The 72,089-nt window shown below is 43.9% G+C and overlaps 1 protein-coding gene across 1 annotated transcript; it reads right to left on the bottom strand.

Annotated features, from left to right (window-relative positions):
* Window positions 1-13,240: 13,240 nt before the first annotated feature.
* On the bottom strand, window positions 13,241-49,391 carry NUDT4 (nudix hydrolase 4). Its single transcript, XM_040408834.1, has 5 exons — window positions 49,005-49,391; window positions 19,644-19,754; window positions 18,228-18,272; window positions 17,780-17,864; window positions 13,241-15,872 (listed from the first exon to the last, which is right to left on the bottom strand). Exons 1-5 carry the CDS (start codon window positions 49,101-49,103, stop codon window positions 15,667-15,669), a joined length of 546 nt encoding a protein of 181 aa, XP_040264768.1. The 5' UTR covers window positions 49,104-49,391; the 3' UTR covers window positions 13,241-15,666.
* Window positions 49,392-72,089: the final 22,698 nt, after the last annotated feature.

Here is a 72,089-nt window from a genome sequence, read left to right as displayed (position 1 = left end):
ATGCATCAATCTTTTTATCTAAATGGTCCCTTTGGAATCCCAAGTCTTCAAAGGGTAAGGCATATCGCTTAGAAATTTTTGATATAGCCACATCAATTTTCGGTCCCTTATCCCATGAGGTGGAAGCCTCTTCATCAATGGCATAAGGAATGGAAAACATCTGCGTCTTCTCTCTCTAAGCCCCTAAAAAACTGTATCAGCAACAGATTTATTTTCTTTCACGTCCTCCAATTCTAAAGTGGACCTAATTGCTTTCAATAGCTTATCCGTGTCTTCCACCGGAAATAAGGGCCTTCCTTCCATTTCTTCACCTGATGAAGAGGCGTCATCTAAGTCATCCTCTCTAAAGTACTCCTCACTATTATCATAAGATCCTGAATCTGATTCCCAATCTTCTACCGATTTTTTCAGTTTTTTACAAGACCTTAGGGATTCTTTTAACTTCTGATCTGCCACTGTCCTTTCAATACAATGCTGGCATTGCTTTTTCGTATATGTAGATGAGAACGGACACTTGCATATAGCACATTCCTTATTCCTTCTTTTTGCCAAGGCTTTCTTAGGCACCATCTATAGAAGGAATGACCACATATCAGTATGGTATATACAGAGCACTTACCCTTTTAAAGTTCAGTACCGCCATATCTGTTCTCTTGTCTTCCTCCATCTTACGAAGCCTAGAGAACATGAGGCGAAGCTGCAATTATTGCCTAACAGGCAGAATTTAAAACTCCTCACCTGAGGGTTCTAATAATCGGAAGAAAACAGTGACCGCATTTTTATACATACAGTGCTAGACAATGAAGGAGGGCACCTGACACACCAGAGAATCCGATCTGCATAGTCGATTCAATCTCCCGTCGTTTCGCTTCTTATACGACCGACACGCCTGCTTTGGAACGCACTTCCGGTCGCTCACAGAAGCGAGTCACTGGAACGCACTCTCCGCCGGACGTGACGCTGGTCACGTGGTCTTTTCCTCCTGTGGACCACATGCACCGGCAGTCCAGACATCTGTACCCTTGCCGCATGCGGTGGAACACAACACCCACCTTAGGCTGTTTCCTTTTAATTATTCTCTGCGCTGCCTCACTCCCATTTGAGGAGTACACACGCTCCTGCAGTAAGAGCACTTAAAGCCATCTCTCTGTGGTGCGGTCATGGGGGAAGGGGAAAAACATGGATATGTCCGAGTTCAGCTCTGAACCCGGACAACCCCTTCAGTCTTGTTAGGGGACATGTTGACGTCTTCTTTGTTGCAGTATAATATGCCTCTCAGTATTGTCCTTTTATTACACCCTGTCACTAAAGGGCCCTTTATATGGGTCGAGAATTGAAAACATCATCGCTAAAGAGCGTTCATAGTAATGCTCGTTAGCAATGATCTGGCAGTATAAATGCACTGCCGATTACATGATGAACAAGCAAAACGCTCGTTCATTAGGTAATTGGATCGTTGTGCAGCACAAAAAAAAATCTGTGTTTCTCAGTGGCAGATTGTGCTGTGTAAACATGATCTGCTGTTGGGAAACGAGTCAGTATGGAGAAGAGCAATGGCATTAGTGATGATCACTCCTCTCCATACTGTGGAGGAGCATGAGGAGATCTCTACATGTAAATGCAACGGTCTCATCCGCTAGCGATCAGCAGATTGTTGAAAAGGAACGCCTCCTTCCCGATAATCTGCTTTTACATAGTCCCGTGTAAATGCACCTTAAGAAAGCAGCCCTCCGGGCCTTTAATAGCCCCCATACTGACACAAATATTGTAGACCGTGGGGCCTTCATTAGGCCCCCAGCTGCCATAATAACACCTTGCCACCACATAATGACTTGCGGTGTAGTTTAATGTTAATGGACAAGCGGTTTGGCATTATCAACAACATTGTTTAGAAGTAACTGAATTTCGCAACAAAGACACTGCAGATTCACATCACCGTTCAGCCTTTCTGTTCTCGGAAAACGGAAAGGACGGATTCGGCACCTAACTGAGCTGAACGGAGCCCACAGACTATAATGGGGTCAGTTAGGTCTCCGCTCAGAAGAAGATTTTTGAGCGGAGACAAAAGTAGAGCATGCAGGACTTTTGTCTCCGCTTCAAAAATCTTCTTCTGAGGGTAAACCTAACGGACCCCATTATAGTCTATGGGGCTCGTGGACTCCGTTCGGCTCAGTTATGTGCCGAATCCGGAAAGGCTGAACGGTAATGTGAACAAAGCCTTATGTGCAAGTTAAGGTGCTGTTAGGGTACAACCCTAGTTAGGACTGCACTGTTCAGTTGCTCTGCATTGTTAATTGCCGCATGATACAGACGTTAATGCAGACCAATTAAACAGTACAGTCCTAATTAGTATACTTAGACACAGCTGCAGCTTGAACAGGCACCTCGGGTGGTAGTACCCTTACTTATGGGCCAGTCTAGTGGTAATTGCTTCCAGATTACCTCTAATTATCAGGCTGCATTTGTGCTTGCCACGGGAATCCACGCCAAATACAGGTGAAGCCCAGCAATTAGTAATAATCCACTTGTAGATACTGTGATCCCAAGAACAGGAATTCCAACTTCCCATCTTGATGGAGCGGCATGCCAAGCATTTGCCCTGCCTCGATTCATTCTCTATGGGGCCACCGGAGATAGCTATTACAGCAGTTCCTCAGAGAATAAATGGCACATCAATGTGCATGCTTAGCCTGCCTCTTCATCAGGAAAGGGAACATGGGATCTCTATTCTTGGGATCGGTGGAGGCATCAGTAGTCAAACCCCCACCGATCAGTTAGTTATCCCCTATCTTGTGGATGGATAGGGAATAACTTTCATACTTGAAACAACCTCTTAGAAAGGGCTGGCCACCTTTTAGAGATTTTTTTATTTTGTTTTAAAACGTCCCTCCTGGGCAGACCTGCAAAGGGAAGAATACTTACCTGCCCCAACCGCTGGGTTTTGGCTGCTTCGTTCCCTGGCCTCGCCTGCCATGCTTGGGTCCCCCGGTGTCAACATCCACTTTAAGGCCACTACAACCAATCACTGGCTGCAGTGGTGACCTGCTCCCCTTGTGTTATGTCAGTTGGTCACATGACACAAGGGAGGCAAGGTCACCGTGATTGGCTGCAGTGGCATCCAAGTGCATATGGACAGGGGACCCAAGCAAGGCAGAAGAAGTTTGTCCAAGAAGGGGGAAGGTGGGCTGACAAAAAAAAAAAAAAAAAGTGGCCAACTTCTGTAATTCCACCCTTAAGAATGTCATCAATAGGGATTACAATTACTTAATGTACATGTCAAAAGCTCACATACAGCATCCACGTGCTTCTTTATTTAGACTTTACTCACTTAGACCAATGGTCTGCAACTTGAAGCCTGCAGCTTTCAGGGGATTTTAGGCTTTCTAGTTGTGCAGCAATTGAATTGTTAGAGGTCGCAGACCACTTATGTTTGTTGATGCTTAGGGTGAATCTCTACCTTTTAACATAGTCATTTCTTATGATATCACTATAGTGGTTGGAGGTCCATTTGTCTGATACTAAGCTCCAAATCCCCAGTATAGACCAGACTACCTTTAGCTGCCAGTAGAGGGAGCTTACTGCCTACTGTCCTACACTGCTCAGTAATAACAGGATATGCTACAAGATCCCAAGCTTCCTCTAGTGGCAGTTGCAGGCAGTCTGCATGCTATCTTGTCAATCTTTGTAGGGAATTTGGGAACCCACAGAAATCAGGACTGTTTCTCTCTAATACAAAACATATACTTAAAAAATATCTGCAAAATCTGTTAGATCAGTCAATACATTTTACAACTGCATTTAAAACTTTGTGTCTAGAAATGGTTGTTACATACTTGTTCTCTTGTTCTTTTAATTCCCTCTCAGAATAGTCACCTAATGTGTCTCTTATTTCCAATAGGATGTATGTAAAGCTTATACATTACAGAGAGCTCAAGACGAGCAGAAGTTGAGACTGCAGGAATGGCAAAACTCCCCCCAGTCCACCCCCCCCGGAAAATTAAAATAAAAAAAGGAGGACAATACACTGACAGCTCTAGCTACAGTTTTGGTGAAGTAGGGTCCCCACAAGACAGAATATGCACAGCAAATCTCAACAGAACACTACTATTTTCAATAGTAATCAGCCAGGGTGGACTAGTAACAAAGTCGACCTGAAATAATTGCTAAAAGTTGGGGGGCACAAATACCACAGTGCAGCAGAATATACTGCCCCAGTAGAACCAAATACCACAGTGCAGCACACAAAATGCCCAAGCAGAACTAAATACCACAATGCAGCAAAAATATTGCCCCAGCAGTACAATATACCTCCCAAGAAGCTGCCCCCTCTTTGGTGGCCAGCACCGGTTGCCACGTTCTGTCCTCCTGCTTCCAGTTGTCTCTAATTAAGATATGGAGGAAGTGACTGAGGATTAGAGATGAGCGAATCGACTTCGGATGAAATCGATTCGCATAAAACTTCATTCTAATACTGTATCGGAACCGAACCAGAGTACGGGAAATAGCTTCGGCTCATTGTAGCCAATACATTCTAATACTGTACGGAGCTCATCTCTACTGAGGATGTAAAATGCAGGCCCTACCTTCAGCATACTGCCTGGTCTTATAGCACTACAGAACAGACAGGAGAATATAGCACTAAGGGGCACATTTATTAAGACTGGCTTTTTAGGCGCCGGTCTTAATAAAGCCCTTTAGCTGGCTGTGGATCGCCGAAGTTATGAAAAGGCGTCGGCCTCTCCATAACTTCAGCGCATCCAGCCGGTCTAAATGTAAGACAGCTACATAGCAGTTTTACATTTAAACCATTTTCTATGCCTAAACCAGGTGTAGAAAATGGTAAAGGAGATGGGACTACTGGCCCAACCGCTTACACTTTTTTTTAGACCTGGCATCAGTGGGAATCTGCGCCTTAAATATGCCTAAAACAAAATATATATAAAAATATTGAATGTTCAAATCACCCTCTTTACCTATAAAAATATATTAATAAAAAAAATAAACATGTCAGGTATCGCCGCAAATGTCAGATCTATTAGCAACATAGTACATAAGGCCGAAAAAAGACATTTGTCCATCCAGTTCGGCCTGTCATCCTGCAAGTTGATCCAGAGGAAGGCAAAAAACAAACCTGTGAGGTAGAAGCCAATTTTCCCCACTTTAATGGGACAAGAAATTCCTTCCCGACTCAAATCAGAATAACTCCCTGGTTGCCTGATTGGAGTCTGGAAGGAATTTTTTATTCCCCTAAAGTGGGGAAAATTGGCTTCTACCTCACAGGAGTTTTTTTTTGCTTTCCCCTTTAAAAATATTTTTTAAAGGGTTTCTACCATCATAATTTCTGTTATGTAGCTGACTGACATTAGCGATGTGCTAATGTCAGCACTACATAACAGTATGTTTTTTACATTTGTCCCTGCAGCCGTTCTGCTAAAATACACACTTTTACAATATGCTAATGAGCCTCTAGGTGCTATGCACAGTGAGTGAAGGCCGCGCTCCTGGTGCCGACTACATCACAGTGAGGAAGCCAGCACCAGGAGCTCGGCCTTCACTCACTGCGCTGAATACAGAAGTGAACGGTGTGGGATTTCTTGAAAGATGCATGGAACTTGGACATCAATCAAGAGGAGCGGGGCGGGCAGAACGGAGGACCTGGGCGGGATACATGGTTAGTTTTTCGAGCCTCTAGGTGCTGAATCTATGCCCACATAGCACCTAGAGGCTCATTAGCATATTGTAAAAGTGTGTATTTTAGGGTCCATTCACACATCCATGTGTGTTTTGCAGATCTGCAAAACACGGACATCGGCAATGTGCGTTCCGCATTTTGCGGACCGCACATCGCCGGCACTTAATAGAAAATGCCTATTCTTGTCGGGAATCGCTCTAGGTATTTTTAGACCGCAAATAACATATCTGTCTGAATAAGACCTAAGGCCTCTCACACGGGCGAGATTTCCACGCAGGTGCAATGCGTGAGGTGAACGCATTGCACCCGCACTGAATCCGGACCCATTCATTTCTATGGGGCTGTGCACATGAGTGGTGATTTAAATTATTACAAGTGGATGAACCAGTGGATGAGGCGAGTTAAATTATTATTTTTTATCCCCTCCATCCCTATTTTACTAAGCATTCTGTATTAGGAATGCTATTATTTTCTCTTATAACCATGTTATAAGGGAAAATAATAAAATCTACAGAACACCTAACCCAAACTTCTGTGAAGAAGTCCGGGTTCGGGTCTGGGTACCAAACATGCCGATTTTTCTCACGCGCGTGCAAAATGCTTTGCACTCGCAGGGGGGAAAAAAATGTGCATTTTCCCACAACGCACCCGCATCTTTTCCCGCAACACCCGTGTGAACCCAGCCTAACTGATGGAAATAACTGAAGTGGGAACTTGATCTAAATCGTCCAGTCATTGATTCTGAGACATGTGTAGCTGTCCCCCTCTGCTTTCTCTCTACACTTATACACAGCCTATGTGATTCTCACAAGCTACCTCGTGTGTGCTTTCACCTGCATCTACACAGTGTGTGAACTACCCTCTAGATTCCCCACCCCACTCTGCTGATATTTCTATCATTGAAAGGGGAGTCAGCCAGCAGTAGTGCAAGGAACAAATCTGTGAGCAACTCTGCAGCACCAGCAGCTAGTTGAAGGTCTCACACCAACCCTGCAAAAAGTGGCCAAGATTTGTATTGAGGAAGTAAATATAAAAAACTGTGCAAAGGCATCCATAGCGTTTAAACTATCTGTGACAACTGCAATTGGATTAGCAGCTAGAATATGAGGTGGTGACACACAGCTGCCCTACAGTCCACTATATGAATGGATAGAATGAAACCTACCATTAAATTAAACAAACTGCACTGCAAGCCAGGAATCATTTTATTAATTAGTCCTCGTCTATAAAAAGACAAAAAGTCAAAAAAAAAAAAAGCACCATTAACATTTCATACACAAACACTTACACTCATCATTAGAAAATCACAGATGGCTGTTGTGTGCATCTTTTTTTTTCAATGCAGTCAGTAAGCCACATTCAATGCTACCACTACAGCCAGCCTAGGTCATTCAAAGCAAACACGAGAAATCACAGTAAAACAAACCTATTTGGCTCATAAAATAGAACATGATGCCTATGAAGAAAGTGACTGGGCATGTTTGACCATTTTCATTAATTAAAGGACTTATTTATTTTAATAAACAAATTCATACGCTGAATTACATTTGATTGTTCCACTAAAAACAAAAAAAACAAGAAAAAAAAAAAATATTATATATACAGCCCATTTCTGTATACTGAAAAATTTGTACATTAGACATGGGTTACTGAAGTATATCTACACATATTCCCATGTGATATCTTATACCTATAAAACGGCAATGTAAGCAACACGCATTTCGGATTTTATTCCTTTTAGAGTTCATCAGTTACTACAATTACCGGTACATCATTTTCAAGAAAACCCAGTTATGTGACATTGCAATACAATATTTAGGGTACCCTTTGATATGCCATTCACATTCATAAATGTCAAGGTATTACCAAACTCAATCCAAATAGATTATACTGCACTATAAAGCATTCTGACCCCCCCCCCCCCCCCCATAATAAGGAAAGATGTCCAGTTCAAGGGAAAACCTTGAGTAAGCGACCATGCAGACGCATAAAGCACACCTCTACCCATCACATTAGCCATTTTGCTTTGTAGGGAGACCAAATCCAGAAGTGTTAGTTGGAGCCATCTTGACCAATGTATGCATTCACTTATCAGTCAGATGATCTTAGCAAGCTCTACCCAATTTAAAGGGATTTTGTCACCAAGATTAACGATATGTAGATATTTATATGTCCCCATTAGTCTTCATGCAGTGTTTCCAATCATCCCTCTGTTTATGCTCTGTGTGCCTTATATTCTTATAAAAAGCGATCTTATTCATATGTAAATCACCTGTCAGGAGCCCAAGGGGTTGTCCCACGATCTCCTGGAGCCCAGCCGCGCCCATCGATCCGGAGCCCAGCACCGCCTACTACTTAATTTATTCACTGCACTATCCTGACGTCATGTAATCTCTGCTCCGTAGTCTCGCTCAGCGCAGTAGACACTGTAGTCTGCGCCCGTGTGGACTACTGGCACTGGCTTCCACTTGTCCACTGCGCATGCACCGGCTCCCTGCGGACCCCGATTGGACCGGAAAAGATTCTCTCTGTGCAAGGCAGTCCTAGGCGGAGGAATCTTCTGGCAGCAAGCGCGAGACTACGGAGCAGAGATTACATGACGTCAGGATAGTGCAGTGAATAAATTAAGTAGTAGGCGGTGCTGGGCTCCGGATCGATGGACAACCCCTTGGGCTCCTGACAGAGGGGATTTACATATGAATAAGATTGCTTTTTATAAGAATATAAAAGGCACACAGAGCCTAAACAGAGGGATGATTGGAAACACTGCATGAAGACTAATGGGGACATATAAATATCTACATATCGTTAATCTTGGTGACAAAATCCCTTTAATGACCTAATTGGGTGGCTGAAGTTATCACATATCCAAGTTCTCTGGCATCAAATTTATACTGCCACAGTTTTGTGAAGGTGTAATGGTAAAAATCAAAATGTCTAGGTAAATTTTCTCTATGGAAAGTAAGTGACTATTCCACAAGCTGTTCATCAGAGGATATGTTCTTAAATTGCATAGAGGTTGCGTGCGCTCAGTAACTGCTGTAGGATTTTGGCAGAAATGAACAGCTAAAGATTGAATGGCATACCTTATACCCAACTAAGATGAAGTTTAAAGGTCATCAACTCAAGTTGAAAACCAACATCAATACTGTACATTACTTTACATTAGTCAAATACATTTTGTAATCAGTTACAAAAGACCATGCAGCAAAATCTCTAAGAATACAGTGACACAAGCTTACCCACTTTCCTTCTTACAGAAGAACGCTCATCCAAAGATGTAACCATATGACCTTTATTCCCCCGATTTATGGGATGTGTAGTACATGTATGACCAGGGCTCACACCATGTGAATGGGACAGGACACACACTCACGTCAGCATTCCACATCGCTTCACTCAACACATCTGCAGAAAGGGTTTCCATGATTTCATGCGACACTACCTCCACTAATGCAAGTAAGGTTGGGGGGAAAAAGTGCTTTCACATGTCTATGATCAAGCAAAAAGTGATCGGTCCACATATAAAATGTCTGTTCTATACCACCAAAAATGATCGCCTTTCTCAAATAACTTGCAGAATATGGCCTTTCTGCAAAGAATGAATGTTGTAGGGTGACCTCATTAATTACTCTGGTTATGGTTGGGCGCATATTCTTAATACAGCAGGGTGGCAGTGTTCAAATATTCAGGCCTCTGTTTATGGCATGGAATTAGGCTTTGTTCACACCTGCGTGGTTTATTTCCATTGCTCTGCTCTGTCATAGAAGCAGAACAATGAAATGTATGGCAGTTCTGGATCTGTCACATGACAAACACAGACAATGGTGCCATTGACTATAATGTGGTCAGGTGGGTTTCCCTCATGCCGTTCATCGTATGCCAAGTAGCGCTACATGCAGCGTTGCTTTGTCTATGACAGAATCTGAGACAGCGTAGTCTCTAATGCAAATGTGAGCAAAGCCTAAACTGCTTTAGTCTGCACATAGGGGGAGCTTTATCTTCAACACATTAGTAGGGTATGTTGACATCTAGCAGATTTGCTGCAGAAATTTGTGCGACTGAAATCAGTTTCATTCATTTAAGTGAGGTAGTTGCTGCAGCCTTCAAGAAGTTGCTGCTACCTTCAAGATGCATTCAAATGCTAAGACACATACATTTCTGCAATAAGTGTTCCACGTACTAATCCTCTTTAGGCCTAGTTCACACTTCAGTTATTTGCTCAGTAAGCCAAAACCAGGTGCTGGTCCACAACAGAGAGCAGATGCAAATCTTTCCATTGGACCTCATCTCTGTGGAGGCTCCAATTCTGGTTTTGGCTCACAACCACTGACGTGTAAACTAGGCCTCAGTGGACCTGCTTCCCATACACTGCACAAGAATTCTCCAATTCTGTAAGGATTTCCCAAATTTTACCTGTATTTATGGATCACCAAACCTCAAGAGCAGATAAAACAAAATTAACCACTAAAGTTGAAGTTTGAGAACTATCTATATGACAGCAAATGCCTAAAACTGCTTGTTGATTGTGTGGCCTCAGTGAGTTTAAGTAGTCTGCAAACCACTGGTATGAAGCACCAGTAAGTGAGGGGCCACACATTACAAGTAGAAAGGCTAAAGCAAGAAAAGCCCTTTCAGTGTAAAGGTTGTAATCCCACACCCACTCCGCTGATTAACATTTCTACAGTAGACTACGGTCATACAGGCAAATTGTCCCCACTTGGAATCCCTTACGGTTGTGCTGCTCCAATGACATGGTGGTTCATTATATCAAGTTGCAGAAAACATGGGACAATCCAATATAGTTTCTAGGTCTCTAGTCATAGGTAGGACATTCCTGGCAAAGTGGACCTAGCATTACTAAGCAAAAGCAACAAATGGTCTATGTAGGATGCCCCGTGACATTAATCATGATGGTTAAACTTTAGAGGGGCTGTCCAGGATTACAAAAACATGTCTGCTTTCATCCAGAGACTACTGTCCAATACAATGGGTCTGAAATCACAGCTAAACTTCACTGAAGTGAATGGGGCTGTGCTGCAATAACACAACCTTTACACAGGTGTGGAGCTGTTTCTGGATAACCTTTTTACATACACAAGGGGCCCTGTTTCTTCAAGGAAAGCAATGTCCAAAAAAGAATCCAGCTTTTTACAACATTCAGTGATAGAGCCGTCATCCCAAATCTCAATGCTTCAAGTACCTGATTTCAAGTATTGCCTCTTTCACTATTAAACTATGGAACTAGAAAGTCAAATGTAGAGCCCAAGCCACAGTCAGGGCTCATGAACATGGCCGTAAGTATTTTGCAGTCCGCAAATCGCAGATACTGGCCAAGTGCATGACGCCATTTTTTATTATTTTTTTTTTACTCCTGCAGAAATGTCCTATCCTTGTCTGCAAAATAGACAAAAATTGGAGAATATGTTCTACTGTTTTGCGGAGCCGCGGAATGCACTTACGGATGCGTGTGCTGTCCGCATCTTTTGTGGCCCCATTGAGATGATTGGGTCCAAAACTACAGCCGTGTGCATGAGCCGTTAGGATGTGTGTGGTGGTCACAACAAATCTTCATAACTCTGCTGCAAGAAAAAAACAAAAAAAAAACTTCTAATAAAAAGAAAAGTTGAATTTGGTGTCTTAAAGGGGTACAACAAATAATGAGGGATTTTTCCCTTCATCTTGAGACCTCTGGACCTTTCTGCAAGTTATGTATAAATCGTGATGCCCTGCAATGGTGCTGCTGACTGCCCTTCCCCTGTGAGCTTAATATTAAACTGCAGATCCGTACCATTAATAGCCAAAATGGCACAAATCATTCTGTGATGTTTGACCAAGACACGGGCTGAAAGAATACGCTGGAAACATAGTTATGATTCAGATGTACTCGTGAGGAGAGCCCCCACCCCGCAGTGACTGATTGCTCTGTATGCACATACACACAGCAGCATGTCGGCAGGTGGAACACCATCCTCATGAATACCAGACTTCTGGCTGTGCCTACTGTATTCCCTCAGCGCCCCTATTTGCTGGACAGCAGGAATACAGATAGAGGTGGCAGAAAGGAGTAAGAGCGTCAGAACTGGAAATATGCATGGTATAAACATTACTATTAAAAAGTATAAAGGCAATCATATGGCACAGGTACATTAAACTAACAGAACTACTGTGGCACCATCCTTCCTTTAACAAAAAGTGTAACAGCACTCACAATTATTTTAATTTATAGCAGCATTTTACACAGTTTGTGTTAAAAAGAAAAAAAAAGTTGAAGAAAACAGTAACAAAATGCTTAAATTACAACAATCCTTTGTGCACTCACTGTAAATTTACTGGTTTGATTATTTACAAAAAAAAATTTTTAGGTTTATTTTTTATTTTTTACATGGAATATGGTATTACAGGAAGCAAAATTACAACTTATCTACAAATACTTTAATACAACTAGGGACAGGTGTTGAGGAAACCACCCTCTTGGGTTGAGTTTTAATCTTACTACGAGGGAAGTGCCTTACTAATGTAGAATTTAACATTATAAAAACGACTGTATTTACAGTGAAAAAAGCGCGGAGCCACAAAACTGTACACGTACAAGTGGTGTCTAGTGTGGATCATGTGCAGAAATAGAAACCAGTGACACGTTTTCAATATCTTTCAGGATGTAATGGCAAAAGAGACTGACAGATGAGACTTCAGGCCCTTTTACACAGGTCTGACCGGTGGCCCATGGAAATCAGAACACATTCCGGCAAACAAGCAGAGAATCAGCCAGACAGAAGTCTCTGCGGTTTGTGTCCGGCCGATTCCCGGCATTCCCTGCTGGATCAGGTGGCCGGATCGCAGATGTGAAACTAGCCTTAGGTTAGCAGGGCAGAAATCTGGCAGTGTAAAAGGACCCTTACAAAATCTCTCTGTAATAAAAAGATTTTCTTATAATGGACTAATCAATGTTTGAGGAAAGGCAGATTTCACCCCAGCAAACAGATGCTTTGTGAACACAATTACAGCAGACTGTGATTTTGAACAAGATGCTATTTTAAAGGGAACCCGACACTGTGAAAATGCAGCATAATCTGCAGGCAGCATGTTATAGATCAGGAGGAGCTAAGCAGATTGATATTTAGTTTTATGAGAAGAACATCAGGCCGTGTAAATCCAACTTCACACAGAGAATGCAATCTTCCCTGATAAGCTGGCCCCAGTGTACAACTGCTCAGAAAAAGCAGAGAATTAAAAGGGGATGGTCAGTATCTAGTACTAGCTGAACATATGCTTGGGACAGCACATACATGCAGCTACTAATAACTATTATTAAACTAGTGGAACTGATGTCCGACAATTTAATATGAATAATTCACACTTGCATGCAGGTCTGTTCACCTGCTTCCAGACACTGCACTCTGAAAATTAACGCTGAGGTTCAGTCTATCAGCAGCTTCCATTTATTTACACCTGGGACAGACAAGAACTAGTGCATGCTCAGTCTGTCCCTAGTGTAAATGAATGGTGGCAGTGGATGGACTGAACTCTCCATCAACAGCCATTTTCAATTCAGGTCTTCTGGGATAGATTTACAATGGCTGCAAGCAACCCGTCCTAGAATGTGACCAGCACCACTTGCAGAGCTGCCTGGAAGGGTAAGGGGACGGGCCCTCACTTCACTCTGGCACTTACATATACTACATATTCCTGTCAGGCTGCTCAGCCATGATGGCATATCATAGGCAGAATCACATCATTACCATCTATTGTAGAGCAGTGTAGTGAGGCTCTGCCCCCTCACCCTCCTAGGCAGCTCCGAAAGTGGTGGCAACCAGTCCTGCTCACATTCTGGGACAGGTTGTTGGTGGCCATTTTAAAACCATTCCTGGAGAACCCCTTTAATACTATTAAAAACCCCAGCTAGTAATTGATACTGGCCGATCCCTTACACATGCTCTATGACAAGCTACCTGCAGACTACACTGCACTTCGTGGTGACCGGTTCTTTTTACGTCATCCAGATCAATACATGTTGACAGTCTCAAAGATCAGAAATGTATACAGCTCTGTGGTATTAAACCTGAGAGAATTTGCTCGCCTTCTGTGTCTCTATGAATAGGAGGCACAATCAGATGTCTGATGTCATTAATGCTGCAGGCACCACTTAGGTCTAAAGGGTTAAAAAAAAGGCTTGGATTTCACTACTTCGACTGAAGTTACCATGCAGAAAAAAATAAATTAAAAAAAAGCAATATGTCCCTGATTATCAGTCTACTAGTGCATTAAAAGGCCAAAATGCTAATTTCTTTGGCAGCCAAGGCTAATGCGCCAATGCCTCGTGGATCTGTGTGTTGTAGCAATATGGATTTACATTTCTCCAGCCACACTCCATCTTTAAACCATAGTGCATCCTGTTCTTTGTAAGACTGACGAAGGGAAACATTCACATAACAGACATGGGAAAGCCTTTTAAAGCTGGCTACAGACATACCGTATGTCGTCTGAAATTCCATCAGTAAGCAATAAAGATAGCCAAACCCCCAATATCATACATGTTTGGCACTGCTCATCTGGGGAAGGGGGGGGGGAAGGAGAATAATAAAATCCAATGTTTGAGACAGATTTGTGTCCCAAACACCCCAAAATCTTATGTGAGGCATTGCAGCCCACATAGAGGAGAGTCTAGTCAACATAGTGCTTCCGGTCACCCACTGCCAGAGCTTACAATGTCAGAATACTATCATGGGGTACTAGTCAGACCTCTCTTCCAGGTCATTTTTTTGAGTGACCAGGTGAAACACTTTCATAGACATCGAAAGGAAGCAACTTTGCTACTTGGCTCCTGGAACCTGTCAACAAGCCCTGTCCTAAGAACCAAAGAATTGCAATGGGCCTACAATGTACTACATTCATATCAATGGCAAATGAAAGACTGACCAGAAGCAGCATGGCCTGCAGGTCGCACAAGCTGAACATGCAAGTTGAGAGGCAAAAAAGGGATGAAAAAAATTCTTAATATTGCATGGACATATTTAGTAGCGTTAGTAATGCTGCCACATTAAAAAAGGCAGACTAGGTTTGAAATCCATCCTCACTCAAAGAAGACCTGGCAGCTACTTTAGTACATACTTTCTTTGTGAACTACTAATTCCAGAGCATTTTTTCTTCGAATGTGTTGTCCATCCTCTATTATTCCTCCCAGAAAACATATGAATAAATTGACAATTGGGTGTTACCAGTGTGTCTCCACACAGTCTGACACTGTCAAATCCTTTGACAAGAGGAATGGTGCCGCCAATTCTAATTAAATACTCTGGAGGAATAACAGGAACCGGACAAAACGCTATGGAAAAAGATGTTCCAGAATTGTGATCTCATGGGGAATGCAAGTATTTTCTTTAAAAAAAAAAAAAAAAAAAAGTTTCAGGAGTGGTGACTGCCCCCCTTTATACGTGTTGGCTTGTAATTGACAATCTCACACAAACAGATATCTAAATCATACCTGCCACTGGCCTATTGCTATACAGGACAAAGGAAATCAAATCAGCTGTTTTTCTGCAGTACAGAGTAGACAGTTATGTAATAGCAGCCCTCTTAAAAGCTGAAGAGACTAGTTGTTCTCTGCAGGATTGCCCTCATTTGGTATTGAACCTTTAACACAGTACACCCCAGGCCCATCTCACATCCAGCAGTAGTTTAAAGCCCTTACGGAAAGAAAGCATTAGGAAAAGAATGCCATATTCATAATCGTGTGGATTAACATAAGACCAGAAAAAATGGCCGTGTAAGGAATCTAAAAAAAAAAAAACTTCCTATGGCTTGTATCTGACGAATGATATTTTACATGGGTTTAAAAAAAAAAAAAAAGAAACCAAAACGGTTTTAGCACATTTTGCAAGAGAATCCAGGTCTAAACATTAGAATGTCCGCATGAGAACACAAAAGGTCATTCTTCCCACTGAATCGGCAAGTTGCCTTGTAAAGAGCAGAGTTTATCTCACTGTTGACGGCAAGCCAGAAGAAGTCTGTGCAGAGGTTACATATAATGAAGTGTTGTCCGATAATGGTGGACCTACAGAATTTCCATTAGTTGGGGAGCAGCCCAATTTCAGTTTTTCCAAATATTCAGCATGAACTGGCTTGTGGCACTGCAGGACTTTCAGGGCATCTTCAACTTTAAACCACTCCCTCTTCCTCCCTGAAACATAGGGAAAAAACAATCAGGTAAAGGTTTCAGCCTAAGTTCCAATGCCAGCCTCCAATCACTGCTGTGAAAGTACAATACAACAGCATTCAACCAACTACTCATTTTGAGCTAAAAATAATTTTTTAAATTGGACTTTATTAAAAATGGTGTCCTTTTTTATGTACAGAGCCGAGATGCTGTAGTAGCACCCTTTGGATTTTCAGTATTTTCCGTCAGACCAGAAGCAGACAGACTCCTTATCTCTGCTCTCTGACCTTATGAACAATAGCTCAGTTCTTAGCTTACTGAAAAGAATGTGGCTTAGGGCTCTTTCACACTTGCGTTATTGTCTTCCGGCATAGAGTTCCGTCGTCGGGGCTCTATGCCGGAAGAATACTGATCAGGATTATCCTAATGCATTCTGAATGGAGAGAAATCCGTTCAGGATGCATCAGGATGTCTTCAGTTCCGGTACGGAACGTTTTTTGGCCGGAGAAAATACCGCAGCATGCTGCGCTTTTTGCTCCGGCCAAAAATCCTGAAGACTTGCCGCAAGGCCGGATCCGGGATCAATGCCCATTGAAAGGCATTGATCCGGATCCGGCCTTAAGCTAAACGTCGTTTCAGCGCATTGCCGGACCCGACGTTTAGCTTTTTCTGAATAGTTACCATGGCTGCCGGGACGCTAAAGTCCTGACAACCATGGTAAGTGTAGCGGGGAGCAGGGGAGCAGCATACTTACCGTCCGTGCGGCTCCCCGGGCGCTCCAGAGTGACGTCAGGGCGCCCCAAGCGCATGGATCACGTGATCACATGGATCACGTCATCCATGCGCTTGGGGCGCTCTGACGTCATTCTGGAGCGCCCGGGGAGCCGCACAGACTGTAAGTATACCGCTCCCCGCTCCTACTATGGCAACCAGGACTTTAATAGCGTCCTGGGTGCCATAGTAACACTGAAAGCATTTGGAAGACGGTTCCGTCTTCAAATGCTTTCAGTTCACTTGCGTTGTTACGGATCCGGCAGGCACCTCCGGCAACGGAAGTGCATGCCGGATCCCAACAACGCAAGTGTGAAAGAGGCCTAAAATAAGAGTTTATGACCTCTCAGTAGTTTAGCGATCAGGATTATTAGAAGATACAAAGTGAAACTACCAGTCACACAGCTAGAAAAACAGTTAACCCTTTGCGATAGAACAGCTCAATATTTTAATAAAGGCCAATTGAAAAAATGATGTTTAGTCAAAAATGAGTAAAATGCAAATCATAAAAAAACTAAACTGCCTCCGATTATAGAGATTAGGCAATGGATATTAATAGGCATGAATCTTTGTGTAGTGATAGCTAAAGTAAATGTTGCTGGTGCAGAAGAGCAAGGGCCCTATGAGAGCGCACAATTTTCAGGGCAGTAATTGGGAACGAGCATTCATAGGAACGCCCCTTCCCAATAATTCACCCATATAATTAAGCATACCATGAGCAAGCAAACGCTCGTTTGTCGGCTAATGGGCATCTTTCATCAGAAGAAGTGACTAAAGGAGGAATGACTGCAGTACCAATTGTTCCTCCCACATTCAGTTTGCATCGACCCATGTAATCAGGCCAGTGCAAACAATCCACCATTAAGAAAAATATAAATATGTGGAGCTCACCATTTAAACATTGTCCTTTATTCTAACATACAAGAGGATAAATACAGCAAAATCCTCCTCTATCTGCTGTAGTTTTGTGGCAATTTGAATAAAGGACAGTGGCCATGTGACCGATGTACAGTGATGTCACTGGCCTAGGAACAGGCTGCAACGCTCAAGACCTCTTCTAACAGATGATAGGATGTGTTATCGGCTCACACTATAATAATCGCAAAAGCATACAGCAAAAGTGATAACTTAATCTTTATTAAAAAGTAAGCAGTGCTCACCTATGTTCACAGAATCCTCCCAGTCTTCTAGAACCTCAGTGACGGTGAGCACATACACGTAAGTCCTATGTTTTCTATCTTGATTCTGCTTACAAATGGGAAAAAAAAGAAATCTGCAATGTGACAAAATAGGTGCTAACACGTGCCATACAATGGAATAGACTGACTGCTCATAAGAGAGCTATAGTACAATATTTGGGACCAAAAAATGCCAGTTCACCAGATGCTAAAAAACTTCATTCAAAGTATATAAAATATCAGCTGAACATGGGGTCACATTCTTGTATTCCCAGAAAGAGTAATGCTAGGGTGTCATCTCCATTATTCTGCTTTCTATTGGAATAATAAAACCATTTCATTGGTCCATTTGACCATTACAACTGATATCTTTACATGTAATGTAAGTTAGTTCTAGAAGTCCACAAAAATACAATTAAAGAACACTCACCTCAAATATTCCCAGGAGTCTACCCAACTTCCCCTTCACACCAGCCTGTATAAAAGAAAAAAACCTTTAAAGAAATTGTGCTTTAAATATAAAGACCTTTCATTCAAAAGTGAAATGGGGTTTTCCGGGAGTAACATACTGATGACCTATCCTGAAGATTGGTGGAAATATGACTCCCAGCACCTCCACTGACCAGCCATGCCTCCTCGCAGCATACCAATCACAGCGCTGTACACCGTATAGTGGCTGTGCTTGGTACTGCATCCAGGCACATTCACGTGAATATGACTGAGCTGCAAATAGGCCACGTAACCAAAAAACGCAATATCACTGGCCTAGCAAGAGGCCGCAGCCTCTTTACGCAACTGGTGGCAGAGGTACTGAGAATTGTACACCCCCAATCAGATATTGATAACCTATCCTAAAGATAGGTAATTATTGTTCTATTCCCAGAAACCCCCTTGAAAATCCAGACAAATTTTCCTGGGTAAAATATAGACATTGGGGTTACTCAACACATCATTGCATAATTATTTAGCTCTGGTCCCTCAAGTGCAAGTTCTCAAGGAGCTCTGTAAAAACATAGGAAATATCAAAGCTACTGACTGCATGTTGCTAGGACGTGCTGAGCTGCTCCTAGGCCACGTGAACATGACGTCAAAACGGCCCAGGGAAAGCAGTGAGAAGGCCGCGGCGCTACTGTATTCTCAAATAGCTGATCAGCGGGAGTCCCAGGTGTCGGACTCCAACCGATCAGATACTTATGACCTTTCCAGAGGATAGGTCTTCAGTATTAACATATCGGGAAATCTCTTTAACGGGTATTGGTAGCACATCTCCTTGTGTAATCAGGGATGTGCTGCTGATAATCAATAGAACAGAACAAGAGAGGAACGACTGTGGTAGCAATAGTCCCTTCCCCCACCCAAGTCAGTTTGCATTGGTCTGTGCAATCAGGATGGGGCAAATGAGCCTCCGTACAACGGATAGTGTACTCCAGTCATTAAAGGTCTTGCTCTGGTGGAAACACAATACTGTCGTAAGTTAATAGGCAACTGACTTATCAGCAGTTTGAGTATATGCTTATCTAACACTAAACACTACAAGGTTAAAAGACAGCAATCTGATCAAGGTCATGCCGGTTGTGGATGCAGAGTGTAAAGCACTAGGATAAAAAAAGATCTTGATCGCTCTATTGCGGTTGTAATGTTTCTCTTCATTTATTATTGCAGCATGGGTCAACACACTCTTTATCTGAGAAATGCTAATTCCAGTGAGCCAATTGCTCTTGTAGTTTTCCTAGCTTTCCGAGGCAAGGAAAGGAATAATATCAGGCGAATAGGACCACATACTTTCACAACGCCCAGATCAATATAAAGAACGATGCAAATATAAGGAAAAGATTTTTTATCATACCTCTTCATAGACTTCTCTCACTGCTGCTCCACCGGGCTCCTCCTCTGGCTCCATTCCTCCACCGGGTACAATCCACTGGTCCGGGTAGCGACTACTGCTGACCAAGAGTATCTAGGATCGGAAACACATTACAACATCATAAACCTTAATAGACGCATATAAAAGCACACATATGTGAAGTGAGTATAGCATTTTAGTTTCAAATCAAATTTGAAATCTATTCTTTCCTACTGACAACCCCTTTAACTTTTACCGCCTAGTCAAAGGCATGTTCCGAAATCATTGCGTACCTTCGTTTCTGCAACTAAAAAGGTATCTCACCAAATCAACAACAAATAAACTGGTCATCAATATATGGTCCACGTCAGTAACCCTTTATAACAATGTCAATGTAGAAATCACATTGACCCCAGCACTACTGAAAGCAGTCTATGTCACAGCTTATACACGTACAGGTTGGTACTGTATGCAGTCTCAAAAAGGCATTCAGTAAACATTTCCAGTAATAACCCATCAGCTTATGTACATAAGCAGCTAGCCATGTCCATAAGAAATTCCAGGAGAACAGGCATATACTGTGTGAGAAGGGGAGACAAACCAAATCCACATAGAAAATGCATCAGCCAAGATTTATGGAGGGCGAGGCATGTAAGAAAAAAAAAAAAAAAAAAAGACTGCTGCACTTTTCAGTCATTCACAGATCCAGCCAAGGCCCTTCGGCGGTTGCAGCTGTCACAGACCAGTCCACCGCTAAGAACCAGTGGCCACGGCAGTTACATGTCATAGTTCAAGTGGCCACGGCAGTTACATGTCATAGTTCAAGTGGCCACGGCAGTTACATTTTCGTACTACCAGAAGTACTGCATGTGACCACTGAGGCTACCGATTGGGTGCTGTGATCTTGTGTGGGTTACTAAAAATGGGGGTGACCGCTGGAGTATCTCTACTGGATCAGCGGGGGATTGAAGTTTTTATTTTTTAATAACATTTCCTGAGGTTTTTATATTTTCAGAAGTCTGGGGGCTTCCAGGACTTTTTCATTAATAGCTTATCCTTAGGATAGGTCAGTCATTACTAGTCAGCTCCAGGAACAGGCATCAGAACGGCACGGCTCTGATCCAGCTGTGTCATTGTGAAGCTACAGCTGATTGGCAGGGGGTACTGGTGTCAGATCTCCGCCGATCAGATATTCATGGCCTAACGACGAGCCATTAATATAAAAGTCCTGGAAATCGACTAACTAGGACACATAGCATTTAGGGCAAGCTGGGTAACAATCCATGTAGGAGCTATAATGGGGCGGCACCCTAACTTTCCCACAAACTAATCTAAGTAGGCCTCATGCACATGACATATGTCTTGCGATCAGCAAACCACAGATCTTCAAAATATGGACACCTTCCACATGCATGCTGCAATTTTCTGTCTCCCTTCACCAGAACTGGCTATTCTTGTCTACAAAATGGACACGAATAGGACAATTTGTAATATTTTATGAAACGGCTACACGGAGGCGGACAAGACACGGCATGGCATTCATATTTTTTGCGGCCGTGGACCCAAAATATAGTCTTGTGCATGTAGCCTAAAACAGATGAATACTTTTTTGTCCCCAATTTGGACAACTCAAGAAACCACAATCACTATCTGCTGGGAAAATACATCTCTGCTGACCAGTGAAATAGAGGAGTAAAGGCCCCTTTACACAAGTAGATAATCGTTAGAAAAAACGTGGAATAGAGTGAAAGTGATCAAGTATAGAGTACAAAAAGGAAGATAGGCCTCCCTGCGCTCCCTTCGTTTAGATATGTAAGGAGCAGCCAGAGTAGGATGATACAGCAGCTAAATGTCCTGGGAAGGAGCTGTTGTCCTCCTTCAGGTTAAGTTATAATAATAGCCAATAAATCATTTGTACCTTTTCCAGGTACGAATCACATCAGCTTTAGCAGATTCACCGACACCTTCCCACAGAGAGTCGGTGGAAAAAACAACCTGCCTGTGCATTCTCTCCCCCCCTTTTTTTTCCGTGTCCTCGATTTACTTAGTACATTTATCTAGCAGGCAGTAGCTGTTTAGACTGTAATTCCAGCGCTAATGTCCAGCACCACCTCCGGGTGATTTATTGGCTATTATTATAAGTATAGAGTACAATCGAACGGCAAGCAATAGTTGTTTAGGTTGTCATTCTTTCGATCGCTGATGTAGACACTGGAGTCCACAGTTTGTGGACATGCAACTATTAGGTCTCTTTCACACAGACGAGATTTCCGCGCACTGAATTCGGACCCATTCATTTCTATCGGGCTGTGCACATGAGCAGTGATTTTCATGCATCACTTTTGCGTTACGTGAAAATCGCAGCATGTTCTATATTGTGTGTTTTTCACGCAACGCAGGCCCCATAGAAGTGAATGGGGCTGCGTGAAAATCGCAAGCATCCGCAAGAAAGTGCGGATGCGGTGCGATTTTCACGCACGGTTGCTAGGAGACGATCGGGACGGGGGCCCGATCTTTATTATTTTCCCTTATAACATGGTTATAAGGGAAAATAGCATTCTGAATACAGAATGCATAGTACAATAGGGCTGGAGGGGTTAAAAAAAAAATAATCTATAAAAAATTATTTAACTCTCCTTAATCCACTTGTTCGCGCAGCCGGCATCTCCTCTTCTTCGAGGAATAGGACCTTCGATGACGTCACTACGCTCATCACATGGTCCATCACCATAGTAAAAGATCATGTGATGGACCATGTGATGAGCGCAGTGACGTCATCAAAGGTCCTATTCCTTAAAGAAGACAGAAGAGATGCCGGCTGCGCGAACAAGTAGATTAAGGAGAGTTAAATTATTATTATTATTTTTTTTTTTTAACCCCTCCAGCCCTATTGTACTACGCATTCTGTATTCAGAATGCTATTATTTTCCCTTATAACCATGTTATAAGGGGAAATACAATCACACAACCTTGAACCCAAACCTGAACTTATGTGAAGAAGTTTGGGTCTGGGTACCAGATTCAGTTTTTTTATCACGCGCGTGCAAAACACATTGCACCTTATCCGGACACGCTAGTGTGAAAGAGGCCTTAGACAACACTCTATGCATCTAAAGGGTTGTCGCTGGAACGACTCCTTTGTCGCTCAATCAATTCATTTATCTACTTGTGCAGGGCTCCAGACTTAGAATTTACAAATGGCGACAAGACTTTTTAGTCTTGTCGCCATTTGCGACTAGACCCGCCACCGCAGCACTGCCGTTGAATACAGCGGCGGGGCACAGGAGCTGATAGTTCTCTGCCCCGCCGCCGATGTTCTTCTCAGCAGCGCAGTGGAGGAGTCTCTCCCTCCCCCTGTGCTGCCGCCGCCAATGAGAAGAGAGACAGGAGGAGGAGGGGGAGGGGCTGTGGCCACTGCGCCACCAATGAAGATAACTGACCTGTTAATACAAATACAGGAGGCGGCTGCCAGAATCAAATAGCCGGCACCCGACCTCTATGACAGGGAGCTGCGATCCGCTGCAGTTAACCCCTCAGGTGCTGCAGCGGATCGCAGCTCCCTGTCATAGAGGTCAGGTGCCGGCTATTTGATTCCGGCACCCGCCTCCTGTATTTGTATCAACAGGTCAGTTATCTTCATTGGTGGTGCAGTGCGCTCCCCCCCCCCCCCCCCCCTCTCAGTATAATAAACATTGGTGGCGCAGTGCCAATGAGGGTTAAAAAATAAAAAATTAATTAACTCACCTCCTCCAATTGATAGCTGCCGGTCTTCTGTTCTTTCTTCAGGACCTGTCAAAAGACCTGTGGTGACGTCACTGAGCTCATCACATGGTACATTACCATGGTGATGGATCATGTGATGTACCATGTGATGAGCACAGTGATGTCACCACAGGTCCTTTGACAGGTCCTGAAGAAAGAACAGGAGACCGGCAGCTACGCGATCAATTGGAGGAGGCGAGTTGATTTTTTTTAATTTTTAACCCTTAATTGACCTTTTACTAAGCATTCTGTATTAAATAATGCTATTATTTTCCCTTATAACCATGTTATAAGGGAAAATAACAGTGAATAGACTTTCTTCCTAGCAACCATGCGTGAAAATCGCACCGCATCCGCAATTGCTTGCGGATGCTTGCGATTTTCACGCAGCCCCATTCACTTCTATGGAGCCTGCGTTGCGTGAAAAACGCACAACATAGAGCATGCTGCGATTTTCACGCAACGCACAAGTGATGTGTGAATATCACCGCTCATGTGCACAGCCCCATAGAAGTGAATGGGTCCGGATTCAGTGCGGGTGCAATGCGTTCACCTCACGCATTGCACCCGCGTGAAAGGGGCCTAAGGGTGAATAGGACAAGGGTTCCAGCCCCTAAAGGGGGCTAAAAGTAAAACAAAAAAAAACACTTGGGCTACTTTTACACTTGCGGCAGTGTGATCCGGCGGGCCGTTCCGCCGTCGGAACTGCCTTCCGGATCCGCCGATCTGGATGTGACTGAAAGCATTTGTGAGACGCATCCGGATGCGGATACATCTCACAAATGCATTGCAAGAACGAATCCATCTCTCCGCTTGTCATGCGGACAGACGGATCCGTCTTGTATCTTTTTACACATTTTTACCGGTGTACGCATGCTCAGACCGGAAGGACGGATCCGGCATTCCGGTATTTTGAATGCTGGATCTGGCACTAATACATTCCTATGGGGAAAAATGCCGGATCCGGCATTCAGGCATGTCTTCAGTTTTTTTCGCCGGAGATAAAACCGTAGCATGCTACCGTTTTATCTTTTGCCTGATCAGTCAAAATGACTGAACTGAAGACATACTGATGCAAACTGAACAGATTAGGCTACTTTCACATTAGCGTTTTTCTTTTCCGGCATAGAGTTCCTTCACAGGGGCTCTATACCTGAAAAGAACTGATCAGTTTTATCCCCATGCATTCTGAATGGAGAGCAATCCGTTCAGGATGCATCAGGATGTCTTCAGTTTAGTCATTTTGACTGATCAGGCAAAAAAGAAAACCGTAGCATGCTACGGTTTTATCTCCGGCGAAAAAGACTGAAGTATTAGTGCCGGATTCGGCATTCAAAATACCGGATCCGTTTTGGCTGATGACACCGGAAAAACGGATCCGGTATTGCAATGCATTGTTCTGACTGATCAGGCATTTTTCAGACTGATCAGGATCCTGATCAGTCTGAAAAATGCCTGATCAGTCAGAAAAAAATGACATCCGTTTGCCTGATCAGGCAGTCAGTTCAGGCAACGGAACTGCCTGCCGGAATCAAACGCAAGTGTGAAAGTACCCTTACTCTCCATTCAGAATGCATGGGGATATGCCTGATCAGTTCTTTTCCGGTATAGAGCCCCTGTGACGGAACTCTATGCCGGAAATGAAAAACGCTAGTGTGAAAGTACCCTAAAATATAAAGTTTAAATCCCCCCCTTTCCAAATTTTACATATAAAATATATAACTAAATAAATAAACATATTACATAGTGCTGCGTCCGAAAAGTCCAAACTATAAAATTTTAAAAATATCTCCTATGCGGTGAGCGCCGTAACCGACATAAATAAATAAAAACTATGCGATTCGCAATTTTTTTGTCACCTTGTCATCCCAAAAAATAGGATAGCACTATTCTATTATGGGCTGAACATTTCATAAAATGCGAAATGCACGCGGCTTTTTTTGGTGTGTTTTTTTTTTTTTTGCGTGGTATTAAGTATCGCAATACTTTTTTATGGTGACGAAAGCGAATCAAACTTTTGGTATCGAAACAACCCTCTCATCGGCGTAGCGTTGTCACGATACCAAAATTTTGATTCGGTTTCGATTTGGCGACTAAAAATTTAATTTTGCTCCTAAATTTTTTTAGTTCAGGAGCCAATGGCTACTAGGTATTTTTTTTTAGTCTGGAGCACTGTTGTGTAAATGGGCCTTAAAAGGTGGCCCTACACAGTCTAAAATTGATCAAAACGGACAATCTAAACCAAAATGAATGTTTATCGACCAATAACAGTGCATCATCATGTGAAAAGTCGGTGGTGTTCAATATTTTTGTCATGATCGCTCTTCTCTTTGTAAGAACGTTCCCAGGAAGATCTTTCGTCCATAGCCTGGTTTCACTGAACGTGTATAAGTAGTTTGAACTGTAACGGCCAACATGGAGCAAAATGTGGATGGTCGTGTCTGCGAAACAACGTTCAACACTTCTATCTAGGGCCTCATTCATACGACTATTTTCGCGGATTGGATGCGGACACATTCACTTCAATGCGGCCAGCACACCGTGTGCTGTCCGTTCCGCGGCCCCACAAAAAGATAGAACATGTCCTATCCTTGTCTGTCTTGCGGACATTGATAGCACATTTCTAGAGGAGTCTGGAGCACGGATGTATGGCCCCCTTTAGATCTGCGATCTTCCTTTTCCTAAAGTTTGTTCCCTGGTGTCTGTGCTAACAAAAGAATTGCATAAAACAGCCTTTCAAAGTAAAGTACTGCACCTTCCATTAGGAGTAAGGCAGTAAACTTAATTGAACATGTCTCTCTCATATCAATCATTTACACGCTACACAATTCTGAGCCTTGAACCCGAATCTCCAGCCAAATCAAGATAAGCCTGCCTATTGAGTCACTTACTCATGACAGCATGGAATGCATAAAATGTGCAAGTGCCGGCAGCTTCAGTTAATCTTTAATACAGGGGATTTTACACAATGGAAATATATTCATTGCTGGAAATGAATAGGAAAAGTAAGGGAGAAAACTGCATATGCACAGACCTGTATTGCACTAGGGAAGAAAACACTTTGATATCAGAAGCGTTGTGGGCTGCTAAGGACACAACATCATGTCAGGATCCACATAGGACACCTGACTGGACCTCCATGTCATCAGATTTTCACACAAGATGGTGATTTTCTCATGGATTTCGCAGCATGGTACAAGCCATGCCTTATAGAAACACATGGAAGTGCCACACTGACTGCAATACAGATTGGCGCTGATCACCCGATTTGCAGTCCGTGTAGTTCTTCTGGGCACTGTGTACATGACACAGTATGCCCAAGTGGCAAGAAGTGATGCCATTTCATGCCAGGGGGTTAAGAATCAATGTACTCTACAAAGAATAATATAGCAAAAATCAGTACTCATAGTTTTGTCTCCCTCACTCCAGAAAGTCATAATGAATTGTATTTAAAGGGAATCTGTCACTAAAACCAGCCGCATGTCCGGAGGTGCGCTTGCCAGCCTAGTATAATGCCCTTGCTCACATCCCTATCCATGCCCCCAATTCTGAGAAATAAGACTTTTTATTTTATGCCAATTAGCCCCTGGGTGCAACGAAGACCGCGCTGTTGCACCAGACGCTTGGCTCACTTGCCTTGATATCCACGCCCCCACCACTTCAAAAGGGCCAGGCATGTTGACATACTGACGCCTGACATTGTAGTCTCGTGGGGGTACATCCGGCGCACACCCTGCACCTGGCTGTAGATTGCTGGGTGTTCCAGCGACGTACAACCCGTGCACGAACGTGCTGAAATGAAACTTCAGGGCCAGTAGTGCGTACATCTGCATTGCTTGGCCCCTTGAAATGGTGGGGCGTGGACATCAAGGCAAATGAGCCGAGGGTGGTGCCGTTGCACTGGGGGGGGGGGGCGGCTAAATACCATGAAATAAAAAGCATTTCGGGGAACGGATACGTATGGGAGAAAAAGCGTTAAACTAGGTTTACAAGCACACATCTGAACGTGTAGCTGGTTTTAGTCATGGGTACCTGGTAAAGGAACACTCTGGGAAACGTATATTCTCCCCTCGGGTTGTAAGGTACATCATGGAAGAGGTTGTGCAGGCAATTCTCTCTACGCGTTCCTGTAAGGGCTCAATGTGACTGACTGCTAGACGACACAGCATTGGGGTCAAGTGGTATAACAGCGGACCAGAACAGAGCAGATCATTCAGGGGATTAGAGAAATGACTCGCCCTGCCATTTCCATGATGTAATTTATAGAAGGAGGCAAGGAAAAACATTTCCAAACTGCTTCTTTAAAGCATAAAGGGGTGTTCCAAAACCTAAATAGGACTTGTCACCTCTCCTGACATGTCCGTTTTACTCGCATTTCCCATGTAACAATCCTGGGGCATCTTTTCCTACAAGTCTATATTGTGCCATACCTTTCCAAAAATAAATGCACGTGTGTGTTAGGGCTCTTTCACACTTGCGTTCTTGTGTTCCGGCATAGAGTTCCGTCGTCCTGATCAGGATTATCCCCATGCATTCTGTTTTTTGGCCGGAGAAAATACCGCAGCATGCTGCGCTTTTTGCTCCGGCCAAAAACCCGGAACACTTGCCGGATCCGGAATTAATGCCCATTGAAAGGCATTGAGCCGGATCCGGCCTTAAGCTAAACGTCGTTTCGGCGCATTGCCAGAGCCGACATTTAGCTTTTTCTGAATGGTTACCATGGCTGCCGGGACGCTAAAGTCCTGGCAGCCATGGTAAAGTGTAGTGGGGAGCAGCATACTTACCGTCCGTGCGGCTCCCCAGGCGCTCCAGAGTGACGTCAGGGCGCCCCAAGCGCATGGATCATGTGATCGCATTGGACACGTCATCCATGCGCATGGGGCGCTCTGACGTCATTCTGGAGCGCCCCGGGAGCCGCACGGACGGTAAGTATACCGCTCCCCGCTCCTACTATGGCAACCAGGACTTTAATAGCATCCTGGGTGCCATAGTAACACTGAAAGCATTTGGAAGACGGTTCCGTCTTCAAATGCTTTCAGTACACTTGCGTTTTTCCGGATCCGGAGTGTAATTCCGGCAAGTGGAGTACATGCCGGATCCGGACAACGCAAGTGTGAAAGAGGCCTTAGCCGCTCGGGGTGTGTCCCTGTACAGACTGGCACTGTCCAATCAGCGCTGCCAGTGTCAGACAGTGCAAGGACAAACCAACTGGTAAGATGGACCTTCATTCAGAAACGTTTAACTGGAGTAATAGAGGAACAGCACAGCTCCAGAATTCTTACCTGTGGAATACGTCAGGAGATGTGACAGGTTCTCTACAAACACTTATGTTTTATCTTAAAGGGAACCAGTCATCAACTTTACGGTAACCTCACGGAGGGCAGCATAAAATAGTGACAGAAATGCTGATGTCAGCGGTGTGTCACTGATGAGCTACAAGAAAGTGGTTGCTGAGAACTAACATCATAGTAATTGCAGCCCAGGCCTAGAAAAGAGTCACATCTACCTGAGAAGAGTCACGGTTATTCATAATCTCCTGTTCTCTGCCCATCTGCTGATGATTGGCAGTTCTCTCCTAGAGAGAAAGGGAGAAAACTAGGTAGAAGGCTGTCAGTCATCAGCAGGTGGGCAGGAGAGCAGGAATTCATGAATAACCAGGACTCTTCTCAGGTGGCCATGACTATTTTCCAGGCCCAGTCTGCAATGATTGTGATGTTGGTTCTCGGCAACCATTTACTTTTAACTTATAAATGACAGACCGCTGAAATCAACTCACATGTCTCTACTTTAGGCCTCATGCACACGATTTCCGTTGTTCCGTGATCCGTGTCCGTTTTTTCATCCGTGGGTCTTCCTTGATTTTTGGAGGATCCACGGACATGAAAAGTGAAAAAAAAAAAAAAACTAAGTCAAGTTTGCATTGAAAAATGATAGGAAAAACGGACACGGATTACCATCTTGTCTGCATCAGTGATTTTTCACGGACCAATTGACTTGAATGGGTCCGTAAACCGTTGTCCGTGAAAAAAATAGGACAGGTCATATTTTTTTCACGGACTGGAAAAACGGATCACGGACGTGGAAGCCAAACGGTGCATTTTCCGATTTTTCCACGGACCCATTAAAAGTCAATGGGTCCGCGAAAAAAAAACACGGAAAACGGAACAACGGCCGCGGATGCACACAACGGTCGTGTGCATGAGGCCTTATGCTGCCTCTTCCTCTGCCCGCCCCGCTCTTCCTTTGCGTCCTCCTTCTCTGCAGCGAGATCCCACGCCTGCGCTATCCATTGCTTGGCCGGGGCATGCGCACTGCGATGCCCATTGTGGGTGTCTCTGGTCCGCCTCCTCGCCGCTGTTTATCGCCGTTGGCCCGCGCATGCGCAGTAGCTACTGCGATGCCGTGCCCACAATGGGCATCGCAGTGCGCATGCCCCGGCCAAGCAATGGATAGTGCAGGCGCGGGATCTCGCTGCAGAGAAGGAGGACGTAAAGGAAGAGCGGGGCGGGCAGAGGAAGAGGCTGGGATATGACGAAAAGAGGCAGAACAGCCAAGGCACCAACGAGGTGAACGCCGCCCTGGGCACTTGCGACCCCTAATTTACATATGAATAAAAGTCCGTTTTTGCCTTGGGGGAACTTCACAAGAAAACATCAAAGGTACCATTAGAATCATAGACTGCTATGCTAGAGTGCTATGTAAGCGGTCTATAAGGTCAATATCTGGTGACAGACGCCCTTTAAATTCCTTATACTGCGATATATCAATATATATATTGCTCTTACTGATTTCCGTTCTGTAGTTTCTTCTAAAAACGGATTTTTATAATATGTAAATTACCTTTCTACCAGCAAGTAGGGCGGCTACTTGCTGGTAGCAGCCGCATCCTCCTTTCATAAAGATGCCCCCTCCTCATGTTGATTGACAGGGCCAGCGAACGCGCTTGTCCTCTGACTGGCCCTGTCTGCGTTTTAAATCGCGTGCCTTCACAGTACCGGTCTGTAGTCGGCGCAGGCGCACTGAGGAGGAGGACGCTCGCTCGGCCGCTCCATCCTCAATGCGCCTGCGCCGATGACATCACATCTACACCAGGCGCAGGCGCACTGAGGAAGGAGCGGCCGAGCGTCCTAACAGTGCGCCTGCGCCGACTTAAGACCGGTACGGCGAAGGCGCGAGATTTAAAACGCAGACAGGGCCAGTCAGAGGACGAGCGCGTTCGCTGGCCCTGTCAATCAACATGAGGAGGGGGCGTCTTTATGAAAGGAGGATGCGGCTGCTACCAGCAAGTAGCCGCCCTACTTGCTGGTAGAGAGGTAAATTTACATATTATAAAAGTCAGTTTTTAGAAGAAACTACTGAACGAAAATGAGTAAGAGCAATATATATATTGATATATCGCAGTATAAGGAATTTAAGTAGCCAAAAAAAAAAAAAAAAAAAAAAGACTTTAGTGGGGTGACAGAAGCCCTTTAAGGCAAAATCATCAATGTTTGATGGAAACCTGACAACCCCCGCATTGGACCTTTGTGAACCAGTAGAATGACTGCAGTGCCGTCCCGATACTGCTCACTGCCCGCAGATGGCTTAGGCTAGTTTCACACATGCAGCACGGCAATCTTGGAGGCTGCCGCCGAAGTTCTCTGGATCTGGCATAGCTGGATGGTGCCACTTGCCCGCTGGACCCCATAAACACCAGGATTCGGCTGTTCAAAAATTACTGCATAAAATGTCTTTTGTCCAACCAAACCCCGCCGATTACCAAAATAGTCAATGGGGTCTGCTGTGGGGGATTGCTGTGCTGCATGTGTGAAGATGGTCTTAGGACTCAGACAACCATATCCGTGTTGTGGTCTGCAAAATGCAGAACAGAATGACCAGCCCAAAGTTGGAACTGCCTATTATTGTCCACAAAAACGAAGAATAGGACACGTACTATCTTTTTTTGCGGGGCGCAGAACGGAGATACAGATGCGGACAGCACATGGTGAGCTGTCCGCATCTTTTGCAACCTCATATGCAAAACTGACACTAATATACGGTTGCCTGAACGAGCCCTTATCCTTATACTATCCATATATGATCAGTCAGGGTCCAAAGTCCTTAGAACCCTGGCCAGAATGAATGGAGCTGCAGTGCCACGCCTTGCCGCCTCTAGAGACAGAAAGGTCGCTGGCTGCCACTTGGTCAGATCTTTAATGTAACATTAAAATCATTATTTGTCAGCGGCAAAAAACAAAACAAAACAGAGTATGGGCTGCTGACAAGTGAAAACTGAATGGGAATGAATGATCGGAATCACAATCGTTCGTCCCCATACTAACAACTGCTGCATGTAAACCGTACTTAAAGGGAACCTGTCACCGGGATTTTGGGTATAGAGCTGAGGACATGGGTTGCTAAATGGCCACTAGCACATCCGCAATACCCAGTCCCCATAGCTCTGTGTGCTTTTATTGTGTAAAAAAAAATGATTTGATACATATACAAATTAACCTGAGATGAGTCAGAGCTTGAAAATATGACTCCTCTGGTCACACAAGTAAGATATGACTCTTTTATGTTAATTTGCATATGTATCAAATCGTTTTTTTTACACAATAAAAGCACACAGAGCTATGGGGACTGGGTATTGCGGATGTGCTAGTGGCCATTTAGCAACCCATGTCCTCAGCTCTATACCCAAAATCCCGGTGACAGGTTTCCTTTAATAAAGGTCAGTTGATGCTTTATTTTCTGCCTGTGTAAAGGGCCCTATGTTTGTTGGGTGACATCACGTCAGCAGAATGACTGGGCAGTAACTGCAGCACCAGGCACAGCCCCCTTTGTGGGGGAGCCACTGTGCCTGTGTAGTGATGCAGCATGACCCATTCATTCTCGGGAGAAGTACTATAGGCCATCAACGTGGAAAACCACTGATAAAACTTAGCCACTGCCTTTTTTTTTTCTTCATCATCTATGCAGAACCAACATGATCAATAGCACTGTACAGGGCACTAGGGCTAAACTAATCATTATGGGTGCCTAACACATGATTCACTCAGAGGCCTGGGTGTTCCACTCAATTCCTTGTGTCCATTGCTTTTAGCAGTGAGGTGGTCACCCTCCATTAGTCTAGGGGAGTAATGGGAATTGCAGTCACCTGCTGTCTAGATATCCAAAAACTGGTCACACAGCCTCTGTCAGCATATTGCCTGGTAGGGTTGATTATGTTGATGCCAAGATATCTTTCTTCTCTCTGCAGCGTGCAGCATTGTGGAGATATCATTACTTTTATCTACATTCAAATCAGGTAGTTTGAGCACCAAGGGGCTGGAGTAGCTCTTTGAGCACCACTTCTGCTACGCCCCTCGGTACTCAGTACACTACCCCAACCCCTTTGATTGACGGCTGTTTAATATTGTCTGTGCTGTGGCCCAGTCATCGGTGGCAGTGTGTTTTAGCAAAACTATGCATTCCCTTAAGGAATAACACGCTGTGGCCATATTGGACCTTATTTTGAATGAATGCCTACATATTGGCCACGTTATTCCTAAGGGAGTGCCCGATTCTGCTAAAACAGCACAGGCAGGGATACACAGCGGCATGTGACATTTCATGTAATGACTGTCACATAATGTCGCAAAAAATCTAGACATGCTGAATATGGGGCGCAAGCCGTGCACGACTTTTATGTAAGACGTCCACGACACACAACTTGCGACCTGGCTGTGTTTTCACAGCCAAATCCCAGCTTATAAAATAGCCGCCTGACAGTAAGTTGCAGAAAGTCTGGTTTAAGTGGGAATAAATCTGGTCCTGGCCCCACCATGCACCTTTTTGGAAAGTGACAGGGGCAGCATAAAAAACCCTTTTGCAGAAAAAAAATAAAAAAAATAAATGACGCCATAGCGCCTTCATAAATGAAAAATTTATTTGGAGACACTGGGGTTCAAGTGTCTCTTAATGCATCCATGTTTAGGGATACGGGGGAGCGGATCAGGCTTGGTTATGCAGTCACACAAAGCCATTAACATTCCCGATTACACCAACCACAGCGCAGAGCGGCCGCCTCATATTCTACATGCATCCCTGGCTAAAGATACCGCACTGTAGATCACACCTTCTGGGGGGGTTGACTTTTTCCAGGTCGGCAATACAGCAGCTGATGAAAAGTTGTTATGCCCGGCCATGTTCACAGTGTAATTTGATGCAGTTATGGAATGGATCCCATAAAGTATTATAAGGGTCGCCTGCAGTATCCACACTGCAATAATGCAAGTTACAACATTCCCTACCCGACTAGGAATCCTCCTGCAAACTGTCAAATCCATGACTAAACGTTCAGCGATATCCACGTTACAGCTGACGTCTAGCTCTCCATAGAAGGCACCTCACCCATACATGAGGCAGGCAGCATCCGCCACTCCTGGACTACAAGAAATACCGCACTTGCTGGGGAGATTATCGCCAGAGGTGAATTCTGTAACCTTTCACCCTCTCTAACATTTATATCTTCATTCCATTATGTTATAAACTTTATAATACAGTATCTATTCAAATACCTAACAGGATCTACGGCAAAGAGCGATAAGAATAGGTTACTGACCCATCCAGTAACTTTCCATTCAAAATAAGTGCTACATAAACGATCACAGACACACTGCCACGGCGACTGAAAATCAGGCATCCGAGCCATCTCTATGCAGCCAGTAGGTGGCACTAATGCTAAAGCAATCTACACCAATGCAACATGGAGCAGAACCGAAAGAGAAACTACTATCCCCCTTCACATGAACGCTGCACCACTAAGTCGGTTATTAAAAGACCCCTCTGTTTTAGGAATTACCTGCACACCCATGATCTTAGGGCTCTAAATTGTATTGTTCCTCCGTTATTCCACCGGATACCAGACAGCCGCAGCAGGATATTAAAACGAACGTGTCATCACTGGCCTAAGGAAAGAAGTGAGAAGGCCGCAGCACTACTGCGAGCGCTGCTGCCTTCTCAAACAGCTGATCGGCAGGGGTCCCGGGTGTCAGACCCCCACCAATCAGATACGGATGACCCATCCCGAGGATAGGTCATCAGTATTAAAGTCTCAGAAAACCCCTTTAACTCTTACATGCACCGCAATGTAACTGCATGTCATTGTGCAGTGTAAGTGTATAGAGTGCTGAGCCCATGCCATACGCGGGTGCGGTGTAATACAGCTGGCACCTGGTGCAACCACTGGTATCGGACATAAAGCTAATCATGGTCATCTAACACCAGTGACTGACTGTATCTGAATCTTTCAAAAACGGAACTACTGGCGTTTTCTCCATCTACTAACCTACATCTACTGGCCTAAACTTGATATCTCCCTCTGTGTGTGTGGCACTATCATAACTCCGGGGCAGGACGCCCGCTCTCTTGGATTACTGATCTTTTCTTTACCCTCTATATTTAATCTCTTGCCATCTTGATTACTGCAACTCATTACAAATTGGCCTCCTCCTCGGCAGACTGTCCCCTCTCTGATCTATACTGAACGCAGCAGCCAGGCTCATCTATCTGTCTAACCACTACCCTGATGCCTCCACCCAGTGCCAATCATACCGCAGCACTGGTTACCTATACAGTACAGGATTCAACTTAAACGGATCATTCTCACCTACAAAGCTCTTCACAGTGCAGCACCCCCCTACATCTCATCTCTGTCTACCATCCTACCCGTGCTCACCGTTCAGCTAATGACTTACAACTGACATCTACCATAATTCTAACCTCTGACTCACGTCTCCAAGACTTCTCCCGAGCTGCACCAGCTCTCTGGAATGTCCTACCCCAAGAAATTAGGTTAAATCATAACATCCACAGTTTTAGGCGCTCCCTATAAACACATCTTTTTAGATTAGCCCATCACATCCCCTGATCTCTCTTCCCTTCCCCCCCCCCCCCCCATCATTATTCTTCTGAACCTGATCGATCAGCATCCACCACACCCCATGCACTAAGAGGCACTACAAATATCAGATGGTGACTGGCTCACACAGCCTTATATCTACTCCTCTATTGTGTTAAGATGGCCGGACCATTGTACAAAACAAGCACTTGTTACATTCTGTGTCACACCCATTTCCTCAGATTGTAAGCTCTTGCGAGCAGGGCCCTCAGTCCTTTGTTTTAATTGTTGACCTGTTTGCAGCTATGTTACTTGTCATTCTGGACATGAACCCCCTGATTGTACAGCACTGTGGAATATGTTGGTGCTATAGAAAGATTATTATTTAACCCCTCAATAGTGACTGTGGCATCTGAGGGATTAAACAGAGGGGGCTCCCCTCTGTCCCCATGGCAACATCTCACAGCTTCAGTCGGTTGCTATGACAGCCTGGGTCCTCGGGGCTCCCAGCACTTTCATAGCGAGCTGCCTAAAAAGCAGAGCCCAAGGCCTGACAGGCAACCTGTGAAAATCCCATAGATTGCAATAGACAATCGCCTGTACAAGTCTCCTGAGGGGACTAACAATTACAATAAAAAATAAATAAAAAATAAAAAAGTAAAAATAATATTTCTTTGGTAAAAATTTAAACGCCTCAGAAATATTACAAATTCAAATCACCCCCTCCCAATTTTATATAAAAAAATACACAAAAAAAATAAGCATAATTGGCATTGCCACGTTTGAAAAATGTGCAAACTATTAAAAGAGAACCGGTCACCAAAAAAATGCAATGCAATCTGACAGTAACATGTTCTAGAGCAGGAGCTGAGCGAAAATATTATATATTAAAAAAAATATATATATATATATATATACACACATATTTACTAGGGGTGCACCGAAATTTCGGCAGCCGAAAATATCGGCCGAAAATGCACCTAATCCACTTCGGCCGATATTGTTACATATCGGCCGAAAATATGGGGTGTGGGATTTGTCACCCACCATCTGCGGGCGGGCGCCGGGCGGGCGGTTTACTTTGTCACTGCATCTTAATTTTACCTTACAATCGTGAGGCTCCAGTAACTAACAACTCTGCAGGCAGAGCGGAGGGCGGCGTAACGTCACTTACTCACGTGACGCGCCTGCTCCGCCTCCTTCATTCATAAAGTGGGCGGAGCAGGTGCGTCACGTGAGTAAGTGACGTTACGCCGCCCTCCGCTCTGCCTGCAGAGTTGTTAGTTACTGGAGCCTCACGATTGTAAGGTAAAATTAAGATGTAGTGAGTGATTAGTCTGCTGTGAGCAGCAGGGCCGGGGCTGTTATGGGTAGGGGGATCGGTCTATGGCACTGCTATGGGGAGGGGGGATCTGTGCACTGCTATGGGGAGGGGGGATCTGTGCACTGTTATGGGGAAAGGGATCTGTGCACTGTTATGGGGAAAGGGATCTGTGCACTGTTATGGGGAAAGGGATCTGTGCACTGTTATGGGGAAAGGGATCTGTGCACTGTTATGGGGAAAGGGATCTGTGCACTGTTATGCCCATAACAGTGCACATATCCCCCCCTCCATAACAGAGCCACCCACAGATCCCCCTCTCCATAACAGCGCCACCCACAGATCCCCCTCTCCATAACAGTGCCACCCACAGATCCCCCTCTCCATAACAGCGCCACCCACAGATCCCCCTCTCCATAACAGCGCCACCCACAGATCCCCCTCTCCATAACAGCGCCACCCACAGATCCCCCTCTCCATAGCGCCACCCACAGATCCCCCTTTCCATAGCGCCACCCACAGATCCCCCTCTCCATAACAGCGCCACCCACAGATCCCCCTCTCCATAACAGCGCCACCCACAGATCCCCCTCTCCATAACAGCGCCACCCACAGATCCCCCTCTCCATAGCGCCACCCACAGATCCCCCTCTCCATAACAGCGCCACCCACAGATCCCCCTCTCCATAACAGCGCCACCCACAGATCCCCCTCTCCATAACAGCGCCACCCACAGATCCCCCTCTCCATAACAGCGCCACCCACAGATGAATTTCATTCATGAAAAAGAATTATTAATAAAATCATTAAAAAAAAAGTATTTTAAAAGTATTTGGGCAAAAAGGCAGTTTCGGTTTCGGTTTCGGTTTTCGGTCAAGGGCATCCTGAATTTTCGGTTTCGGTTTCGGACCAGAATTTTCATTTCGGTGCACCCCTAATATTTACATACACACACACATATACACGATGGCGGCACTGGACAGATGAAGCTAGCGGGTGCTAGGTCCAGGGGTGTAGCTGCTTACCCCGTAGTAATGGATAGGAAAACCGGACAGCACTCCAAGTAAAAGACAAATGGTGTTTATTTCACCCATGTGGTAAGGCAACGTTTCAGCTCATACAAAGAGCCTTTCTCAAGCAAATACAATATAATATTTTTTATTTTTTTTGTGGTAAAAGATTCAGTAAAAACTTGTAATTTTTACATTTACATCTCTGCTTTTAACCTCTAAGCAGCATCGGTACAGTAGGGAGGGGTCATCAGTGATTGATGGCATTGTATGAGCGTGCATACTGAGGCAGGTCAGTGCTGTTACAGCAATACCAAATTTATATACGGTAGTTTTTATTTTGTTTTACTACTTAAATTTTTTTTTTTTAAAAACTGTTCTTTGCATCTCTGTATTCTAACAATAACTTTTTTATATTTCTGTCTACAGAGCTGTTTTAGGGCTTCTTTTTATGGGGCGAGCTGTACTGTTATGGGGCGCATATGACTTTTGGATTACTTCTTTACAAATTTTGATTTATTTATTTATTTGGTGGGGGGGGGGGTGACCATAAAACAGCAAATCAGCCATTTTTATTTTTTTCCCATTACAGCATTAACCACAAAGGAAAATAAAGTTTGGATTTTAAAGAGGACCTGTCGCCAAAAAATGCAGTACAATCTGACAGCAGCATGTTATGGAGCAGGAGAAGCTGAGCAGATTCATGTATAAGTCTGTGGGAAAAGATTCAGTAAATATATTATATAAACATAATAAAGTTAGGCCTCATGCACACGACCGTTGTTTGCGTCCGCGTCCATTCCGCCGATTTTAGCGTTTCAGGTGCGGATCCATTTATTTCTATGGAGCCGTTGAAAACGCGGATAGTGCACCGTTTGCCGTCCGTGATCCGTGGTTCCAGTCCGTCAAAAAAAATATAACCTGTCCTATTATTTCCGCGGAAAACGGTTCGCGGACCCATTCAAGTCAATGGGACTGCTAAAAAACGCGGAGGCACACAAGATTGTCATCCGCGTCAGTTTTATTCCTATCATTTGCATGGCAAACCTGTCTTAGGCCTCTTTCACACAGGCGTTGCGGGAAAATGTGCGGGAGCGTTACGGGAACACCAGCGATTTTTCCGCGCGAGTGCAAAACATTGTAATGCGTTTTGCACTCGCGTGAGAAAAATCGCGCATGTTTGGTACCCGAACTTCTTCACAGAAGTTCTGGCTTGGGATCGGTGTTCTGTAGATTGTATTATTTTCCCTTATAACATGGTTATAAGGGAAAATAATTGCATTCTGAATACAGAATGCAAAGTAAAATAGCGCTGGAGGGGTTAAAAAAAATAAAAAAATCATTTAACTCACCTTAGTCCACTTGATCGCGATGCCGGCATCTCCTTCTGTCTCCTTTGTTGAATAGGACCTGTGGTGAGCATTAAATACAGGAACAGAACCTTTGGTGACGTCACTCCGGTCATCACATGATCCATCACCATGGTAAAAGATCATGTGACGTACCATGTGATGACCGGAGTGACGTCATCGAAGGTCCTGTTGCTGTATTTAATGCTCACCACAGGTCCTATTCAACAAAGGAGACAGAAGGAGATGCCGCGCTATGCGATCAAGTGGACTAAGGCGAGTTAAAATATTTATTTATTTATTTTAACCCCTCCAGCGCTGTTTTACTATGCATTCTGTATTCAGAATGCTATTATTTTCCCTTATAACCATGTTATAAGGGAAAATAATAATGATCGGGTCTCCATCCCGATAGTCTCCTAGCAACCGTGCGTGAAAAATCGCACCGCATCCGCACTTGCCGGAACAACGGAACCCCATTTTGCGGAACAGAACACAACGGTCGTGTGCATGAGGCCTTAGTTATGTAATAAAATATTGAGATGCACAGAACAGTTTTTCAAATTTTTTATTTTTTTTTTAAGTAGTAAAACATAAAAACTATATAAATTTGGTATAGCTGTAATCGTACTGACCTGCAGAATAAGGTTGTCATGTCATTTTTAGTACACAGTGAACTCCATACTCAAAAAAACTGTCAGAATTGCCATTTTTTCCAATTTCACACCACAAATAATTTTTAACTGCTTTCCAATAAAAGCTATAGTAAGTTACCGTAAATGGTGCCATCAAAATATAATGGTCCCGAAAAAAAAAAAATATATATATATATAAAAAAAGCCCTCAGACTGCTATGTGATCAGAAAACAAAATTATGGCAGGTGGGGAAACAAAAAAAAATTATTATTTTTTTTAAAATAGGCCGTTTGCTGAAAAGGTTAACAGACTGACAAACAATTCAGTTCTATTCAGTTAGTATGATCCCCCTGAGGCTGTGCCATGTGGCCATCCCCTATGACTGTACAGGGGCATGGCACTTTGACAAGGACAATGATAGCCAACTGTCAATTTATAGAGGAATGGTAACAGTTCTGAAAAAGATGCGCGTTGCCTGACCTCTAATAACAGCTTCAGCTACTTTCACACTAGCGTTTTTGCTGAATCCGGCAGGGTCCAGCAAAAACACTTCCGCTACTGATAATACAACCCTCTGCATCCGTTATGAACGGATCCGGTTGTATTATCTGTAACATAGCCAAGACGGATCAGTCATGAACTCCGTTGACAGTCAACGGGAGACGGATCAGTCTTGGCTATGTTACAGATAATACAACCGGATCTGTTCATGACGGATGCATACAGTTGTATTATTGTAACGGATCCGTTTTTGCAGATCCATTACGGATCAGTGCCAGATTGTGTCAGAGAAAACTGATCCATCCCCATTGACTTACATTGTGTGCCAGGACAGATCAGTCTTGAACTCCATTGAAAGTTAATGAGGGACGGAGCAGTTTTCTATTGTGCCAGAGAAAACGGATCCATCCCCATTGACTTACATTGTGTGCCAGGACAGATCAGTCTTCAACTCCATTGAAAGTTAATGAGGGACGGAGCCGTTTTCTATTGTGCCAGAGAAAACGGATCCATCCCCATTGACTTACATTGTGTGCCAGGACAGATCAGTCTTCAACTCCATTGAAAGTTAATGAGGGACGGAGCCGTTTTCTATTGTGCCAGAGAAAACGGATCCATCCCTATTGACTTACATTGTGTGCCAGGAAGGATCTGTTTGGCTCCACTTCGTCAGGCAGCGTTTTGGTGTCCGCCTCCAGAGCGGAATGGAGGCAAACTAATGCATTCTGAGCGGATCCTTTTCCATTCAAAATGCATTAGAGCAAAACTGATCCATTTTGGACCGATTCTGAGAGCCCTGAACAGATCTCACAAATGGAAAGCAGCCTTACAAGTTACATATACTATGCTAGTTACATACTATGCCAGTATACTAATACAGAGAATCACTCTGGCTTCATGGACATCCTGCAGTTGCCACTGATGGCTGTCAAATCACAGTCCGCGATTTAGGCCTCAGGCACATGACTATCTGTATGCGTTCTGTCCTACTATAAAATGCCTATTCTTGTCTGCATAACAGTAGGACACAATCTAGATTATTTTCATTTTTTGCGGGACTGGCATACGGCCACACAGATGCTGTCTGCGTTTTTGCAGCCCCATGGAAATGAACAGGTGCGATTCATGAAAAATGCGGATCGGACGCGGACTAAAAATAGTAATGATGCTCTACAAGAAAGCACCAGACTGGCCAAAAAGCTGAGGGACTGCTGTGGAGTGAAGTTGAGTTTGCAGTCCCCGCAGCTTCTATACTTTCAGTTCATATTCTAAGGTTCTGTCGATATCCCTTCTATGGCCTCCAACGTACATATGCCGGGTCGTATGCCATACAGTGACGTACATCAGCCACTGTTAATAAAGAGTATACATTTAATCATTTTTTTTTAGTGTCTACCATGCTAGTCCTTATCTTTCACAATCGGTATTGGCTAAGATATAATGCTATAGACACATTAGCATGGCTATCAGGAGCTTTCCCAACCCACACACAAAACATAGCCACTGGCGGATACATAACCAGCTGCAGGTATACCGACTACGCTCACACACAAGATGCTACTTTTTTTAGGCAGCAAACAAAGCTCACATTCTTATTATCCCACTGTGAACGATGGCGAAATTTAACATCTGCTTTTTTTCAGCTGAACATGGGCATTCTGCAACATATTAGCTGACAATAGGGAAGTCTATGACAATCGTATCGCCCGACGCCCAGGACATGCAGTTCTGGGAGCCGGGCAGGTAGTTTGTTCAGTAGCTTAACCCTGCTGCGGGCAAGTAGCAGGGCTGAGATGGCTTTGTTTACCGGAGCAGTGGATCAGCAACGAGCTGGGTGTGAAGAGACGTTCCCATGGTGATGGGGACGCTTGAACTTAAAATATACCATCGGATTGGAGAAAACTCCGAACGGATAGTATATTCTAAACCCGAGGTGTTCCCATGGTGATGGGGACGCACCTCTGACAGGGCGCTGCCATCCGCGGCACCTGAGGGGTTAATTGCGCGGACGGAAGCTCCCTGTCAGAGGTCGGGTGCCGGGAATGTTTCTACAATGTTTGCAATGGTGGGCAGTGCGCCTTCCCCCCTTCATCATTGGTGGCAGCGGCAGTTCTGAACGGAGTCCCAGCAGTGTAATGCTGGGGCTCTGATTGGTTACCATAGCAGCCAGGACGCTACTGAAGTCCTGTCTGCCATGATCAGTTACTCAGCAGCATTATACTTAAATGCGCTGTGGCCGCCCGGCGCTCCTTCTTGTAACTCACAGGTCTGAGCGGCGCATTCCTATAAGCATAAGCAATGCGCCGCACAATGCGCTGCTAATTTCACATCACTGGTGTCAATTCCGGCAGGTTGTTCCAGCAGAGAACGGCCTACTGGAGTTCACTGGATCTGGCACTGCCAGATGCGGATGGAATGTCTGCCGGCCCTATTAAGTATAATGGGGTCTGGCGGAGATCTGTACTAATCCCGACAAACTGAGAACCAGCGCATGCTGCGCTTTGTGTCTGGCAGATTCTCTGCTGGAGTTTCTCACCAGAGGTATAAAACTAGCCTTAGGCAGAGGTTGCAGCATCGCTGGATACTGCTGCCTGTTCGCCGGACCCCATTGACTATAATGGGGTCTGGAAGAGATCCAGCCACTACTCGGCACACAGTGGTTTTCATCCGCCCAAATCCCGGCCTGGATCAACCAGTCACCGATGTGAAACTAGCCTTAGGGGTCCATTCACACAGTATTTTCTGCAGGCAGAAATTTGTGCGGATTGAATGCCAAAAAGCCACCAGGCAGCTGCGCAGAATCGGACTCCCACTGTATTCAAATGGAGGCCACGGTTTATGGCTTCGACCATGCCAAGAAAGGATATAACAGGCGTTGTGAACTGCAGTGTGGCCTCCCACTGAAAACAATGAGGCAGATTTGCACGTGCCCACCAAGCTCTTTTTGACACCTAATTTGCGTCAAATTCTGCCTGCACAATACGCTGTGTGAACAGGCCCCTTAAGCTCTCTACATCCACTTTTTTGGCTTATGTCATATTATATACTGGTCATACATTTTCTCTTAAGCATTTTTTTTCCCCCCTTGTATAAATGCCTATGGAAAAAATACCTGAAAATGCCATAACTAGAGATTGTCGCCATTTGGAAAATAAACTCAGGACTCAAAAATGCACTGCTTATATTGTGCTTGATTTTTAGCTAATATGGTGCCCCCGCCCCCCCCTCCAAAATAAATAAAATCTTTAAAAAAAAAAAAAAAGTTCAGAAAAAGCAGAGATCTAAATACATTTTTACTGAATATTTCCCCATAAAGCTATATATCAGTCTGCTCAGCTCCTCCATAACATACTGCATTTCATGGTGACAAGTGCGGTATACTTTTTGTGCTGCACTTTCCTATACCTGAGCTACAGTAAACGTAGTATACCATGCTACCACTTTTTAGTGCTGTGGTCAATGACTGAGGTATAAAGGCATACATCAGAGTTATATATATGTGAATACTCACATTCATACAAGAGACCCAAAAAAGACACAGGATATAAATCAAAAAGAAAAAAAAAAAAGCGTGAAGTGACAGTTGCTCCTGTAGATGTCACATGCAGGTTGTGTGACAGCTGAACCCGGAGCAATCTTCAGGAGCCTGTATGCGGAGTTATGCCCAGAGAGCCCGCAGCTGCATGCTGTTTTTCCGAGATATTCTCCCTTCAAAATCTGGCATCTAATAGAACGCGTCACACGTTTTTTCTGGCTGTTCACATAGAATAAACTTGTGTGAAATTAGTAACATACATGGGTACAGTTGTGCCCCACACATTTTATGGAGGTTGTACGGAGCCATGGTCGGGGGCATGAGGCCTAAAGCAAACAAGTTGTTATAACCCTTTCCTGGCAGCGATTTTCCACATTTTACTTCCATCTCCCGGGAACCATAACATTTCTTTACTTTGTGATGGCACCATTACTGTTTAATACAATGTAGTGAAAAAATGTGGGGGGGGGGGGGGGGGGAGAATCCCAAATGGGTTGGAATCTGAAAAAAAAATAATTCCACCAGTTTTATAGGTTGTACTTTTACAGTATTCCCCGTGTTAAAACTGACCTGTTACCTTCATTTCCGGGTCAGTATGATTACAGCGATACCAAAGGTATATAGTTTTTCTTGTTTTAATACTTTTTTTTTTTTTTATTCAATTTCTTTGGCAGGCGAAGTGACAAAAAAAAACATTGAACTGGCCATTTTTGATTTTTCTGTTACGGCATTCATCGTATGGTATAAATATGTTACGGGGCTTTTGGGACAAGACGAGACTAATGAGCTTAATTTTTTTTTTTTTATATGGGGAAAGGGGCAGTATTTAGAATTTTTTATTTCTAAGAATATAAAAATAAAATAAAGTCCCCCTGAGGTGTGTGTGTGTTGGGGGGCGCTTGCGTGTTTGGGCCCCAGAAGCGCAGCACATCATCACTAATCACAGACATTGCCTTTAAGTGTCTGCTGTGTAAAACAGCAGACACCCAGCTCATCTTTAACCAGCCCCGTATACAACTGAGGAAAAGCAGACTTAAAAGGAATGAGTCATCAGAAAATGACCAATTGTTTCAATCACGTTTGTATCTTTAAGATATTTTTAAAGAGTTTATTATTATTTTTAATTTTTCATGTCAATATCTATATTTAAACAATAAAATCGTGCAGTTTTCGCACTGGCCATTAGTAAACACCTCTGTGTATAGATAAGACAGGATCCACCAGTCAAAATAGGTGATTGTCAGAGCTTATCTACTCCTTCCTTGTACAATGACCTCTGCACAGGTCACAGAGCATGCCTAGAAAATGATCCTATGTAAGTCAATAGGGTCCCCTCCTGACCACTGTCTATGGGCCATAGGGTTTTTTAATGCTTTGTAAATGCTGTTAAGAACAGCCCAGGCAAGATGGCCGCCCCATAATAATTTTCAGGAAATAAAATTGAAAAAAAATCTGCAATCAGAAAATAAAAACAGATTAGAAAAAAAATGAGATGTGCTACTATCTGATTTTAACCGGTAGATAAAATTTGCAGTGACATATTCCCTCTAAATGTATAACTTACAAGTATAAAACTATATCTGAATCTGCTCAGCTCCTCCTGCTCTATAAGCTGCTGCCTGCAGATTGCTCTGCATTTTGTGGTGACGGGTCCTCTTTAACAGAGGTGTTCACATGGCAGGTGATAAATATTAGACCACATAAACCACCAATCACCCAACCCCATTTAGGTAGATTTGCTCATGGTATTTATTGTTAAAGGAGTTGGCCACTTTAAAGGGACAGAAAGGGTTACTACCGTTTTAAAATCAATATTCATAGTTGCATAGCAATGTAGATAAAACTCCTGTATAGATAGGGAATCCATTATCAGTTTGCTGTGAGGGGAAAAATGTTATCTGCTAGTATAATAGTAAGTATAGATTTGGGATAATAGTATGACAGCTATAAGTGTTATCTTGATAGGACTAGATAAAGATGTCCACATAAGAGGATTACAGTTATCAGTGGAATGTGTGTTGCTCCCCTTCCCTCCGTGTTCGTAGAGATGGTCTCACTGAGTGCTAAAAGTCAAAAGGGGGAAGTTAAAGGGGTTGTCTCATCACAGACATTGGTGGCATAGGTGCAGGTCCCAACTCTGGGACCTGCACCTATCTCCATAACGTGCCCCCCCAAAGTGAAGAAAAGCACACACAAGCATGGCCACCTTCCGTTTTCTGCTATAGGAGTTCCAAAATTATTTCTGGCAGACCTATAGCTCGGCTATTTTGGAACTCTCATAGAAATGAATGGAGAGCATGCCACGCACACGTGCGATGCGCTCTCCTACATTTTAGGGGCCCTATTCTGGAGATAGGAGTGGGTCCCTAGAGATATGCCACTAATGTATGAGATGGGAATGCCACTCTAAAGAGTCAGGACAGTGAGGAAAATACATGCACCCCATCTCCTCTGTAGTGGCGGTGCAGTCCATTCAAGTAAATGGGACTACGGCTAACTGCACACGTTGCAGGCTACGCACGGTTTTACTGTGCAGAAAAAACCCCACCAGCATAGTGAATGAGATCAGACAAATCTCACATACGCTTTGCTTTTTTTCTGTGGGGAAATTGACCTGCCACTAGGACTTTGAAATCTGCAGCATGTCAATTGTGTGTGCGCGATTCCGCACCTTATGTACAGTGGTTTTCCTCACAGACTTCAATGTGTTTGTCAACATGAAGAGAAAATCTGCAAAAAATAAATAAATAAAAAACGCACCAGAACAGCAGTAAATAGTGCCCATTTCTGTGCCAATTTCATGTGCAGTTACCCTGAGAGCTGTACCGCCCCTACAGTCCGGATGCAGTGCCGGTAAACAGTGAAGAGGATGCTGTGCCTCACGAGCGATGCGGCCTATTCAGATAGCTGAATCGAGGCGGAATCGGGATCATCCCAACGATTGGTCATCAACATCACGATGCTGCACAACACCTTTAGGGACAACCACGCAGTCAAGCCTACTGGTGCAGCTCACCCGCAAAAATATAGAACACGTCCTATTCTTGTCCGCTTTAAGGACGAGGATAGGACTGTTCCGTAGAGGCCCGGACATTCTGTAAAATGCGGAATGCCAACGGCCGGTGTCCGCGTTTTGCACAGAACAGGCCACAATTGTGTGCATGGGCCCTCAGTCAGATTTTTAGGCAAGAATTGTGGAGCCGTTTTGGCGCACAATGGCACATCTTAGGCTCTGCAAGATGCATTCACAGACATATTAGTAAATCTGGGTCAACCTGTTGAAAAAATAATAATTACACTCTGAAGTGAAAGTGTTGATCGGTAACAGACTGCCATCACTGGCACTGCCAGCTTTTATAAATGGCCGTGCTCCATGTTCCAGGAGGGTGAGTAAGGCGAATACGGAGCGCGCGCGGTGCGTCTTGTGTAACAATGTGACCTCTTAGGGGACGATCACTTGCCTCCGATATCCTTTGGACAAATCCAACATGAAGATCTGAAACTTTCTGCTTCACCCGACCAACAATTCCCATTCCAGATCGCCATCGCCGCTCTGTACTACAGGCTACCCTGAGGTCTACTCCCAGAGCTGAAGGAAGAGGTAACCTGGCAGGGTTCCGCAAAAGCAGCAGGGATTGTTTTAAATAAATTAAGACGTTGCTGTATATCGCCAGCGTTACCCTGTCCAGTGCCAGCTGACACACCCAGGCATGGAGCCTATATGGCAATGTATGGAGAAGGTCTGCGGATCCATTTATTTCTACGGGCCCTCAAAAGATGAGGACGGCACACCGTGCGCCGCCGCTGTCCGCATCCGTTATTCCGCACCACGGCTCCGCAGAAACAATAGAAAATGCCTATTCTAGGACATGTGCTATTATGGATGCGGCCGTGTGCGGTCCGCAAATTGGGGAACGCACATGGCCGGTATCCGTGTTTTGTGGATCTGCAGAGCACTACGGCCGTCTGAATGGGCCCTAAAAAAAACCCTCTCTGTATAAAATCGGAGGCATAATAAAACGTTAAGGCTCTATGGCAGCGCAGATATAAGTATGTGCCCGACACCAGGCACTACCCTTAGGCCCCTTCATATACATTCTTTTTTCAGGGCATTTTAAAAAAAAATTAAAAAAATAAATAAACTAGTTGTCGAGTAATGCATGAAATCAGTAGTGGAAATTCCCCCTGTATGTCTGTATCCTAGGGCTAGGTCCACACCTGCAGAAAAGGCCAAAGTGGTTTGTTACAAAAGACCGGTTACATAAGGTTTTTGCCAAGTAAAAAGGCTGCAGGCCTCACCCTCTCCATTGCAATAGATGAAATCCGAGGCATAAAACGGAAACGCTGCAGACTTCGAATAACTTACGCAGCAGATTTGGTACAGAGCGGTAAAATCTCACCCACTTGGCTGGCACTGTAAAGGGCGAAGCATTTGCCTCACGGAAATCGGCACCACCTCAGTCACGCGTGGCCGCCGCCCAATAGGCCATATATAACGAAACACGCTGCAGGTTTTTTTGCTCTGTCCAAAATCAAAAGGCACATGGGGTGGGAGCACACGCCCCGAATTACAGACCCGTACAAGGCGTATCTGCGCTTCGTGTACTTTTAATCACTGACGGGTCTCAGATTGTAAGAAAAACGCCAATCTGGCATCAGACATTTCGTAAGACGCCAAAACGAAACTGCAAGTGTGACCTCAGCCTTACAGCCGGCAGACATGTTCCATATGAACCTGACAGACAGATCACTGCGGACATGGGCCTCACGTGTCCGCGGTGAAAGTGGGATAGACCGCCGGCGCCACATCTCAGAAGGAAGACTGGGCATAACCATTTCATCCTAATCTCTGACCCTCCAGGGGCCAATCTATTTTAGTGGCCCCGCAATAGCAACTTTCATCAACACCAACAAAGTGAACAGGATTTGTCAAGTCCTCAAAAAAGTTAAAAAGCATAAAGTATTACCCCCAACATGTCAAAACAAGGCTCTGTTCACACCAGGACTGATATGTTGGATCCATTCTGCACACTACAGACACAGGGGTGAAACTACGACTCCCAGCATGCACACTGGCTCAGCTGTTCTTGTAATGAATGGAGCATTCTGGGAGTTGTAGTTTAATTTACAGCTGGGAGGTTGAGGATCCCTGCTACGGACTCGTTCAGCTGTCAAAAAGCAAGCCGCTCTCTGCTCTGCCCAGCCAGATCCGTGTTTTACTGGAGATGGGTCACCGCACAAGTGAGAACAGAGCCCCATGTAAACTCCGGCACAATGCGGGGAGGATGCGATCGTGACTCAGGGGAGACACATGTCAGCGGCCGCCACCACACAAAGACGGGGCTACCGGCAGGCCGGCGTGCTGGGGGCGGGTCTCCCGGTCTCACCTCATCCTCCCGCTCGTTCCTGAAGCACAGACAGGCCGCCCGCTTCTTAAAGCCTTCCCGGTCATAAGTCCGAGTCTGGTTCGGCTTGAACTTCATCATAGAGGCGGCTACTCCTCCAAGCTCCCCGGATGCTACAGCTGCCGTCACCGCGACCCTTTGCCGCTCCCTATCCGCACACGACGTCCGAGCGCCCGGAGCAGGAAGAGAGCCGGCCCTGGGTTAGAGGAGGCTTGTGGTGGTGAAGAGATGTAAACACCCGGAGCAGACGAGCCTCTCCATGGACTTGTGTCGTCTTCGGTCTGTGCCCGTTCAGCTGGTCCGGCCCCGCTACCTGCACTCCCCCGGCCCCCCCACCCCGTCACTCCCGCCCCTGCGCGCGCACTGCAAGTCTCTCTTCAGCAGAGTAGAGCTCTGGCATACCGCCGCGCGGTAGAGAGAGCGAGAGAGAAAGTCTAGGGCGCATGCGCGGTCACGAGGGCGGGACGCAGACCGCAGCTTTCAATGAAGAGCGAGCGAGCGTACTAGACGTGGAGCGCGCATTCCTGTAGCTTCTGTGTCCCCGCCCACAGGGCTGAGGGGAGAGGTGGCGGACGGCTACCCCCCCTCTCCACGTTACCCAGACAACCGCTCATACTGTACGTAGATGAGTCTCGCTTTACTGTACGCTACACATTGCCTCGCCTCTCAGCACATGGCGTGTTCCTGGGGAGGCTCCTATACTATAGGCTTGTACAGTTACACTCTGCAATCACTGCTGCCAGGTGTGTGTGTATGTATATATATATATATCTATATACAGACACGTGTTTATATACAAATACTGTTTCCTGCAAACAATTGTGTATACATATACACACACACACCACACAGTGGAATTGTGACTATTTTAGAGAAAAATAGTCACAAGTCCCGTGTTTTAGCCGTGCAACTAAATATTTTCATGTCCGCCAGTTGGGCATAACGGGGCTCTAGCCCTGGCAAATTTACTAACATTTACGTAAATAGTTTTTACGCCAGGCACACAAACTGCCTCAAATGTACCTAATTTATGATGAGGCACGCACCATGATAAATTTGATAAATCTAACGGCGACGCAAGGGGAAGAAGTCGGGACAACAAAATTAGGCAGGTCCTACACATGTAGGCAGGGACAACAGAAGTAGGCAGGTCCTACATATGTAAGCAGGGACAACAGAAATAGGCAGGTCCTACATATGTAGACGGACAACAGAAGTAGGCAGGTCCTACATATGTAGACGGACAACAGAAGTAGGCAGGTCCTACATATGTAAGCAGGGACAACAGAAATAGGCAGCTCCTACATATGTAAGCAGGGACAACAGAAGTAGGCAGGTCTAACATGTAGGCAGGGACAACAGAAGTAGGCAGGTCCTACATATGTAGACGGACAACAGAAGTAGGCAGGTCCTACATATGTAAAAATGAGATGCACAAGGGGGGAGGTCAATTGAATGGAGTTCAACTGACCAAGGGAGGTGGAGAAACGTACGAAAGCGCCAAACCAAGCTAGCAGTGGGTAGACAATGTAGTGTCTTGGTGATATAATAGTACACAATATAAAATGAAATAAAATAAAAGTACAAGGTAGATTAAAAAGTACAAGGTAGATTGAAACCGATAGACAGAGAAAGTTCACTTCCTGCTAACGGTATCAGCAGGAGATTAAAAACAAGAGGTTAAAAACAAGAGATAAGAGATAAAATGGATGGGAAACATCCAGTGAGGCACTTACTTCACTGGGGGGTGAAGGGAAAGCCAGGGTTTAGGAACGTGATCGGCGTACGGGTGAGAAACCCATCTAGGGATGTCAGGGCAGTCAGGTGCCAGCCTCAAGGTGAGTTAGGGGTCACCACCTTTCCCTCTCCCTTGGACAGGGCCTTCCCATTTCCCTGCCTTTGCATCACGTATGTGATCGGCACGCCGGTCATGACAGGTAGAGTGAAAATCTTACTTGTGTAAACTTTGTAAAATAACAATGTGAATACCTGAGAAGTAGGAAACTGAGACAGCATGCCTACAATTATGTCACCTGAGGCCACTGTCTAGTGTAGGAATGGGCAGATAACAATTTACATATAGCATACCGTATACATACAGTACAGACCAAAAGTTTTGACACATCTTCTCATTCAAAGAGTTTTCTTTATTTTCATGACTATGAAAATTGTAGATTCACACTGAAGGCATCAAAACTATGAATTAACACGTAGAATTATATACATAACAAACAAGTGTGAAACAACTGAAAATATGTCATATTCTAGGTTCTTCAAAGTAGCCACCTTTTGCTTTGATTACTGCTTTGCACACTCTTGGCATTCTCTTGATGAGCTTCAAGAGGTAGTCCCCTGAAATGGTTTTCACTTCACAGGTGTGCCCTGTCAGGTTTAATAAGTGGGATTTCTTGCCTTATAAATGGGTTGGGACCATCAGTTGCGTTGAGGAGAAGTCAGGTGGATACACAGCTGATAGTCCTACTGAATAGACTGTTAGAATTTGTATTATGGCAAGAAAAAAGCAGCTAAGTAAAGAAAACGAGTGGCCATCATTACTTTAAGAAATGAAGGTCAGTCAGTCAGCCGAAAAATTGGGAAAAAGTAAGGGCTATTTGACCATGAAGGAGCGTGATGGGGTGCTGCGCCAGATGACCTGGCCTCCACAGTCACCGGACCTGAACCCAATCGAGATGGTTTTGGGTGAGCTGGTCCGCAGAGTGAAGGCAAAAGGGCCAACAAGTGCTAAGCATCTCTGGGAACTCCTTCAAGACTGTTGGAAGACCATTTCAGGGGACTACCTCTTGAAGCTCATCAAGAGAATGCCAAGAGTGTGCAAAGCAGTAATCAAAGCAAAAGGTGGCTACTTTAAAGAACCTAGAATATGACATATTTTCAGTTGTTTCACACTTGTTTGTTATGTATATAATTCCACATGTGTTAATTCATAGTTTTGATGCCTTTATAGTCATGAAAATAAAGAAAACTCTTTGAATGAGAAGGTGTGTCCAAACTTTTGGTCTGTACTGTACATAAACTGATCGATAAATCATAACGTCACCCATATAACATTTCTTATACCATATACTGTATGACTGGTGCCAGGTAGGGCCAGTGCATGAACATCATAAAGAAAGCTCAGGCGCCTAAAAATAAAGATTTATGTAATCTCTTCGCCTTCTAGACAGGTGTATGTACAGCAGATGGCCAAACCAAGGGGGGTTAGTAAATGAACGTGTTGGAAAATCCTTACAAAAGCCTGTGGATGCTGAATACACCCAGTCAAGCGACTACATCTGACTGGGCTGAAATTGGCAAATAGCAAAATGTATACTAAACATGAAATACGTGTGTAGTAAAATTTTCGACAAAAAATGCCCAAATTGGAAGGAGGGGAGAACTGCCCATGTTATATATCGTTTAGGCCTCATGCACACGACCGTTGTGTGCATCCGTGGCCGTTGTTCCGTTTTCCGTGATTTTCTGCGGACCCATTGACTTTCAATGGGTCCGTTGAAAACTTGGAAAATGCACCGTTGTTCATCCGCGACCGTGATCAGTGTTTCCTGTCCGTCAAAAAAATAGGACCTGTCCTTTTTTTTTGACGGACAACGGTTCATGGACCCATTCAAGTCAATGGGTCAGTGAAAAAACACGGATGCACACAAGATTGGCATCCGCGTCCGTGGCCGTAGGCTACTTTCACACAGACGGATCCGCAGATCGTCTGCATAAAAGCTTTTTCAGAGCTGAGTTTTCACTTCGTGAAAACTCAGATCCGACAGTATATTCTAACACAGAGGCGTTCCCATAGTGATGGGGACGCTTCAAGTTAGAATATACTACGAACTGTGTACATGACTGCTGCCTGGCAGCACCCGATCTCTTACAGGGGGCTGTGATCCGCACAATTAACCCCTCAGGTGCCGTACCTGAGGGGTTAATTGTGCGTATCATAGCCCCCTGTAAGAGATCAGGTGCTGCCAGGCAGGAGGGGGCACACCCCCCTCCCTCCCCAGTTTTAAATTCATTGGTGGCCAGTGCGGCCCCCCTCCCTCCCCTGTATTACTGTACATTCATTGGTGGCCAGTGGGCCCCTCCCTCCCTCCCCTGTATTACTGTACATTCATTGGTGGCCAGTGGGTCCCCCCTCCCTCCCCTGTATTACTGTACATTCATTGGGGGCCAGTGGGCCCCCCTCCCTCCCCTGTATTACTGTACATTCATTGGTGGCCAGTGGGCTCCCCCTCCTAATTAAAATCCCCCCCCCTATCATTGGTGGCAGCGGAGAGTTCCGATCGGAGTCTCAGTTTAATCGCTGGGGCTACGATCAGTAACCATCAGTCCTGGTTGCCATGGTTACTTAGCAATTTTTAGAAGCATTATACTTACCTGCGATGTCTGTGACCGGCCGGGCGCTCCTCCTACTGGTAAGTGACAGGTCTGTGCTATAAGCAATGCGCCGCACAGACCTTTCACTTACCAGTAGGAGGAGTGCCCGGCTGGTCACAGACATCGCAGGTAAGTATAATGCTTCTAAAATTGCTAACTAACCATGGCAGCCAGGACTGCAGTAGCGTCCTGGTTGCCATGGTTACCGATCGGAGTCCCAGCGATTAAACTGGGACTCCGATCGGAACTCTCCGCTGCCACCAATGATGGGGGGGGATTTTAATTAGGAGGTGGAGGGAGGGGGGGCCCACTGGCCACCAATGAATGTACAGTAATACAGGGGAGGGAGGGGGGGCCGCACTGGCCACCAATGAATTTAGAACTGGGGAGGGAGGGGGGTGTGCCCCCTCCTGCCTGGCAGCACCTGATCTCTTACAGGGGGCTATGATATGCACAATTAACCCCTCAGGTACGGCACCTGAGGGGTTAATTGTGCGGATCACAGCCCCCTGTAAGAGATCGGGTGCTGCCAGGCAGCAGGAGGCAGTCATGTACACAGTTCGTAGTATATTCTAACTTGAAGCGTCCCCATCACTATGGGAACGCCTCTGTGTTAGAATATACTGTCGGATATGATATAGTTAAACAGGGCACTCAAGGAAACCGCGACCATGTATTTAAAGCAAACCTGAGCTTTTATTGTTACTAAAACAGATAAATAAAACAATGGATAACAGATGTCTAATAGCAATAAAATACAATTGACTATCAAATATAGAGTAATGTTAGTATAGAATAATCGTTAATATTGGAAGCAAATGATCGATATTCCAATCTAACACCATATATTCAGTCCAATGGTTATGTTGGAATCAAATGATCGATATTCCGATCTAACACCATATATTCGGTCCAATGATTATGAACAACCCGAAAAAGTCACTGATTGTCGATAAAGCTTGCCACTTATTATCGAGACCAAGACCAGATGTCCCACAATTGATTACAGCGGCGTCCCTCCGAAGCAGCATGGGTAGCAGCGTCCCGCTACTAAATAACTTGCAAGTTAGAATATTTCCTTACCTTATAATCGACCGAATTTTCATCCGAAATTTTCATCAAAACCTTAAGGTGTTCTCACTCCCCGGATATGCCTTTGGTAATACAGCACTATTCAGTCAGGAGATTGAAGAAGGCTCTGTGCTACACCCGTGCTACACCCCATCTTTGTACCGAAAGACCCAATATACCAATAAATCGACCATCAACCGACTAGAGGTGGGATCTTGATCGACGAAAGTCTCTGGCATTATACCACTGCAGAGTTTTCATCAGAGGGCCGGGATTCATTGGCCCAGGCAGTGTCATCAAATCTATTTGCAGAGCCGTCTTCAATCTCCCGACTGAATAGTGCTGTATTACCAAAGGCATATCCGGGGAGTGAGAACACCTTAAGGTTTTGATGAAAATTTCGGATGAAAATTCGGTCGATTATAAGGTAAAGAAATATTCTAACTTGCAAGTCATTTAGTAGCGGGACGCCGCTACCCATGCTGCTTCGGCGGGACGCCGCTGTAATCAATTGTGGGACATCTGGTCTTGGTCTCGATAATAAGTGGCAAGCTTTATCGACAATCAGTGACTTTTTTGGGTTGTTCATAATCATTGGACCGAATATATGGTGTTAGATCGGAATATCGATGATTTGCTTCCAACATAACCATTGGACTGAATATATGGTGTTAGATTGGAATATCGATCATTTGCTTCCAATATTAACGATTATTCTATACTAACATTACTCTATATTTGATAGTCAATTGTATTTTATTGCTATTAGACATCTGTTATCCATTGTTTTATTTATCTGTTTTATTTATCTGTTTTAGTAACAATAAAAGCTCAGGTTTGCTTTAAATACATGGTCGCGGTTTCCTTGAGTGCCCTGTTTATCTATATTATACGTTTTATTGTATTGAGTGAGTGGTCTCAATTTACAGGAGCACCTGGTGTTGTTCAGTGCCCCTAGTGCGACATCTTACCTATTATTTACTGTCGGATATGAGTTTTAACGATCTAACTCAAATCCGATGGTATATTCAAACATAGAGGCGTTCCCATGGTGATGGGGACGCTTCAAGTTAAAATATACCATCGGATTTGAGAAAACTCTGATCTGATGGTATAATAGGGACTCCTGACTTTACATTGAAAGTCAATGGGGGACGGATCCATATGAAATTGCACCATATTGTGTCAACGTCAAACGGATCCGTCCCCATTGACTTGCATTGTAAGTCAGGACGGATCCGTTTGGCTCCGCACGGCCAGGCGGAAACCAAAACGACCTTTTTTTCATGTCCGTGGATCCTCCAAATATCAAGGAAGGCCCACGGAAGAAAAAAACGGTCACGGAACAACGGAAATCCGTTTGCGGACCGCAAAAAAACCGGTCGTTTGCATGAGGCTAGAGCTACAAGTGATCTTGGCTGCAAAACCCAATCTATTTTTCCCTTGTTGACTTAGGCCTCTTGCAGACAAACGTTATTTTTTTTCCGTTTACGTTCCTTTTTTTGCGTTCTGTATACGGAGCAAAAAAACAGAAGGCACTCCGTATGCCTTCCGTATTTCAGTTTTTCCGTTCCGTTCAAAGATAGAACATGTCCTATTATTGTCCGCATTACGGACAAGGATAGTAGTGTTCTATCACCAGCTGTTCCGTTCCGCAAATAAACGGAATGCACACGGACGTCATCCGTATTTTTTGCGGATCCGTTTTTTACGGACCGCAAAATACTGAAAAAGCCATACGGTCGTGTGCAGAAGGCCTTATGAATCCATCAGTTTTATTCAGCACATGTTTTTTTTACTGGATAAAGTAAAGAATAGCGCAGCAACAAAAACAAAGTTAGAAGAAGTCAATAACCTCGATGATATAAAGATTTTACCCTTAGGGCCAGTTTTTTGACGCCACCTCAAAATCACCTCAAATAAACTTCCAAAGAGCCTGCCATTCATTTCAATAGGAAGCAGCAAGTTTTTTTTTCCACGTGGAACAATGTAGCATGCCCTATGTTGGGGCAGAATCTGGGCTGACTTTCCCATTGAAATGAATGGGAAGCATAAAAAAACAGCTCCGTACGTCTATGCGGCTTTTGAGCATTTTCTGTGTGTTTTTTGGCGTAAGATCCCTGCAAAAACCACAAGCTGATAGTGCAGTTTTGTATTAAAGTAAACAGCCATTGGTTAAAGAAAGTTTAAAAAATGCAAAAAAAAAAAAAACACATGCTAAATTTTGTAGGCAGATTTTCAAAATCCGTCGTGTAAACATATCCTTAGGCTGGTTTATAACGGCTTTTCGTGTCAGTTTGTAATGCAGTTTTTTGAGCCAAAGCCAGAAGTGGATTGGAAGGGAATGAGGGATATGAAAGAGCTAATACATCTTCCTGCCAGATCCATTGCTGGCTTTGGCTTTAGCTTTGCTGGCTTTAGCGGTGTGTGACATTGCTGTTAACGTACTTGGAGTATGTTCACACAGAGTTTTTTGGGCACAGGTTTTAGTGCAGATTCAGTGTTGAAAACAGGGCTGAATCTGCGATGAAGTATTTTTGCCACGCGGTTTTCCAGACTGTGCCAAGAATGAATAGGTCCAGGTTCTCTCACAAAGCAGTAGCGAGAGCCTGCTCATGACTCTGGTATGGTAGATCTGCACCATAGAAAACGAAAACAGTGGTTTCTGCCGTAGGATACTCAACAAATTTTGTCGCTTGGGCAGAATACCTCATGTGAAGCTACCCTTACACACGGCAATGACGGAGCGAAGGCAGCTGCTGGCACCAGGCGGCGGCGCCTGTGATTGGTCTTCCTGCATCACAAGCCGTGTTACTGGTTCCCTGAATTCCTAGATTACTGACCGTCTGCTAGTCTTGTGACCTTGCTTCTGAATACTTATTGTGCCTCTGACGTTATCCCCTGGTTTTGACCTTGCTTTAATGTTGACTCTGCTTTCTTCAGTTGTGTCTGTCTGTCTTCTCCTCGTGGCTAGGCCCCGTGCACTAACTAGTAAGGGACTGTCGCCAAGTTGGGGGCCATTGTTTAGGACATATTGTCCAAGTAGGTAGGGATAGTGGTGTGGGTGGAAATACAGGGCTGCACTATTACCTACCTAAGGTGACATCAGCTGAAAAAACTGCATTTATGATGGTTTGTCTCCAACATATTTTCCTGTGGGAAGAGGGTATGTACTGTCAGCCAAAAATGTATCTATGGGAGGAGGGGTTTGAATGATCGCAAGTATGATTATTTAAACCTTTTCTGATAATTCTCCTATAAAAATGAAAGCAAACAAGGGCTGATTCACTTCCTATAATGGTGATCGGTGCTCGTTAAAGGCAAATCATCTGTCTGTGTTAAAGAATGGACCCTAAGGCCCCTTGCAGACGAGCGTGTCCGGATGAGTTGGGAATGCATTCAGTGAAAAATGCACGATTTCGCAGGCAAAGTCATTCAGTTTTGCCTGCGATCGCGTTCAGTTCAGTTTTTTCCGCGCGAGTGCAATGCGTTTTAATGCGTTTTTCACGCACGTGATAAAAACAGAATGTATACAAACAACATCTCTTAGCAACCATCCGTGAAAAACACATCGCATCCGCACTTGCTTGCGGATGCGATGCGATTTTCACGCAGCTCCATTCACTCCTATGGGGCCAGCGTTGCGTGAAAATCGCAGAATATAGAACATGCTGCGATTTTCACGCAACGCACAAGTGATGCGTGAAAACCAACGCACATGTACACAGCCCCATTGAAATGAATGGGTCCGGATTCCGTGCGGGCGGAATGCGTTCGCATCACGCATTGCACCCGCGCAGAATACTCGCTCGTGTGAAAGAGGCCTAAGGGTGTCCATACCTGCTGCAGCTGAGGCAATGCACCCACATGTGTATTACCGCCATATACTGTGGCTTCATTAAAAGTACAGGTAAAATATGGTTTGTTTGTGCTTCACCTGTACAGTGAAATCATTGGAATTAGTGGTAATTCATATGCGGTTACAGAGGCTCCGCTGCACCATGTATGGGCACCCTTACCAAGCTGTCATAGAATACAGCATTACGGACTGATAAGATTTTACATCCTGATCGCTGTAGTTCTGGAGTTGCAAAACTATCACAGTTAAAAGGGTTGTCTCATCATGGACAATGGGGGCATATTGCTAGGATATGCCCCCATTGTCTTATAGGTGCGGGTCCCACCGCTGGGACCAGCACTTATTTTGAGAACAGAGCCCCGCAAGGTGGTGGCTGGGGGACTCCGGTCCGGCCACCACCAAGCCGGCTCCCCACAGAAGTGAATGGGAGCGTACCGCGCATGCACGGCCCCCGCTCCCATTAATTTCTATGGGGCCGACGGAAATAGCCGAGCCAGTGCTCGGCTATTTTTGCCGGCCCCATAGAAAATGAATGGAGGGTGCATGCGCAGTGCGCCCTACTTCACTTGCGGGGCTCTGTTCTCGATATAGGTGCGGGTCCCAGTGGTGGAACACGCACCTATAAGACAATAGGGGCATATCCTAGCGATATGCCCCCATGGTTCATGATGAGACAACCCCTTCAATAAAAGTGGCGCTCTTCAATTATCTTGAATAAAATAAAAAACAATATACCTATATAGGTAGATTTATGACACTGTCTTTGTTGTTAAAGACAGTTTCATAATTCTGCCCATTAATCTCTTATTGTTAAAGTGGTTTTCCGTGAGTTACATATTAAATACCTATCTTTAGGATAGGTCACTGCAGTAACCAGGCCCCGCCATTACACAGTGGAGGGAACTGTGTAGTTCTGGCGCCAAAGCATCTGAAAATAGCTGACCTGTGGGGGTGTTGAGAGTTTGAACCCCGTCAATCTGATATCGATAGGATAGGTCATCAATAAGTCAGTTCTGGGAGACCTCTTTAATAACTGCCATTTTGCTTTAATTCCAAATGCTCGAAACTATGTTAAAGGGTTTATCCAACCACTATAATGACCCCCAAATGCCCAGGCATCTCATATAGGTTACACTTAACCTGCTCCCCGTCACCCGCGTCGCTCCTGATCCCCTCACGTCCGCCGCTGCATCTCCCCATCGCTTGGATCAAAACATCCGAAGACAGGGGGGATGGCATTGGGCACAGCCAATAGCAGGCTGCGATGGTGACGAGCCTACCTAGCGTCACTAACGATGCTAGGGAGGCTCGTCCCCGACGCGGCATTCTATTGGCTGACCTTCCGTCACTGGATGTTTTCATCTGGGCAACGGGGAGATGCAGCATCGGCCATGTGGGGATCAGGAGTGACGCAGGTACAGGGGAGCGGGTTAAATATAATCCATATGAGGGGCCCAGGCATTGGGATCATTATGTACCCCTTTAATGTTTCAACATTTTTTTCGTTTTACCAGGACAAAAGGCAAATGACGATAAACACAGATGCAGTGTAAAATGTAAAGTATGGAGTGAATTTAAAGTGATTGAAGAAGCGACGGTGTAACCAACCTGCACTTCATTCCGTCTGCATTAAAGGGAATTTCTGCTTGTAGATGTTTTTGACACGTCAAACAGATATATATCGCAATAGCATTATCCTGAGAATGAAGGATCCTGGGTATTGCACTCGGGTGGCTGGAAATGTCGCACAGAAGGTAAGAAGGCTGTAAGCCATAATCATCAACATTAAAAGAAATAAACACTTGAAACAGATCACTCTGTATGTAATGAATCTATGTAATATATGTTTCACTTTTTGAATTGAATTTCTTAAATAGATTAACTTTTCAATGATATTCTCATTTATTGAGATGAACCTGTATTTTCATAGGAGGGAAACACATTATTATATGAGAATAATTTATTTGACCTGTGACCATTTGCTTCCTTATCCTGTATTAGCTTTACTGTACAGGTACTTTGATCCCACTGCCACAATGCTATTTGTCTGTCAGCACTTTAACTATGACAGATAGCAATAAAGGAAGCACATTCTCTTTTGTCCGATCCTGCACTATACAGACAGCCAACTGTTTTGAATGGGCATGTGTAATGCTTAATTATGACTATGGTGGCGCTCAAGGGAACACTTTCTGCTGCATTTCCCTGCTGCGGACCCTTCTTTTATACAATAATAGAGCATATGGAAAAGGGTTGTCTTTATGAGACAGCTTCCGAGATTTTGAAATACATTATTACACTACATTCAGGAAGTCTTAAGACCCTTTCACTTTGTTCACATTTTGTTATGTTGCAGCCTTGTGCTAAAATAAAAAAAATATTATGTTTTCCCCAACAATCTGCACCCGATGCCCTATAATAAGAAAGTGAAAACAAAATTTTAGAAATGTTTGCAAATTTATTAAAAAGAAAAAAACTAAAATCTTGCATGGGCATAAGTATTCAGACCCTTTGCTATGACACCTGAGATTTAGCTCTCCCATTTCTCTTGATCATCTTTGAGATGTTTCTACACCTTGATTGAAGTCCAAAGATCCTGTGTGCAGATAGAATAAATTCCCAGAAGATTAACTATCACTGCAGAGCTCAACCAATCTGGGCTTTATGGCAGAGTAGCCAGAAAGAAGCCTCTCCTCAGTAGAAAAAAAAAAAAAACACATGAAAACTTGTCTGGAGATTGCAAAAAAAGCACCTAAAGGACTCTAAGACAGTGAGAAACAAGATTGGCACTGCTCATCATCTGCCCAATACCATCCCTACAGTGAAGCATGGTAGTGGCAACATCATGCTGTAGGGGTGTTTTTCAGTGGCTGAGACAGGAAGACTAGTCAGGGTAGATGGAAAGCGAAATAGATCAAAGTATAGAGATATTCTTAATGAAAACCTGATCAGAGTGCTCTGGACCTCAGACTGGGTTGTAGGTTCACCTTCCCGCAAGACAATAGCCGTAAGCATACAGCCAAGACAACACAAGGCTTATGGACAACTCTGTGAATGTCCTTGAGTGGCCCAGCTACAACCCTGACTTGAACCCAATTGAAAATCTATGGAGAGACCTGGAAATGGCTGTCCACCGATCGTCTCCATCCATCCTGGCAGAACTTGAGAGGATCTGAAGAGAAGAATGAAAGAAAATCCCCAAATTCAGGTGTGCAAACCTTGTGGCATCATACCCAAGAAGACCGAGTAAAGGGTCTGACTGACAATGCAATATTTTAATTTTTCCTTTTCAATAAATTAGATTAAATAAGATTTAGAACATTTTGTTTTCACTTTCTCATAATGGGGTATTGAGGGCAGAATGATGGGGAAAAATTTGAATTCTTTATTAAGTTACAATTCTAAAATAAAGTATTAGAATGGGTTCTCTATTTTCTTAGTTATTTTGATATATAATATATATAGTCTTGTATTACAGACAGCTGTGTTGATGGGGTGGGCAGTGTCTTTTTTTATTATTATTTGTACTTCATTTTTAATTTATTTGTAATTTATTTTTGCATATTTTTAAACTTGATATGCCCCTCATCAGGTTGTAGACCTCTGAGGTCTTTAACTCCTTATAATCTTTTCTTTTGTAGTTTCCACTGTAACTAGGGCATCAATAGAAGCTTCCAGTAGTGATGTTAGCCTTTGGCATGATCTGATCTGGCCCCCATAGTGCTGCCATGCCAGGAGACACCTAGCAATCACTTGACTGTAAGTTGCAATAGAGAAGACAGAAGTAGATACAGATGACACTTTATGTTGATGGTGCAAGCTCAACTCCTATATAATACTTACTATATATTTTTCATCAAATAACAATTCTGGAACATCCTTTCTTAGAACTTTGTTCTGCACTTTGCATTGTTCTGTTACTTGGTTATTTCTCCTAGAAATTTCAGAATACTGTAAGTTGATAACTGGGTGTTTCCATTTGGTGTATGATTTGTGCAATCAGAATTGACTGTGTAAAGGGCTATTCACATAGCGGCTTTTGAAAACATAATTTGGCATGGAGTCTGGCGGCCAAGTGTAATCCGCTCCCATTCTTTTCAATGGGAGGCCTCGGTTTATGGTTGAGGCCACGCCAAGAAAGGGATGCCCATTTTTGAGGCAGCAGCATGAAGTGGAGAATTGTGTTTCATCGCAAACAAGCCATCTGGCAGCTTTTTGGCATGGAATCTGCGCCAAATTCTGTCTGCACAAGCTGCCATGTAAACAGACCCTAATGATTCCTTCACACACTACATTATCCCAAGCATTTTTGGTCAAAAAAAAGCCTAAACGACACATAACTTAATTAGCGTTTTTTTCAGCATTTTTGGGTGTATTTTTAAGGTATTTTTGTTCATAAAGTGTATTTTAGCACCTAGTGCTTTTTAATGTCTTTTTTTCCATGCATTTTTTGCATTTTCTTTATATTAACGTTACGTATGTGCCCCCTTGTGATGTTCTCTGTAGAACTGTGTGGGAAAAAATGCATTAGTTAAAAAAGGCTATTAAAAAACAGTCACACACATTGCACATGCATTTTTGAAGCTGCAAAAACAAAAACAATAGAGGTCTATGGGAGAGAAACACCAGGAAATTAAGGAAAAATGTCAGACACAGAGCATATTGCAATTTGAAAAAAATAAAACGTCATTGACCTGAAAAAAAAAAAAGCACCTTAAGGGTGAAAAAAATGCCTGTTTGTCCTGTGTTTAATATTTCCTGTAGACTTCCATGCAACATCTAGAACTGGCATTTGTTGCCTAAAAATGTGACCAAAAATATCAGCAAAAAACAAACAAAACTGCAAAGCATCAGAAACGCCCCCCTTACAAACACACACACACCCACACAAAAATAACCTGTGTGTGACACCAGCCTTAATATGAATTTACACGGGCAAGTGTCGGGCCAATTATTGGGAACCAATGTTACTACAAATGTTAGGTCTCAACAATCAGCCTGTGCAATGGTGCTGCAGATAACCTGATAAATGAGCAAAATGCTCGTTTATCTGGTGAAATCATCGTTTATGAGATACCGAAATCATTGTTTCTTGTGCTGTGTAAACAGCGATTTTGCTGCCCAGGAACAGTAAATCAGTATTCAGTAGTCATCACTCCTGCTCATACAGTGGAGGTGATCCTCCACTGACGAGCAGGCAGTTATCAGGAAGGAACGGTTCCTTCCTAATAATTGTCTGTTCAGTCAGTGAGTGTAAATGCACCGATAGGCCGCTTTCAGACAAGCGAGTGTCATGCACCGGACTCGCAGCATAGCACCTGTCCTGACCTCCCAGCACTGACGGGGTCGTATAGCATTATACTGATTTATGCTGCTATGTAACCCTTACAGTTCTGGAATGTATTGGATAACACTGACATAATGCTGTCAGTGTTATACAATACAGTCCAGACCTCTAAGAGTTACATAGCATCATAAATCATTTTAATACTATGCGACCCCGGCAGTGCTGAAAGTTCAGGGCGGGAGCTGCGCTGCGAGTCCGGAGCGTGACACTCGCTCTTCTGAAAACGGCCATAGACTTTGTAGGGACACACCCATATGACAATGGCAATGGTAATAGCCAATTTCCAATTTATTCATAAATATTTGGGAGGAATAACAGAATAGACCTCCCAAGTGTGTCCCTCTATTGGAGTGACAGTCCTTATTTTTGACCCAAGTCCCCCTGTCCCTCTTTGCTCCATAAATGTACCTCATTTTTATCTAAGGTATAGATTTTAATTATTTCATTTACAATATTGATACAGAAAGTGTTTGGCCGATTCCCATGTCCATATTAGAGCCCTCCTTGTATATTATTTCATTATTTGATGCAATTTGAATTTTAGAAATTTCAATATTTAGATATTTCGTAAGAGAAAACTATTGAAGTGTATAAAAGTAGAAAAATGAAGGCAGCGCTCCGGTCTTCAAGTGAAAAGGTGGATTTAGTGTATAGATATGCAGGGGGGAAAAAAATCTTTCACACAATGAACCATAAGTGTCCCTCTTTGAACGTCCTAAAAGTTGGGAAGTATGACAGAGGAACTGCACAATGCACAGTTATGAGAAAAGTTGTTCCGATATGGAATGCATGTAGGAAACATGTTTCAGGAGAGGTTCTCTTTCACGTTTCAGTAGGGCTACAGAAATGATGTAGCTGCAGTTGAATACTGAAAATATCATTCACATTTAGATGTATTTTAGTTTCCATTATGTAATCAATTCATGGGCAAGTTGCAGATACAGTGATATGAAACATTTAACAATGCCACAACTTAAACAAATATCTGAGAATGATATGCTATCTTTCATGATTAATAAGTAAAACACTTTACAAAGACAACACACAATAGCATGCACTCCGCAAATATTCATGTTGACTCAGACTTGCCATAGTGTAAACTGTTTATTGGAAGAAAATTCAAAAACCTTTGTAAAACACACTGTCTCTGTACATTTTTCAGTCTAGATGGCTTCATGAAGAAAATATCCCATTGTTCAGTGACTGAGCTAGGTACAAGGATCGTGATATAATATAACACTGCCTAATGTTGCTGCTAAGTTTTCAAAAGTGTATTTTTTTCCTGCAATATCTGATACATATCATATATTCTTATGGTAGCACTAATTTAGAATTCACATAAAGGACTGTGGTGGGGGAATTTGCAATGCAAACTATTCAGTTGAAAATTGTAAAGTATGATATTAATGTAATTTTCCTGTTATACATAAAGATAGCTGTTTTATTGAATAATGAAAAGTTCTACAACTTTCTAATATACTTTGGTTTTCAATTTATCACCATTTTCAAGACCTCTGCTTTAGGCCTCATGCACATAGCCTCGTCCTTAAAAACTGATCCATCACACGGATAGCTTGCATGTGCATTCTGTATTTTTCTTACTCCTATCAATATATAGGACTGTTATAACGTACAAATACAGAGAAGAATAGGAACTTATCTGAGTTTTGTGGATCAGGCACACAGATCTGCAAAAAATAAATAAAAGTATGTCAGCACAGCCTCATAGAAATGGGTCAGTGTGCTATCTGTCCAAAAAATGGATAGCACACTGTAGAACAATATAGAAATGTGCATGAGCCCTTAAAAGTGTTCAACATCTGCCCCGATCATGTCCAACTGGCAGTACAAGAGAAAGCTTCAATACTAAACAAGCCACAATATACGTGTGCCACTTGGAAATGATAAAAGTAGCTGTTCTATTATTTAAATTTATCACCTATCCACCGGGTCCCCCAGCAATTACAAGAATGAGGTCCTGTGTCCTTTCAAAGGAGCACGTGCACTGGTGCTCCATTCTTCTTTATTGGACTGACAGAGATTGCCCACTGCACATGCTTGAACACCTCTGCATTAATAAGACCCCTTCTCAAGGTCAGTTGGGGTCCTGGTGGTCAGACCCCTATGATAAGGCACGTATCACCTAATTGATAAGTGCTTTTCTGATGGAACTATCCCTTTAAGAAAGGGGGTCTGCCAAAAACTACTTTTCACTTTAGGGCTCTTTCACACCTGCGTTATTGTCTTCCGGCATAGAGTTCCGTCGTCGGGGCTCTATGCCGGAAGAATCCTGATCAGGATTATCCTAATGCATTCTGAATGGAGAGTAATCCGTTCAGGATGCATCAGGATGTCTTCAGTTCCGGTACGGAACGTTTGTTGGCCGGAGAAAATACCGCAGCATGCTGCGCTTTTTGCTCCGGCCAAAAATCCGGAACACTTGCCGCAAGGCCGGATCCGGAATTAATGCCCATTGGAAGGCATTGATCCGGATCCGGCCTTAAGCTAAACGTCGTTTCGGCGCATTGCCGGAGCCGACATTTAGCTTTTTCAGAGTGGTTACCATGGCTGCCGGGACGCTAAAGTCCTGACAGCCATGGTAAGTGTAGCGGGGAGCGGGGGAGCAGTGTACTTACCGTCCGTGCGGCTCCCCGGGCGCTCCAGAGTGACGTCAGGGCGCCCCAAGCGCATGGATCACGTGATCGCATGGATCACGTCATCCATGCGCATGGGGCGCTCTGACGTCATTCTGGAGCGCCCCGGGAGCCGCACGGACTGTAAGTATACCGCTCCCCCGCTCCCCGCTCCTACTATGGCAACCAGGACTTTAATAGCGTCCTGGGTGCCATAGTAACACTGAAAGCATTTGGAAGACGGTTCCGTCTTCAAATGCTTTCAGTACACTTGCGTTTTTCCGGATCCGGAGTGTAATTCCGGCAAGTGGAGTACACGCCGGATCCGGACAACGCAAGTGTGAAAGAGGCCTTAAAGGGAACCTGTCACATTGAAAACTGTGTTTAAGCTGCAGACACCATGTTATAGAGCTGGAGGAGCTGAGCAGATCGATGTATAGTTTTATGGGAAATAATTTAGTAAAACTTGTGTTTTATACATTTATACTCCTGCCCATTCTGGGCTCTGAAGTCAAGGAGGCGGTCCTATCAGTGATTGACAGGCTTCCCTTTATGACTGTGTATACAGAGATAGCTGGCAGTCACTGATAGGAACGTGACTTCAAAGCCCAGAATGAGCAGGATCCTTGGAATCTACTTAAAGGGAACCTGTCACCAGTTTTATGGTGTCCTAACTAAGGGCAACATAAATAAGTGACTGATTCTCTTAGCAAAATGCTGGGTCACTTTCTTTAATTGACCCAGTCAATCTGCCAACATCTTGTATTGAAAAGCTCCAGCTGATAATAATGAGTCATGAATATTTATGAGCTCCTGACTCTCCCCGCCTACCTTCTGCTGATTGACAGTTATTTTCCATATGAATCAGCAGCAGGTGGGCAGGAGAGTGGCTATAGCTCTGAATTAAATATACGCTGGACTCACTGACATCACGCCGGACTCCAATCAGCTCATTAGCATGCGGCATGCGGCATCTTTGTGTGTATATTATGAGGTAACCATCTGTCACACCAGTAAGTGAATACATCTAAGGTACTTTTTAGTAGTTAATGATTGTATATAATTAGTTAGATTATAATCAAATATCCACATGACAGGTTCCCTTTAATTTGCAGTTTGCTCTTATTCTCTGGTTTGTCATGTGTCTGCTGTCCCATGATGCCTTAGGGCGGTGACATGTGTCCTGACATCAGCAGGACATATGACACCACCAACCATGCCCCTTGTCCTTACCAATCATGCTTGTGTGTCCTACATTACAAGGCTTCAGTGCAAGATCTAACTGAATATCAAAACAGATTTGCCACAAGGTACAATGATAGGCTAATATCTTTGGAATAAGGCAGTTTTGATAAATACAGATGATACAAATTGAATCAGCTCACCTCCATCCACTATGTTGGCGCTTGAACACAGGGCCGGCACCCAGTTGATATATGGAAAATGGAAATTTCTTTAGCACTCAGATAAAATCCATTATATCTTATTTAGTCTTGAAACATATAGAAAAATGTAAAATCAATTTCACTTACACATTTCTGGTGGACAACCACCCTTAGTCATAGCTGAACAACCTTCTATTTTCCAGTTTTGATAAATGGTGGTATTTGGTAAGTGATATAACGGTGATATCTGTTGGGCAGGATACATTTACATTAGTGTCACAACCCTTTTAAGGTCAAGTTCACACTTCAATTATTTGGTCAGTTATTTCCATCAGTTATTGTGAGCCGAAACCAGTAGTGAAGCGTATTCACAGATCAGTTGTAATGTAAAGATCTGCACCTTTTCTGTGTTTTTGACCCACACCCGGTTTTGGCTCACATTAACTGATGGAGATAACTGACCAAAGAACTGAGGTGTAATCTCAGCCTAAGGCCCTATTATACTGCACAATTTTCGAGCCATTTATCAGAAACAAACGTCCATAGGAACACTCGTTCCCACTAATTGGTCCATATATTCAAGCAACTTATCAACTGATAAACGAGCAAACACTCAGGTGTCGGCTGATGGGCATCTCTTATCAGGATGAAAGATGCCTAATTATCAGCAGCACATTTTCCTGTGTAATCAGAGATGTACCCCCAATAATCAATAGAGCTTATTGAGGTAAGAACGACTGTCTTATTTGCAGAAAAAAAAGCTTAGAACCCAAGTCCACTCCCCAGCTAGGAGAGATTCAGTGGACAATATCTAAGATATTGTTGCATGTTCCTTTATATTGGAAACAGCAGATTGCCCCTCCGGTCTCCATTGGCTGCACAAACTGCGCCAAGTAGCTAGGTTGGAGGAACTTAGCTCCCTTACATCCAAATCTTCTGCAAAGTATGAAAAGGTTTCATCATTTTGTTTTCCTTTTTCTTTTCTGATTGAGACACGCCTATGGTTTCCTTTTATATGTTGTAACTTGCTTTATTGAAAATAAAATAAAAAAAAGACTTAAAAAAAACATTTGTATTGTAAAGGAGAGAAAAATTATAATATTGAACCAAGGGCCTCCAGACATCAGTTCAAGTTTCATCATTGTTTGATTTTAAGTGTCCCCTTTGTTTTGCTCCTAATATGTGCTTCTGGGGGCGGGTTCTGGATAGACCCAGTCTCCTTCCCCTCCTGGCAGCTGACAATCTCTTCTTAATTCCCCTCCAGAAAAAGTCTTCACAGATATACTTGTGTGTTGTTGCAGAGGCTCTGCTCCTTCCCTGACCAGTATGGCAGAAAGCTACTTGTATTGATTGCTGTGTAGAGACCAGAGGGTCAATATGCAGAGACCTGGCCTGGAGAATGCCTGACCATGTATGTCCTATTGTACGCAATGTTACCTGCACTCCGAGTATTAGGTGGTGGCAGGTGGAGGGCTTGTAAGACCAAACAATCAAAATAGATACGATGGCACTCCATGGAAGCATGCATCAATAGTTTGCTTCATTTTACACACAGCCCAGATAAGGTCCAGTATTTACATGACTGCTTCACTATAGCCACAGACTCATGTTGCTGAGGAAGGTTGTCTCCTAAATGTTCCCATGAGTAGCTACATACTGTTATCATATGTACGGTATTATTCTGGACCTCACTTGATTGTGAGTAACATAAAGCAAACCTATTGATGCAATCTTCAATTGAGTGCCATGGTATCTTCTATTTTGGCCATGCATGTCCTCCAGCACTCAGCTCAGTAAGTGAACAGAAATGTCATTGTTATTTTTTATGATCTGTACAATCAATATGATATTTCATGGTGGGACAATTCCTCTAAACATTATTACATAAAACTAGGAACACCTTTAGCAGTACCCTAAAATCAAACTCTAGTTTGAGGTTAAGGCAAAAAAAACAAAAACATTTGTTCATCAAATTCAGTCAGAGGAATAGGGGTAGAATTTTGTGTTGTCAGATGTCCTAAACTGTGGTAATTGTTGCACCAATGTCTGAATTTAATAAAAAAAAAAAAAAAAAACTCACAGTCATCCTACCAAGGTAACTTCAATTTACAATTTTTTTACACGGCCACATAACATCGAACATTACATTTTGTGTGTATTAAAGGGTTCTTCCCATTACATCAATGTATTTCTCTGGATGGGCCACTTTCTGATTGGCGGGGCTCTGCATCCTATTCACAGTAAAGGTTACTCTACTGAATTGGACGCATGGTCTTTAGAGTCAGGGTCAGATTATAATTCATACAGTTTGATGTACTGTGTGGCTCTATGTTTAAAAACTGATAGGAGAATGCTAAGGCTACTTTCACACTACTAACTAGCATTATGGGGGTCATTGACTATCAAAGGTTATTTGCGCCACAGTCTGCGACATTTCCCTGCTCATGTCTAGGTTTTATGCAGTAATTGGCTATAGCAATATTGTTTTCTACAACCTGACATAGGGGCTAGGTTATGACTGCAATCTCTTTACTGTTCCCTAGTATCTATCCTACTGTTTCTCTATGATTGTCATTTTTAAATAACTCTACTTTGTATGTTTACAATTTCTTACTAAGAAATGCAAACTAGGCTACGCTTACACCTAATATGATAATAAAACCACGACACTATGTTGTACCCATCATATTATCAATACCACTGGTGACTGTTGGACCCTGTTGATGGGCAGCATGGTGGCTCAGTGGTTATCACTGGTGTCTTGCAGTACTCAAATACGACCAAGGACAACATCTGTATGGAGTTTATATGTTCTCCCCGTGTTTGCGTGAGTTTCCTCCCACAATCCAAAGACATACTGATAGGGGACTTAGATTGTGAGTCCCATTGAAGACAGCTTCATGCTAATGTATGTAAAGCGCTGCAGAATATAGCAGCGCTATATAAGTGCATAAAATACATTTAAAATTGGGCCCGTTGAGGTTTAGTTGTTTTGACAGGTAGTATGGCATTATAAGCTCTAATGAAATTTGCAATGGATTCTTTGAGCTGAGTCTCCAGTGCAAATGTGAACAGAGCCATATTTCGATTTTCTGAATGTTATAGACATTCAAATAAGGAGTACACAATCTAACTTTTCTAATTTTATTTATTTGCCTTTTATAAGATAACTCACCAAGCCCCCATGCCATAACTGTATGTCAAGGATCGGCTTGCATTAAGCCTCCACGATATACAGCTACAAAACAAAAGACCCATGCCTTGTCATCAAAGAGTCAGAATGTGGATACTAGTGCAAACAGCAGTAGCAGCACCAGCCGTTTGGCCCATAGTAATAGGACACAGTTCTCCCTGGCTTTTGATTGCCACCACATTATTATTGAGGACGGATGAGTGTTGCTGGCAGTGGGTGGAGCCACTGTACCAACTAACCAGTTTGACTTTGAGCTAATTCTAAGGGTGTTGCCCTGGCAGTCCCCTGGTTTTCACCTTTTATTCCATATACAGGGATACGGTCATCTCTATAGCGGAGCCACCAGGTCTCCACCTCTTGAGATAGTATCCATGTATAGTAGTTGGAGGCTGACCCACGGGGATCAGAGACACCAGTGCGAAGCACTGATGGGTCAGGCAATATACCTAGTCTGATAACCTGCCAAGGTCAAGACTGGCAGCGTAAAAACAAAACCAAAGTCAGTTGTAAGGTATACAGTTAGTCAGACAGAGAGTCACACCTTCACTGGTAACTAGAGACTAGAAACCTAAAAGCTCAGGTACTTCCCCCACCACTGAGGAAGGCACCCTAAATACATAGGGATGCCCAGCCATTAGCAGGGGAAGTATATGGATGCACGTGTTGGCCCTTAAGAGGCCAAGAGTGAGCGTGCGCATGCCCTATAGAGCAGACCTAGAAGCCCTTGAAGTAAATGCACAGGCCATGGCCTGCAGAGGAAATTGTGGCCAGAACCAGCACTATGGGATGGCCAATCACGAGACTGTGAGTAGCACAGCGCCTATGCCCCCAGTAAGAGAATAGGCGGTGGTGGGCATGGGGTGTCAGCACAACAATGAGATTGTGGACCAGATGGCTCAGTTCTCTTCTCAGTCACAGCAGGATGATGTGGATGTCACCTCTGAGTCTGACATTGTTCCTTGGACCCAGGGGTCACAGCATTCTTCCTACAACCCAGGAGAAGCCTTTCAGTTGCAACCTCTCTGTCTTCACTGCCCCCTCTTATTAGGGTGCCTTCTTTTTTCCTAAGAATAGGCAACAAAATCCCACCACATGCTATGGAAGATACTCAAGATAGCCTTCCTGTTGATGACTTCTCATCATTTGTACTGCTTGAGGGGGTGGGAGTGGGGGATCCCATGCAAAGCTGT

Source organism: Bufo bufo, chromosome 1 (genome assembly GCF_905171765.1).
Source record: "Bufo bufo chromosome 1, aBufBuf1.1, whole genome shotgun sequence".
Classification (NCBI taxonomy): Eukaryota; Metazoa; Chordata; class Amphibia; order Anura; family Bufonidae; genus Bufo; species Bufo bufo.
The sequence above is the reverse complement of the archived record's forward strand: the minus strand, read 5'-3'. Positions and strand labels throughout refer to the sequence as shown.

Bases quoted from the DNA above. Each gene is read 5' to 3' on its own strand.
- NUDT4 (XM_040408834.1), bottom strand. From the start codon at position 49,103: ATGATGAAGTTCAAGCCGAACCAGACTCGGACTTATGACCGGGAAGGC. The intron at 17,865-18,227 runs GTGAGTGTTCTT...ATTTGTAAGCAG, and splicing joins GACTCCTGGGAATATTTGAG to AATCAAGATAGAAAACATAG. The intron at 15,873-17,779 runs GTGAGCACTGCT...CCTATGTTTCAG, and splicing joins GGAGGATTCTGTGAACATAG to GGAGGAAGAGGGAGTGGTTT.